Source organism: Ranitomeya imitator, chromosome 7, assembly GCF_032444005.1.
Source record: "Ranitomeya imitator isolate aRanImi1 chromosome 7, aRanImi1.pri, whole genome shotgun sequence".
NCBI lineage: Eukaryota > Metazoa > Chordata > Amphibia > Anura > Dendrobatidae > Ranitomeya > Ranitomeya imitator.
In genome coordinates this window covers 94,037,055-94,109,143 of record NC_091288.1, presented here as the reverse complement: position 1 = coordinate 94,109,143, position 72,089 = coordinate 94,037,055, and positions in this window count along the sequence as shown.

Here is a 72,089-nt window from a genome sequence, read left to right as displayed (position 1 = left end):
GGGAGCAATAATAAGAAAATGGAAGACATACAAGACCAATGATAATCTCGCTCGATCTGGGGTTCCATGCAAGATCTCACCCCATGGGGTCAAAATGATCACAAGAACCTAGCGAATGACCTTTATAGAGCTGGGACCACCGTAACAAAGGCTACCATCAGTAACATACTATGTCACCAGGGACTCAGATCCTACAGTGCCAGGTTTCCCCCTGCTTAAGCCAGTACATGTCTGGGCCCGTTTGAAGTTTGCTAGAGAGCATTTGGATTATCCAGAAGAGTGTTGGGAGAATGTCATATGGTCTGATGAACTAAAAGTAGAACTGTTTGGTAGAAACAAAGCTTGCTGTGTTTGGATGAGATAGAATGCTGAGTTGCATCCAAAGAACAACATAACTACTGTGACGCATGAGGATGGCAACATCATGCTTTGGGGCTGTTTCTCTGCAAAGGGACCAGGACGACTGATCCTTGTACATGAAAGAATGAGGCCATGTATCATGAGTTATTGAGTGCAAACCTCCTTCCATCAGCAAGGGCATTGAAGATGAAACACGGATGGGTCTTTTAGCATGATAATGATCCCAAGCACACCACCAGGCCAATGAAGGACTGACTTCACAAGGAGCATATGAAGGTCCTGGAGTGGCCTAGCCAGTCTCCAGATCTCAACCCCATAGAAAACCTTTTGAGGGACTTGAAAGTCTGTGTTGCCCAGCGACAAGTCAAAAACATCACTGCTCTAGAGGAAATCTGCATGGAGGAATGGACTAACATACCACCAACAGTGTGTGCCAACCTTGTGAAGACTTACAGGAAACTTTTGACCTCTGTCATTGCCAACAAAGGATATATAACAAAATATTGAGATGAACTTTTGTTAATGACCAAATACTTATTTTCCACCATAATTTGGAAATTAAATCTTGCCAAATCAGACAAGGTTATTTTCTGAATTTGTTTTCTCATTTTGACTCTCATAGTTGTGGTCTACCTATGATGTCAATTACAAGCCTCTCTCATCTTTTTAATTGGGAGAACCTGTACAATTGCTGGATGACTACATACTTTTTTTACCCACTGTATCATTCTTTATTTATTGCAATGTTCTTAATCCTTAAAAAGTAGGTGGAGAAAAAAAACACAGAAATTGTGATAAACTCCAAGCACTGATTAGACAAGAAAGGGTTGTCATTAGTGATGAGTGAGTGTACTCGTTACTCGAGTTTTCCGAGCATGCTCGGGTGTTCTCCGAGTATTTTGGGAATGCTCGTAGATTATGTTTTTGTCTCCGCCGCTGCATGATTTGCAGCTGCCAGACAGCCTGAATACATGTGGGAATTCCCTAATAAACAGGCAATCCCTGCATGTGTTCAGGCTGTCTGGCTGCCACAAATCATGCAGCTGCGGAAACAAAAACATAATCTACGAGCACGACCAAAATACTCGGAGAACACCCGAGCATGCTCGGAAAACTCAAATAACGAGTACACTCGCTTATCACTAGTTGCCATCAGTCAGGATTTGGCCCAGAATCTGATGACTATCTTTTTAGGACAAATTGCAAACATCTTGAAAAATAAAGGGGAACAAAGGAAAGCGGCAAACTATCCATAGAATAAAAGAGTCATTATTGAAGAATCATAAAAAAAACTTTTAAAATGTGATGGATCCATCATGAATCATAACTCTGATGCCTTTCTGGCACATATTGCTACTTAATGATTGTGCATCACCAGCAGGATTTGGCATCCACTCATCAATGTCCCAGTGTACCTTGGATAATATCAGCATGGTGAGCTTACCTTTCCTTTTTTTCTGATATTGAGTCTTTGTATAATCCTAATATATGTAGTTGTCAATAAAAGTTTAAAAACATATGAAAAGCTTATAATTGTCAATAACTAGAGATGGGTGAACCCGAACAGTAAAGTTCGGCGTCCGTACCAAACACCTACTCTTTGGGCACAGACCCCGAACATGGAATTTACGAGGAAGTCCGTGTTACTGTTTGGTTTTGGATGCCTAAACAAAGGGTGCTTGTCCCCCTGTCATTTGCATGATAGCGCAGAAAACATCGCTTCTGATCAGCAGTGAAATCTTCCCCACTGGTCAGAGAGCCACGGTTCCTATGCTGTCTGAAGACAACAGGAGCGCTCAGCCGTAATCGGGGGTATAAAGTTTACCTTTGGTCACTGGTATCAGCTGATGGGACAACTGCTCCCATCATTCGAAACCTGCTGCCGCTAATAATAGAGAGAGCAGGAGAGCTTGGATGGGAGTATTCATCAGCCGTTCCTGCGCTGTAAATAAATAATTTAAAAAAAAACGCGTGGCTTCCACCTATTTTTGATAACCAGCCAGGCAAAACTCAACAACCACAAGACGGATTTTATCAGCAAAGGTGTCATTTTAATTAGTATAATGGTGCCAACGTGACAGTGTCTGCAGGTAACTCTGCACAAATTAATTCCTACTTGGCTGAACACTACTGAAACATCAGCTTTCCCAACAGGTGGCTAATATTCATTACCAGAGTAAGAAACAAAAAGGACATTTGTTACCTCATGCCAATGGCACCAACTGGAAACTGTTGCCTCTTCAGACATTTTTTACCCTAGGTAAAGTGCACAAACTGCACATAGTTTTTATAGCCTATAACAAATCAGTCCAACATCTGAAATAGTTGAAGGCTACTGAGAAATGCAGGCTATGAAGGGAAGACAGGACAACTACTCAAACCTTGCTATCATAAATTAAAAATGCAGATTTAGAAACAGGAGGTTCAAAGGCACTTAGCAAATTGCTTCATACTTTGCTAGGGATATTCACTTTTCTGGATTGCTTATACCTAGCGATGGGCGAACCCGAACAGTAAAGTTCGAGGTCTGCACTGAATACTGGCACCCAAACATCGGGTGTTCCCCATGCTGTCATCTGCATGACGGCGAAAGAAACACCAACCACTCTGATTGGCAGTAAGATCATTACTGCTGGTCAGAGAGCTGCGTTTCCCACAGCAGCTGTGACTGGTCACAGAGGCATCGGATGATATGAGTACTGCTCCCATCAGCCTATGCCTGCTGTTGCTGATAACAGCAAGAGCAGGTGTAGCTGATGGGAGTATTCATGAACCAGCGCCTGCCCAATAAATAAACAAATTTTTAAAAAATTATATTGGTCTGTTCTAGTTTTGATAACCCGCATGGCAAAATTGACAGCTGTGGGCTGCAACCATCAGCTGTCAGCTTTATCATGGCTGGTTATCAAGAATAGAGGGGTCCCACACTATTTTTTTAATTATTTAAATAATATAAAAACAAAGTAGTCTAGCCCAAATTCTCCTGAATTATTGTAAACATATACTTCATGGAGCCTATGCATATCAGAGGAATATTGGGAAATATAACAATTCCCCACCACTTGTCCTATCACTACTGTATTTCACACTTCAAACATCTTAGAAAAAAATTGAGATCTGTGTCTTATCCCAAACATCATTTTATTGTTTTATTATAATTCTTATAAAAAGAAAATGATTTCCATTGGTTATAGATTACATAATAAGTAAAATGTGCTTTGTGAAATAAATTGAAATAAGTTCTGCATCATTCGTATGAAGAACACTACTGAAGATATATTATAGGGGTACGAATATTAATTTTTACATTACAAAATACTTTGAAAAGGTCTGATTGTACAGTAAGCCACTGTACAGGGATGAGTAATGAATCTTCCATGTGTCTTCTGTACTGTGATAAGCAGAATCAGTGGAAGTATTAGGAAAACAATAAGCAGTGGCTGACAGAAGATCCAACTTACATACAGATTGCACAAAGTATTTCCAAGTCCCAGCCAGCTGCAATATAATAATGTATATTAGATAAAATTATCTTCTGTTGATGATTCCCCACTGGTAATTGAGCTGCCACAAAATGTCATGTTCCATACGGTAATGTGCCATTGTGAGCTGTATCCAGTCTCAATGTGTTATCCTGGGACTCATGAAAATCATAATACAATAGCAGCAAAGTATTTATTTTTGTTACATTAATGTTCCCTGCTGTCTTATGATAGGACGTGAGTGCTCTATTTCAAGGAAATACCTACTGACTGAGAATGATTGGTTCTTCCACTCCCTCCTTTTTAGCTGGAAACCAAAAATTTTAGTAGTTATAAAACTTTTTTTATGATTGTGTTAATTAAGACATCCATTCAGAGTTAATGTTGCTAATGTGATTAGAAAGCACAGATTACAACAAATGTGTTAACTCCAAATTAACTTGTTTTTCTTTACATAAAATATATAAAATTGAAAAAGTCTTTACCATGGTATATTAAAATAAAAAATAATTGAGTAAGTTTATAAGTCTTAATGTGCCTGGAGATCATGTAAGTATATTACTATTCATATAATTAATGCTTACTGTGAACATCTGTCATTGAGAATAATTATTATTATTAATATTATTTATTATTATGGCGCCATTTATTCCATGACGCTTTACATGTGAGGAGGGATATACATAATAAAAACAGGTACAATAATCTTGAACAAAACAAGTCACAACTGGTACAGGAGGAGAGAGGACACTGCCCGCGAGGGCTCACAATCTATAAGGGATGGGTGAGAATACAGTAGGCGAAGATAGAGCTGGTCATGCAGCGGTTTGGTCGATCGGTGGTTAGTGTACATGATTAATGTACAAGACCACCCGCACTATATAAATCATTTATGGGTCATGCTTAATTTCAGTTTCGTAGGTGCAACCAGAACTTATCACATAGTAAACTCCAAAATTAAAGGTAATATTTATACTTCAGATTTTTTTCTTGCCTCTAATGCCTCCATTGCCATATGGGACTCATAACTAGAGATGAGCAAATATGTTTGGAAAACAATTGCCAAAAATAAATTCAACACGAATATGTCACATTCGGATTTGTGATGGAAAACACGAGCAAATGTTTATAAAATCTGAAAAAATTATTGACATTTGGTAAAAGTGTGGGAAAATATTTTCTTTGCCACGTTTGATGTGATGAGTGCAGGGGGTGGGTAAAACTCAGAGGAGCGGGGTTCTTGTAAAAAAATTTTTCTAGCTTTATGTATGCACATTGTGGCTACCCAATAAGGGAGCAGGTAGCAAACACATGGTCCAGACACAATGACTTGTGCCATGACATGCTGGAATCACATGTCCCTCTCTATTTAAAGAGCAGACATCTTAATTTAGTGCCAATTTGTCAATATCACAGTGCAGAGAGGCAGCTCCTGATGCTGGTACTGGGTGCTGATAGATTTTAGCTAGTTAGCTAGGCGATTGTTTCTAAATCATAGAGTTTAGATAGCTAGTGTCATGCGTGGCTGTGAAATCGACCTGCCAACAGATTTTTTTTCTTGTGCTATTAGTGAGGTCCACAGACAAAAACAGCAGGGCACATTTCATAAAAGTGTGTTGTGCACTGCTTCTTTTGTGCTTCATGCATGAGTAGACCTTTCAAAATCAGTTTTTTTCTGTTGCTAACGTGATTCAGCATGCCATATCTCAAATTTATTTGTGTGCACAGCAGTTGTGGAATAAAAAAATATTATTTTTCTGACCGCACGCCATATCCCACTTTCTCATTTTGTGGCTGTGAAATTCATTTGTGTGCACAGCTGTTGCTGAGCAAAAACAACCAACATTTTTTCTGTTGCTAAACATGACGCAGCACGACATATCCCACCTCATCTTTTATTGGTGGTGAAATTCATATTTGTGCAGAGCTGTTGCAGAGTAAAAGAAATATATATTTATTTCTGTTGCTAGTGTGATTCAGCTCACCATATCCCACCTTCTCATTTTGTCGCCATGAAATTCATCTATGTGCACAGCTGTTGCATAGTGAAAAACTATATTTTTCTGTTGCTAAACCTGATACAGCACGCTGTATCCCACGTTATAATTTTGTGGTGGTGAAATTCATCTTTGTGCAGAGCTGTTGCAGAGTTTAAAAAAATGCTTTTTCTGTGACAAACGTAATACACCAGGTTAGATCTGAGCTTGAAATTGTTTGGGGTATATATTCTACTGTATACAGTCCTCATCCACAGTAAAAAAAAAAAAACTTTCTTCTGTTTCTGACATGATACAGTAAAGGAGATCTCAGTTTGAAACTGGAGCAAATCTTCTATGTTACACATGCCTCATCCACACTAAAAAATACTTTCTTCTGTTACTAACATGATACAGTAGGGCAGATCTCACTTTGAAATTATTTGGAGCATATATTTTTGTTGTATAAGCCTCATGCACACTGAAACAATTTTTTTTGTTACTAATGTGAAACAGTAGAGTAGATCTCAGTTTGAAATTGTTTTGAGCATATCTTCTGTTTTATACAGGCCTCATCTACACTAAAAAAATTCTTCTGTTACTAATGTGATAGAGTAGAGAGGATCTCACTTTGAAATTATTTGGAGAATATATTATTTGTTATACAGGGCTCATCCACACTGAAATAATTTTTTCTGCTGTTACTGATGTGATACAGTAGGGGAGATCTCACTTGGAAATTGTTTGGATCATATGTTCTTTGTTATACAGGCCTCATTCACACTGAAACTATTCTTTCTTTTGCTACTAATGTGATATAGTATAACCTATAAATATGATGCACAACTCAATATGTATAAAGAATCAAGATTGTATTAAGGAAATTAGATAAGATAAAATGATACAGGGGATAACAGTAAGGTAGATAAAATACAATACAGGCTATCACAGGATATCAATAGAGTACCACATAATATTTAATGAAAGATAACAAATATATAGATTGTAAATTTTTGTGGATAATATAACCCATATAGACAGGTAGCCACATTACATATTCTCAAATATCCAATAGAATAATGGCATATGAGGTAGTAGATTAAATAAATATAATAGTATATAAAGTGCTGTGTACACAATAAATATATAATTAATAATACCCTTAAGTAAATACTAAATAAAAGGTGTTTCAAAAAAGTGTCATAGTGCCATAGTCAAATATAGAGAAGAGTACCAACCAGTATGGGAGCCTGTGATAGCCTGGACCTGCCCGACGCGCGTTTCGCCTGAGCTTTGACGAGGGAATGAGAGACCGGAGGTAAGGAGCAGCGTTTTAACTAAGAGGGAGCCAATAGTAAAGCGGCCATGATCCGAACACCTGTGTTTGAGATATGTGACACACCATGCATGGTAACGCCGGAGACTGTCTCCTCCCACCAGACGCGTCTCAAAAGAGCGCGTCATATGGGGGAGACCGAAGCCGGCGTGCGTTCCAGCTTGGACCGCAGAAAAAAAACCGGAAGTGACGTATATAATATGTAAATGACACTAATGTAAAGTGTAACAGCGGAACGAACAGAGTGCACAAAGTAAGGAGAAACAATCAGTATGAAGTGAAGGTGTCGTGTCAATAATGCACAATGATACAAATAGCAATTATAACAAAGATAACAGTGCCGTGATACAATTTAGCAATACATAAATAATAATGATAAGATCCATTAATACATAATCAAAGTAACAGTGTATTAAATATACCAAGAAATTATATACCATCAAAGGTATAATAAATAGATAAAAAAAAATTTTTATAATATAAATAAGATTATAATTATATAAAGTGACAAGAACCAAAAATATTGGAACCCATGTCAATATACTAATACAAAATTGAAGAACCTAAAAAGTGACTGTGCATGACAACAATATATGTGGATCCAAAATATCAGTGAATAAGCTGCAAGGAATGATTAATCAATCTGGCGAAAGATCTAGAAAGATAAAAACACATATGGTAAGAAAAAGACACAATAAAACTGATCAGAATAAAACACATGGGCATGCATATACACATATATATACACATACACACACACACATGCCCACAAGAGCACACACATAGAGACACACATCTATGAATAAACACAAACGCGTGCATCCACATATATGCTGTACAACCATAAAACACACTAAGATGTACATAAAAAATGAATGAAGTTAAAATACTAAGCAAAAGGAAGGCAATTTATAAAAATGGAGCAAAACTAATGGTCTCATTAAGACCCTTTGGTGTCATCGTATCCAAGATGGTAATCCATCTGAGTTCTTTTTGTTCCTGGGGCTGTGGGAGAGGGACCTCTTTTCATCTGATTATTTATCATTTTTTTGTGATAAGGTGTTGTCTTGGAGCAGATTCATAGACGACATATTTTTTCTATGGCAGGGCACGGAAGAAGATCTTTGCAAATTTATGGGGTCGCTCAATGAAAATGACCTTAATGTCAGACTGACGTATAAATCAGGAAGATGTAATATGGAATTTTTGGATATTTTATTCAACATTGATGAACAGGGATGGATTAAGACGGATGTACACCGAAAACCTACTACGGTTAACACCTTACTCCATGCAGAATCCTCACACCCTAGGAACCTTATTAATAGCATTCCAGTAGGTCAGTTCCTCAGAATGCGCAGAATATGTTCTGACGACGTGAAATTTGAAGCACAGGCTAGTGACCTCAGGAAAAGATTTCTTGACAGAGGTTATTCAGAGACAGTTATCCAAAGGGGTTATAGACGAGCAAAATTTTCCAATAGATCGGATCTTCTTTACCAACGTAAACTACCCAAGGATAATGAAGTGGTCAGATTCATCTCTACATTCAATGCCAGAAATGGTCAAATGTGGGAAGCTATGAACAAATATTGGAATATATTGAAAATTGATGACTCTCTTTCTAGATGTATTGCCTCACATCCTACAATTACTTATCGTAGGTCACAAAATATCCATGACTTGTTGGTGAAAAGCAACTTTGAACCTAAAGCTAAAAATCTTTTTGACTCCAAGGGACCAGTTTGGGGCTGCAAACCTTGTGGGTCATGTGTTGCATGCCCCAATATTGAGACAACTAAACATTTTGTGAATTCCTCCAATTCAAAAACATATAAAATTACACACACTATCTCTTGCAAAACTATTGGTGTCATATATAGTGCTAGATGCCCTTGCAATAAACTATATATAGGTTTAACTTCACGCGAATTGCGCAGAAGAACTCGTGAACATGTTCTTGATATTAAAGCTGCAGCAGAAGTTACCAACATTGCTGAATTAAAAACAATCCCCCGGCATTATAAATTATATCACAATTGCGATCCGTCATCTTTAAAAGTGAGTGGAATAGATAGAATTATCATTGGTAACCGTGGCGGTGATTGGAAGAAAATTCTAGCACAAAAAGAACTCAGATGGATTACCATCTTGGATACGATGACACCAAAGGGTCTTAATGAGACCATTAGTTTTGCTCCATTTTTATAAATTGCCTTCCTTTTGCTTAGTATTTTAACTTCATTCATTTTTTATGTACATCTTAGTGTGTTTTATGGTTGTACAGCATATATGTGGATGCACGCGTTTGTGTTTATTCATAGATGTGTGTCTCTATGTGTGTGCTCTTGTGGGCATGTGTGTGTGTGTGTGTATGTGTATATATATGTGTATATGCATGCCCATGTGTTTTATTCTGATCAGTTTTATTGTGTCTTTTTCTTACCATATGTGTTTTTATCTTTCTAGATCTTTCGCCAGATTGATTAATCATTCCTTGCAGCTTATTCACTGATATTTTGGATCCACATATATTGTTGTCATGCACAGTCACTTTTTAGGTTCTTCAATTTTGTATTAGTATATTGACATGGGTTCCAATATTTTTGGTTCTTGTCACTTTATATAATTATAATCTTATTTATATTATACAAATTTTTTTTTATCTATTTATTATACCTTTGATGGTATATAATTTCTTGGTATATTTAATACATTGTTACTTTGATTATGTATTAATGGATCTTATCATTATTATTTATGTATTGCTAAATTGTATCACGGCACTGTTATCTTTGTTATAATTGCTATTTGTATCATTGTGCATTATTGACACGACACCTTCACTTCATACTGATTGTTTCTCCTTACTTTGTGCGCTCTGTTCGTTCCGCTGTTACACTTTACATTAGTGTCATTTACATATTATATACGTCACTTCCGGTTTTTTTCTGCGGTCCAAGCTGGAACGCACGCCGGCTTCGGTCTCCCCCATATGACGCGCTCTTTTGAGACGCGTCTGGTGGGAGGAGACAGTCTCCGGCGTTACCATGCATGGTGTGTCACATATCTCAAACACAGGTGTTCGGATCACGGCCGCTTTACTATTGGCTCCCTCTTAGTTAAAACGCTGCTCCTTACCTCCGGTCTCTCATTCCCTCGTCAAAGCTCAGGCGAAACGCGCGTCGGGCAGGTCCAGGCTATCACAGGCTCCCATACTGGTTGGTACTCTTCTCTATATTTGACTATGGCACTATGACACTTTTTTGAAACACCTTTTATTTAGTATTTACTTAAGGGTATTATTAATTATATATTTATTGTGTACACAGCACTTTATATACTATTATATTTATTTAATCTACTACCTCATATGCCATTATGCTATTGGATATTTGAGAATATGTAATGTGGCTACCTGTCTATATGGGTTATATTATCCACAAAAATTTACAATCTATATATTTGTTATCTTTCATTAAATATTATGTGGTACTCTATTGATATCCTGTGATAGCCTGTATTGTATTTTATCTACCTTACTGTTATCCCCTGTATCATTTTATCTTATCTAATTTCCTTAATAAAATCTTGATTCTTTATACATATTGAGTTGTGCATCATATTTATAGGTTATGTTATATTCGGTGGATGCATTTCATTTATTATTTGTTTTGCTTTGGTTTGTGTATTAATGTGATATAGTGTGGGAGATTTCACTTTGAAATTGTTTGGAACATACTTTCTATGTTATACAGGCATCAACCACACTAAAAAATACTTTCTTCTATTACTAATGTGATGCAGCACAGAATGTTTTACCTTATCATTTACTGCAGCAGAAGCTGTGTGCAGAGCTGTTGCAAACTAAATAAAACTGTTTGTTTTAGTTGCTAATGTGATTAAGCAAGTTGTCATTTAGTGCCGCTGAAATTAAGCTGTCAGTATATGGTTAACAGCCGCACTCATGGGAGATATTTCAAGGTATACAGTTTTATTCTTCTGCACAACAGTTTACCACAGTCGTAAATAACAGTACAGTGTAGGAAAAGGCAAAAATTATTTCAAGCGATTTCTTTCAGGCACATTCAGTTTAGTGTGGCCATTGAAATTAAGCTGTGTGCGTAACTGGTACAGAGTAAAAAAATCAAATTTTTTGCTGCTAATAGTGTGCTCCTACCAAACTATCTGAACAACATGATTAGGGAAAAAACGAGGTCATTGTGGAAGAGGGAATAGGCTTGGTATTCAAGGTGTATGTGGGGTAGGTGGTAATGTTGATGAATGTACTAGTGAACTAACACCATCACGTCATATCCAAACAAAACTGACATATTCTGCTACTGGATGGGCTAGTCCACTCCCTTTCTTTGGCAGCTGCACAGCAGTACATCTTGTTGATGAGGACCAGAAAAAGCATGTGCTAGAGTGGATGGCAAGTACTGCTTCAAGTAGCCTCTCCTCCACCTCAACAACTCACACAGTACAGTAGACAGAGGTGGCAAGTGGCAACCAATTACACTTGTTTCGGGAGTCGAGTAGCCTGTCCAGTAGCAGACATTGTCAGTGGTTTTTGGAAAGGACAAGCCAGTGTTTGTTCAGTAGAGCTTTCAGGAAAATTACCACCTACCTCAAGAACACCTCAAACACCTCGAAAGCCTATTCAACATTCCACCATGACCTTGCTTTTTGCCACTCATGTTGGATGTACCCTTTCACAATTGTTTAACAATCTGTATTTATTTGGTGAAATAGTGTGGCTGGACCATAGAATTAACACAAAAGATTGTGGACTCCTGGGTGGACAACATAATTAGCACAAAGAATTTAGATGCTGAAATGTGTACTCCTGGCTAAACCACACAATTAGCACAGACTATTTAGAGTCTGAAATGTGGTCTTCTGGCTGAATCACACTATTAGGGGTATGTGTCCACGTTCAGGATTGCATCAGGATTTGGTCAGGATTTTATGCAGGTAAAATCCTGATGAAATCTGCACCTGAGGTCACTGGCAGGTCACCTGCGCTGTCCTCGCGTTGTTTCTGCAATGTAAGGACATTCTGCATTTTTAAAAGACGCGCCGCATGTGCGTTTTTGCGGGTATGCTGCAATGCCGCATGCATAGTGGAGACGGGATTTCATGAAATCCCCTCCACTATGCTGTAACACCTAGACGCTGCGTTTTTGACGCTGCGGCTCAACGCAGCATCAAAAATGCAGTGTTTCCTGAATGTGGGAACATACCCTTAGCAGAAAGGATTTAGATTCAGAAAAGTGGCATGGTGTCTGGACCACACTATTAGCAGAAAGGATTTAGAATCTGAAATGTGGACTTCTTGCTAGACCATACTATTAAGAGCAAGGATTTAGATTCAGAAATGTGACCTGGTGTCAGGACAAGAATATTAGCAAAGAGGATTACGATTTAAAAATGTGGCCAGGTGTCTGGACCACACTATTAGCAGAAAGGATTTAAATTCAGAAATGTGGCCTGATGTATGGACCACACTATTAACAGAAAGGATTTAGATTCTGAAAAATGGATTCCTGGCTGGACCACACTTTTAGCACAAACTGTTTAAAATCTGAAATATAGCCTGGGGTCTGGGCCACACTATTATCCAAAATGATTTAGATTCAGAAACGTGTCCTGGTGTCTGGACCACACTATCAGCAGAAAGTATTTAGATTCAGAAATGTGGCCTGTTGTCTGGTCCCAGGCTCGGACTGGCCCACCGGAGAACCGGAGGATTCTCCGGTGGGCCCAGGCACTGACACCTGCTGGCACTCTGGCCAGCAGCTACCTAGGGCCCCCACTGCAGGGGCCCCAAGCCAGTGGTTATGGGGCCCCTGAGTCAAGGGGGCCTGTCCTGTGCCAGCGTAGCAGCAGCTAGAGACAGGATCCTGTCCCCGCTGCTAAAGCATAATGAATATTCACGCTTCCCCACGCCCCTATGGGCATGGAGAGGTGTGAATACCATTTATTTTTTATAGCGGGCAGCTAACACTGCCCACATGTAAAGCCCCACCACCGCACACATACACACACGCAGGCACACAGACTCACAGAGCAGCTCACTTTCTGGCATCCTGCTTCCTGTCTGAGTCAGCCCAGCTGGATGACATCATCATCCAGCAAGCTGTCTCAGGCAGAAAGCTGCCTGCAAGGAAGAAGCTGCTGGGATGAGCTGCTGCTGCGGGGAGGTGAGCTGTGTGCCTGCATGTCTGTGTCTGTGTGTGTGTGATGAGCTGCTGCTGCTGCTGCGGTGAGCTGTGCTGTGTGTGTGTGTGTGGGGTGGTGGTGAAGGACAATGATGGTGGTGGGGGGACAATGATGGAGATGATGGGCTATGATGGTCGAGGGGGAAGACAGTGATGGAGGTGATGGGCAATGATAGTGGTGGGGGAGGCAATGATGGAGGTGAGGGGAGGCAATGATGGAAGTGATGGGCAATTATGGTGGGGTAGACAATGATGGAGGTGATGGGCAATGAGGGTGAGGGGAGGCAGTGATGGAGGTGATGGGCAATGATGGTGGTGGGGGAGACAATGATGGAGGTGATGGGCAATGATGGTGAGGGAGGCAATGATGGAGGTGATGGGCAATGAGGGTGAGGGGAGGTAATGATGGAGGTGATGGACAATGATGGTTGTTGAGGGGAGACAATGATGGAGGTGATAGGCAATGATGGTGGGGGAAAGACAATGATGGAGGTGATGAGCAATGATGGTGGGAAAGACAATGATGGAGGTGATGGGCAATGATGGTGGGGGAGGCAATGATGGAGGTGAGGGGAGGCAATGATGGAAGTGATGGGCAATGATGGTGGGGTAGACAATGATGGAGGTGATGGGCAATGATGGTGAGAGAGGCAGTGATGGAGGTGATGGGCAATGAGGGTGAGGGGAGGCAATTATGGAGGTGATGGGCAATGATGGTGAGGGGAGGCAATGATGGAAGTGATGGGCAATGAGGGTGAGGGGAAGCAATGATGGAGGTGATGGGCAATGATGATGGAGGAGGCAATCATGGAGGTGATGAGCAATGATGGTGTGGGAGGCAATTATGGAGGTGATGGGCAATGAGGGTGAGGGGAGGCAATGATGGAGGTGATGGGCGATGATGGTGAGGAGAGGCAGTGATGGAAGTGATGGGCAATGAGGGTGAGGGGAAGCAATGATGGAGGTGATGGGTAATGATGATGGAGGAGGCAATGATGGAGGTGATGGGCAATGATGGCAAGAGAGGCAGTGATGAAGGTGATGGGCAATGAGGGTGAGGGGAGGCAATGATGGAGGTGATGGGCAATGATGGTGAGGGGAGGCAATGATGGAAGTGATGGGCAACGAGGGTGAGGGGAAGCAATGATGGAGGTGATGGGCAATGATGATGGAGGAGGCAATGATGGAGGTGATGGGCAATGATGGTGTGGGAGGCAATTATGGAGGTGATGGGCAATGAGGGTGAGGGGAGGCAATGATGGAGGTGATGGGCAATGATGGTGAGGGGAGGCAATGATGGAGGTGATGGGCAATGATGGTGTGGGAGGCAATTATGGAGGTGATGGGCAATGAGGGTGAGGGGAGGCAATGATGGAGGTGATGGGCAATGATGGTGAGGGGAGGCAATGATGGAAGTGATGGGCAATGAGGGTGAGGGGAAGCAATGATGGAGGTGATGGGCAATGATGATGGAGGAGGCAATGATGGAGGTGATGGGCACTGATGGTGTGAGAGGCAATGATGGAGGTGATGGGCAATGATGGTGAAGGGAGGCAATGATGGAAGTGATGGGTAATGAGGGTGAGGGGAGGCAATGATGGAGGTGATGGGTAATGATGGTGGAGTAGGCAATGATGGAGGTGATGGGCAATGATGGTGTGGGAGGCAATGATGGAGGTGATGGGAAATGATGGGGATGATAGGCAATGATGGTGGGGGAGGCAGTGATGATGGAGAGGCAATGATGGAGGTGGTGGGCAATGATGGTGGTGGTGGGAGGCAATGGTGGAGGTGATGAAATGGGCAATGATGGTGGTGGTGGGAGGCAATGATAGAGGTGGGGGAGGCAATGATGGAGGTGATGAAATGGGCAATGATGGGGGTGGGGGAGGCAATGATGGATGTGATGGGCAATGATGGTGGTGGGGGAGGCAATGATGGAGGTGATGAAATGGGCAATGATGGTGGTGAGGGGAGGCAATGATGGAGGTGATGAAATGGACAATGATGGTGTGGAGAGGGGCTGCATTATACTTTATGAGGGGGCTACATTATATTCTGTGGGGGGGACTGCATTATTCTAAAGGGGACTACATTATATTATGGGGGGCTACATCATAATATATGAGGGGGACAGCATTATGCCCTATGAGGGGCTACAGTATACTCTATGGGGGGTTGCATTATACCCTATGAGGGTGCTACATTATATTCTATGGTGGGGACTGCGTTATACCTGAGGGTTGCATTATATTTTGTGGGGTGCTGCATTATACACTGTGAGAGGGTGCTGCAATATATTTTATGAGAGGGCTACATTATATTCTATGAGGGGGCTACCCCAACCCTTGCTACAGAATTAAGATGTGTACTACCTTATATTATACCCTGATATTAGCGCTTTTTACCGCACAATTGGTGGTCATGTTTCTATTTCTATGTAGCTACATAGTGGGCCACAATAATGATTTTCTCTGGTGGGCCCAAGGTGCTCCAGTCCGACGCTGTCTGGATCACACTAATAGCAGAAAGGATTTAAATTCAGAAATATGGAATGGTGTCTGGTCCACACTATTAGCAGAAAGGATTTAGATTCAGAAATGTGGTCAGGTGTGTGGACCCACTATTAGCAGGAATGATTTAGATTATGAAATGTGAACACCTAGCTGGACAACACTATTAGCAGAAAGGATTTAGATTCTGAAAGTGGCCTAATATCTAAACAACAATATTGGCAGAAAAAATTTAGGTTCTGAAATGTGCACTGCTGGCTGGACCACACTATTAGCAGAAAGAATTTAGATACAGAAATATGGCCTTGTGTCTGGACCACAGTATTAGCACAAAGAATTTAGTTTTAGAAATGTGGCTTGGTGTTTGAACCACACTATTAGTAGAAAGGATTTAGATTAAGAAATGTGGCCTGGTGTCTGGACGACACTATTAGGAAAAAGGATTTAGATTCAGAAATGTGGCCTGGTGTCTAAACCACACAATTAGCAAAAAGGATTTACAGGTCCTTCTCAAAAAATTAGCATATAGTGTTAAATTTCATTATTTACCATAATGTAATGATTACAATTAAACTTTCATATATTATAGATTCATTATCCACCAACTGAAATTTGTCAGGTCTTTTATTGTTTTAATACTGATGATTTTGGCATACAACTCCTGATAACCCAAAAAACCTGTCTCAATAAATTAGCATATTTCACCCATCCAATCAAATAAAAGTGTTTTTTAATAACAAACAAAAAAACCATCAAATAATAATGTTCAGTTATGCACTCAATACTTGGTCGGGAATCCTTTGGCAGAAATGACTGCTTCAATGCGGCGTGGCATGGAGGCAATCAGCCTGTGACACTGCTGAGATGTTATGGAGGCCCAGGATGCTTCAATAGCGGCCTTAAGCTCATCCAGAGTGTTGGGTCTTGCGTCTCTCAACTTTCTCTTCACAATATCCCCCAGATTCTCTATGGGGTTCAGGTCAGGAGAGTTGGCAGGCCAATTGAGCACAGTAATACCATGGTCAGTAAACCATTTACCAGTGGTTTTGGCACTGTGAGCAGGTGCCAGGTCATGCTGAAAAATGAAATCTTCATCTCCATAAAGCATTTCAGCCGATGGAAGCATGAAGTGCTCCAAAATCTCCTGATAGCTAGCTGCATTGACCCTGCCCTTGATGAAACACAGTGGACCAACACCAGCAGCTGACATGGCACCCCACACCATCACTGACTGTGGGTACTTGACACTGGACTTCAGGCATTTTGGCATTTCCTTCTCCCCAGTCTTCCTCCAGACTCTGGCACCTTGATTTCCGAATGACATGCAAAATTTGCTTTCATCAGAAAAAAGTACTTGGGACCACTTAGCAACAGTCCAGTGCTGCTTCTCTGTAGCCCAGGTCAGGCGCCTCTGCCGCTGTTTATGGTTCAAAAGTGGCTTTACCTGGGGAATGCGGCACCTGTAGCCCATTTCCTGCACACGCCTGTGCACGGTGGCTCTGGATGTTTCCACACCAGACTCAGTCCACTGCTTCCTCAGGTTCCCCAAGGTCTGGAATCGGTCCTTCTCCACAATCTTCCTCAGGGTCCGGTCTCCTCTTCTCGTTGTACAGCGTTTTCGGCCACATTGTTTCCTTCCAACAGACTTACCATTGAGGTGCCTTGATACAGCACTCTGGGAACAGCCTATTTGTTGAGAAATTTCTTTCTGGGTCTTACCCTCTTGCTTGAGGGTGTCAATGATGGCCTTCTTGACATCTGTCAGGTCGCTAGTCTTACCCATGATGGGGGTTTTGAGTAATGAACCAGGCAGGGAGTTTATAAAAGCCTCAGGTATCTTTTGCATGTGTTTAGAGTTAATTAGTTGATTCAGAAGATTAGGGTAATAGGTCGTTTAGAGAACCTTTTCTTGATATGCTAATTTATTGAGACAGGTTTTTTGGGTTATCAGGAGTTGTATGCCAAAATCATCAGTATTAAAACAATAAAAGACCTGACAAATTTCAGTTGGTGGATAATGAATCTATAATATATGAAAGTTTAATTGTAATCATTACATTATGGTAAATAATTAAATTTAACACTATATGCTAATTTTTTGAGAAGGACCTGTAGATTCTGAAATGAGGCCTGGTGTCTGGACCACATTGTTAGCAGAAAGGATCTAGATTCAGAAATGTGGCCTTAGGTTCAGACCACACTATTAGTAGAAAGAATTTAGATTCTGAAATGTGGCCTGGTTTCTGGACAACATTATGAGGAGAAAGGATGCAGATTCTGAAATGTGACCTGGTGTCTGAACAACACCATTGGCACAAACTATTTAGAGTCTGACATGTGCACCCCAGGCTGGACCACACTATTAGCATAAAGGAATTTGATTCTGAAATGTGACTCTACAGGAGTCGAGGATATGGTCAGGGTAACCCCTCTGGCGGAACCTAGTGTGCAGCTCACTTCGACGTTGCTCGCGTACTGTGTCATCGGAAACAATGCAATCTACTCTCTGTGTTTGAGATTTCGGAATTAATTTTTTAACAGGATTGGGGTGAAAGCTTTGGTAATGCAGCAGACTGTTACGATCACTGCTTTTAATATACAGATCTGTGGAGAGACATCCTTCATCAACCTTGATAACCATAGTGTCAAGGAAATTGATCCTATGTGGATCTGTAGACATAGTAAAAGAGAGGCCTGGCCACGCAGTATTAAGGAAATCGAAAAATGCATGTAAAGAGTCTGGGTTTCCCTTCCATATACAAAAGATGTAATCTATAAAGCATTTCCATAGTAGGATGTTACTCTGCTATAAGGGATTCATATAGATCTTAGTACCCTCAAAGTCTGCCATGTAGCAATTAGCGAAAGGGGGGCTATGTTCAAGCCCATTGCGGTCCCCTTGTTTTGCAGATAGTATTTATCCTGGAATAGAAGAAAGTTTTTAGAGAGGACTAGTTGTAAGAGCTCAATACACATATGTATCTGTTCAGGATCCATCCCTGAAGTCGATAATCGTTTATGTACTGAATTAACGCCTTCCTTGTGAGGTATGGAGGTGTAGAGATCTTTTACGTCAAATGAAACAAGGAGAGCATCCCTAGGTATAGTGTGATACAAATATTTCTATCATGTAGATCTCACTTGCATGTATACTCCTCTATAATCATATATACTCATATAAACACAAATATATCTATATACACTATAATCAATTGCTTAAAATGGCTGACATAAACTGATATAAGCCAGTCAGACTTTATGGGGTTTTCCAGGCAAAAGCAGAACAACGCCAGATGTATTAAGTGCTGATGAGATGTCTCAACTTTGCCCTAGATGCAGACAGCTCAATTTTAGTTGCTTAATCAGCATTCATATGTGCCTTAATCACAATATTCCATATATATTTAGATAACCAATAACAGAGGACAATAAGATAGACAATAAGAACACAATGTTGAAAGTTGCCCAAGAAACAAACAAACCATGGCAGGAGACACTCCCACTCACACTACTTAGTGTTAGGCACACTGCTAGAGGCCCAGGAATGCTGTCACCATATGAAATTTTGTTTGGGTCTAGTCCCAGGTTAGGGGTATTCTTTCCCTCAGCAGCTTTGTCTGCTTATGTAATCGAACTCACCAAGAAACTTGCTTACATCCATTCTCGAGTTTATTCTTCATTGCCAGATCCAGATTCAGCGTCCGGTATGCACTCCTTGAAGCCAGGAGACTGGGTGTTGGTGAAATAAGTTTGTAAGGAGAACACCACTCGATCCCAGATCTGATGGTCCTGTCCAAGTGCCGCTGATGACACCAACCTCTGTGAAGCTGGAGGGAAGACCCACTTGGATCTATACATCGCGTTGCAAGAAAGCTCCAATTCCAGAGGATGACACCCAAGCCAGAATGATGTTGTGGATGCCCTGCCTGACCGAATAGATGACCTACCTGATAAAGAATACACTACACATGCTATTGACTAAGAGACTGATTTCAACTAACCCCCGTTAGGGACAGATATCCTGACCGCCCATTTGCGAAAAGTCTGTACGGAGTGGGGCGTAGGCGCTAGGCTTGCGTCAGTTCACCGGCAGCACAAAAGAGTTGCAGCGCTTTGGGACAGGAGGCTAGGATTAGGGCAAGTGATATCTAAGGGGGGCTTGTGATAGAAATATTTATATCATGTAGATCTCACTTGCATGTATACTCCTCTATAATATGCAAATTGCCTCTTCTGAGAAAAAGAGGACTTAACTTCATAGCGCCACCTGTTGGAAGTAGCAATCCTACAAGTCACAATCAACCCTTTAACGAGTCGTGCAATATGACTTAAGATAAAAGCCAAATCAAAATCTCAATTCGCAGACACGGTGTTTCGGGCTGTTGGCCCTCGTCAGTGCGAAGCATGAGAACTGATTTGGCTAGGTGAGAGGCTCTGCACTGGGGTCTAAGGGGTATCGTTTCTCCTTATGGAGAGTGACATAACATCTCTGGCTTGTCAAGGTAAGGAGGCTTATTCAACGTGCATTGCTCCCCTGGGAAATATAATATGCAAATTGCCTCTTCTGAGAAAAAGAGGACTTAACTCTTTAATGCCACCTGTTGGAAGTAGCGATCCCACAATTCACAATCAACCCTTGCACGACTCGTTAAAGGGTTGATTGTGACGTGTAGGATCGCTACTTCCAACAGGTGGCGTTATAGAGTTAAGTCCCCTTTTTCTCAGAAGAGGCAATTTGCATTTTATATTTCCCAGAGGAGCAATGCACGGCGAATAAGCCTCCTTACCTTGACAAGCCAGAAATGGTATGTCACTCTCCATAAGGAGAAACGATGCTCCTCTATAATCATATATACTCATATAAATGCAAATATATCTATATATACTATAATCAATTGCTTAAAATGGCTGACATAAACTGATATAAGCCAGACAGACTTTATGGGGTTTTCCAGGCAAAAGGAGAACAACGCCAGATGTATTAAGTGCTGATGAGATGTCTCAACTTTGTCCTAGATGCAGGCAGCTGAATTTTAGTTGCTTAATCAGCATTCATATGTGCATTAATCACAATATTCCATATATATTTAGATAACCAATAACAGAGGAGCTAGACAATATGGTAATTACCGTATATACTCGAGTATAAGCCGAGATTTTCAGCCCAAATTTTTGGGCTGAAAGTGCCCCTCTCGGCTTATACTCGAGTCAAGGTGGGTGGCAGGGTCGGCGGGTGAGAGGCTGAGGGCGCTGAGGTATACTTACCTAGTCCCAGCGATCCTGGCGCTGTCCCTGGCGTCCCACGGTCTTCTGTGCTGCAGCTTCTTCCCCTCTTCAGCGGTCACGTGGGACCGCTCATTAGAGAAATGAATAGGCGGCTCCACCTCCCATAGGGGTGAAGCCGCCTATTCATTTCTCTAATCAGCGGTAATGGTGACCGCTGATAGAGAAAGAAGCTGCGGCACCGAAGACCATGGGACAGGCAGAGGGAGCCGGACGTCGGGACCAGGTAAGTATGTCATATTTACCTGTCCCCGTTCCAGCCGCCGGGCGTCGCTCCATCTTCCCGGCGCTGCTCCATCTTCCCGGCATCTGCGCTCTGACTGTTCAGGTCAGAGGGCGCGATGACGCATATAGTGTGCGCGGCGCCCTCTGCCTGATCAGTCAGTGCAGAGAGACGCCGGGACCGGACGCCGGAACGAGACGCCGGGAGCTGCAATCAAGAGAGGTGAGTATGGCTTTTTTTTTTTATTCCAGCAGCGGCACAGATTTATGTGGAGCATCTATGGGGCAGTATGAACAGTGCAGAGCACTATATGGGGCACAGATATGGGGGCAGTATGAACGGTGCAGAGCATACATGGGGCACAGATATGGGGGCAGTATGAACGGTGCAGAGCATATATGGGGCACAGATATGGGGGCAGTATGAACGGTGCAGAGCATATATGGGGCACAGATATGGGGGCAGTATGAACGGTGCAGAGCATATATGGGGCACAGATATGGGGGCAGTATGAACGGTGCAGAGCATATATGGGGCACAGATATGGGGGCAGTATGAACGGTGCAGAGCACTATATGGGGCACAGATATGGGGGCAGTATGAACGGTGCAGAGCACTATATGGGGCACAGATATGGGGGCAATATGAATGGTGCAGAGCATACAGGGCACAGATATGGGACAATATGAACGGTGCAGAGCACTATATGAGGCACAGATATGGGGGCAATATGAACGGTGCAGAGCATACAGGGCACAGATATGGGGCAATATGAACGGTGCAGAGCACTATATGGCACAGATATGGGGAAATATGAACGGTGCAGAGCACTATATGGCAGAGCTATGGGGAAATATGAACGGTGCAGAGCACTATATGGCACAGCTATGGGGCAATAATGAACGGTGCAGAGCACTATATGGCACAGCTATGGGGAAATAATGAACGGTGCAGAGCACTATATGGCACAGCTATGGGGAAATAATGATCTATTTTTATTTTTGAAATTCACCGGTAAATGCTGCATTTCCACCCAAGGCTTATACTCGAGTCAATAGGTTTTCCCAGTTTTTTGTGGCAAAATTAGGGGGGTCAGCTTATACTCGAGTCGGCTTATACTCGAGTATATACGGTAACTAACCACCCCTAACAACTCCTTTCTATATGCAATTATAAAACCATGTATGTACAATAAATCGTCAGTATTGATGGAATGTTATTGACACAATGGTGTGCAGTCTCATTCCTTGAGCGCTCAAAATACTCAGTCTTATTGGGAACGGCTGCAGCACACACAGGAATAGATTTATCCAAACCAAATTTCCATAACACTAGTATATAGTTCTCTAATTGTGTTCAGGAAATCACCCGTATCCAAAATCAAAGAGGGAGTCTTACGAATCAGAGGTGTTAAGACTTTCTCCAAAAATATGGAGAGCGGAGATAGGATACAATCAGTGGACGCAATTGGTCTCCCTGGGGGTCGACTAAGGTTCTTATGGATCTTTGGGAGGATGTAGAAGACTGGGGTAATGGGATGATTTTTGGTTAGGTAGTCCCATGTTTTTAAATCCAGTACCCCTAACTCCGAGTATTTGGACAGAACCCCAGAGATAAGTTCCCTAATTTGTGGTGCTGGATCTTTGTATAGCTCTGTGTAAGTGGAAGTGTCTTGAACTTGTCTCAGGATCTCCTGAACATAATATGATCTGTCCATAACCACAATAGCTCCCCCCTTGTCTGCCAGTTTGATAATTAGACTAGAATCCTCCTGTAAGGATTTTAAAGCTTGACGATCCGTGACAGACAAGTTGGGAGGATAGTGTAGTAATCCATGATCAATGTCACTGCGAAGGTCAGAAAAGGATTTATTAACAAAGTCAATGAATGCTTCTAGGGCATGGGAACCGTGAGGAGGTCTAAAAAGACTCTTGGACCTCAAGCCTTGACTGGCTGCTGTCAGAGGTCCCTGACCCTCCTCAGTCTCTAACTTGAGGGTCTCTTGGGATGGGGGAGTCAGCGAAATATGCTTTCAATCACAAGCGACGAAAAAAACGGCATAGGTACATTTCTAAATCAAAGGTATTAAGATTCTGTGCAGGGCAGAAGAAAAGACCCTTCTGTAACATGTTATGTTCAGATATGTCCAGAGTTCTCGATGATATATTTACCACAAGTGGCCAAGTACCTGGAAGCGGGTCATGCGTGGTGGATCAATCTTTCTTCTTGGATCCGTGCCCTCTTCTTGTCCTTTTTTCTTTCTTTGCTGTTTCCTTCACTGTTAGAAAAAACGGGCGGAGGATGATGGATCCCTCCTTTCTGTTTCGGAGCCGTAAGTAGACAGTTCTGTGGATGATCTGAAGGTAGTACGGGATGGAAGTCATCTGATTGATGGTTTGTCGTGCCATCTATACACCTGGTCTACTTGGTAGTCCTCTGCATCCCGAGCAAATTTATTTCTTTTTTTCTGTTCAGTGTCATTTTTATGTTGGTCTATGACAGTCTGGATCTGAGCTTTTAAAGCAGTAAGTTCTTCAGGTGTACTTGTGGCCGTCAGTTGTGTTTCAATATTTTTGATATGCTCAGAACTTTTTGTTATAGCCTTATGCAGATGTTCTATTGTGAGAGTAATAAGGTCAAAAGAACATTTTTTCAATATTTTCTCAAATTTCATGCAATAATTAGGAGAGTTGCTGAAGAGAGTGGGGCACAAAGGAACCCTTAAGCCCCGTAGAATGCGTTGGACTTTCAAGTACTCTGTGAGAGTGGCAAAGTGTAGCTCAATATTAACGTTGTGACATAACTCACGATCCAGGTCTCTCCCCCGGGTTTCCCTGGGGATAATGGCTGCTGGAACGCATACACTCAGTGGACCACACAGCCTAGCCACATTACTTCGGCCAAGTCCTCCTTTCACAGTAGCTCCGATCACGTGACCGGCCTGTTAGTCCCGCCCATCTTACACTTAAGCACGTCACTTCCTGCCAGTGTCTGCAGACTAGCGGTGGATGCCGCCTCGCAGAAGCACAAGCCGACACCTCTCTCTTGGTAAGTTATACCACTATCGCTCACTGTGACTATAATCCAATTGCTGAGGATGAGTATGTGCGCAATACTAATGGTGGTGCTCAGGTAGGTTCCCACACCATGTGATAATAGATAGAAGAACCTGGCACTCAACTTAATGCTTTGTGAGAGGTTTTACTTTGTAGTACCAACAAACGTTTCGGTCCCCAAGTTCGGGACCTTCATCAGTTACGTACTTATAGACATGTCTGGGCCAGGAGCACACACCAAGCATGCAGCAACAAGCGCATTTACTTTACGGCTTTAAAACCAAGCCCTGCACACAGAAGCAGGTAAATTCCCTTTGGGCTCTGTCCAAAAAGTCTAAATGTGATGTGCTGCTGCAGTGCAGTATAGAGCAATCTCCAACAGGGGGTGCTGGATAAGGAAACGAGGCTGCACACACAGCACAGCAACACTGAGCAACAACACAGGTGTCACAGGTAATGAAAGGGACATGAAACAAGCCAAGGTCATACACGGAGATAGCGGCACGGTACAGAAGGGGCGAGCAGAGAATCGTCGGGGACAAGCAAGACATCAGAACCTACCGGGAACGTGGTAACCAAAACGTGAGACGGAGACAGAGTCGGGGTACAGGCCAGAGGTCAGAACAAGTCATAAACGGGAGTAGGCAGTCAGAGGCAAACAGGAACACAATAACAGGGATCAGGTCAGGAGCTCAAACCCTGCAGCATGAACTATAGCTGACACTGGCCCAATGGCTGCAGAGGACTTAAATAGTTCAGCCAGCTCCAGGGTGAGGCAGAGAGGATTAACTCCCACCTGACCAGTCCAGAGACAAGAGAGCTGAACATAATCTCAGAACTGGATCATGACACTATAAGTACATAACTGATGAAGGTCCCGAACTTGGGGACCGAAACGTTTGTTGGTACTACAAAATAAAACCTCTCACAAAGCATTAAGTTGAGTGCCAGGTTCTTCTATCTATAATCCAATTGCTTACCCTTACCTCCGGAACCTGCATTAAAGGACCCGCCACATTCCCTTTCAGATACTTTACCTTGGACATTCTAATCCGGACAGTATAACTTTGAGCAGTGTTTTCTGGTAATTTTACTACTTACTATGCGGCCACCTGTGCACTACACACTAATATATATCGGCACTTACCATTCCTGTATCTCTCACCACTTGCAGCACTAGTGTCGCTGATCTTACACCACGTTCAATAGACGCCTTTATATCTTCTCTATGGAACTGGTAGGTTCTCAGTATAACGGTTTCTCATACTTTTATCTAGTTTATCTTGTAACTTTGTCTATTCTGTCTTCAGTGTAGGCTCCAGCTTGATAAATTCATTATTTGGGCATTTTACACTAAGATTCTCTGAGCAAAAATACATTTTTTTCCCTGCTCTTCATGTATTTTATATCTACTATTGGGCCATATTGATATATCTTCCTCTAATTTGTATATACCTTAATTACTTTTATATTTTGTTGTCCACTATTTACACGTTGGCTGTCCAACGGTTTGTTTGCTTATAACTTTTGTAAGTACACTCTTTCTTGCATGTAGTTACTGAAGAAGGCCAGACATTGAGGCCGAAACGTTTATTTTGATGACTACAATAAATTCACAAAAAACTTAATCTAAGTTGAGTGCTTAAGTTTATCTCTCTCTGTATATGGTTTTGGACCCTCCTAAGGCACCATATCTGGATAGTGCATGCGGTTTTCTCTTAGGGTACCGTCACACAGTGCCATTTCGATCGCTACGACGGTACGATTCGTGACGTTCCAGCGATATCCATACGATATCGCTGTGTCTGACACGAAGCAGCGATCAGGGATCCTGCTGCGAATCGTACGTCGTAGCAGATCGTTTGGAACTTTCTTTCGTCGCTGGATCTCCTGCTGGCATCGCTAGATCGGTGTGTGTGACACCGATCTAGCGATGCGTTCGCTTGTAACCAGGGTAAACATCGGGTTACTAAGCGCAGGGCCGCGCTTAGTAACCCGATGTTTACCCTGGTTACCAGCGTAAATGTAAAAAACAACAAACAGCACATACTTACATTCCGGTGTCCGTCAGGTCCCTTGCCGTCTGCTTCCCACACTCAGTGACTGCCGGCCGTAAAGTGAAAGCAGAGCTCAGCGGTGACGTCACCGCTGTGCTGTGCTTTCACTTTACGGCCGGCAGTCAGTGAGTGCGGGAAGCAGACGGCAAGGGACAGACACCGGAATGTAAGTATGTGCTGTTTGGTTTTTTTTACGCTGGTAACCAGGGTAAACATCGGGTTACTAAGCGCGGTCCTGCGCTTAGTAACCCGATGTTTACCCTGGTTACCCGGGGACTTCGGCATCGTTGGTCGCCGGAGAGCTGTCTGTGTGACAGCTCTCCAGTGACCACACTACGATTTACCTACGATCACGGCCAGGTCGTATCGCTGGTCGTGATCGTAGGTAAATCGTATAGTGTGACGGTACCCTTATACTTTGACCACACTATTAGTACAAAGAATTCAGATTTAGAAATGTGGCTTGGTGTTAGGACCACACTATTAGTAGAAGGGATTTAGATTAAGAAATGTAGCATAGCGTCTGGACCACACTATTAGAAAAAAGGATTTAGATTCAGAAATGTGGCCTGGTGTCTAAACCACACTATTATCAGAAAGGATTTAGATTCTGAAATGAGACCTGGTATCTGGAACACAATTATCAGAAAGGATCTAGATTCAGAAATGTGGCCTTGGGTTCGGACCACACTATTAGTAGAAAGAATTTAGATTCTGAAATGTGGCCTGGTTTCTGGACAACACTATGAGGAAAAAGGATTCAGATTCTGAAATGTGACTTGGTGTCTGAACAACACCATTGGTGCAAACTATTTAGAGTATGAAATGTGCACCCCTGGCTGGATCACACTATTAGCATAAAGGAATTAGATTCTGAAATGTAGCCTAGTGTCTGGACAACACTATTAGTAGAAATGATTGGGATTCTGAAATGTGGCCTGGTGTTTGGACAACACTATTAGTAGAAAGGAATTAGATTCAGAAATGTGGCCTGGTGTCTGGAAAACACTATTAGCAGAAAGAATGTAGATTCAGAAATGTAGCCTGGGGTCTGGACCACAATATTACCAGAAAGGATATAGACTCTGAAATGTGTTCTGGTGTCTGGACCACACTGATAGAAGAACAGATTTAGATTAGGAAATGTGGCCTGGTGTCTTGACTATACTATTAGCAGAAAGGATTTGGATTTAGAAATGTGGACTCCTTGCTAGATCACTCTATTAAGAGCAAGGATTTAGATTCAGAAATGTGGCCTGGTGTCTGGAAAACACTATTAGCAGAAAGAATTTAGATTCAGAAATGTAGCCTGGGGTCTGGACCACAATATTACCAGAAAGGGTATAGATTCTGAAATGTGTTCTGGTGTCTGGACTACACTGATAGAAGAACGGATTTAGATTAGGAAATGTGGCCTGGTGTCTGGACTACACTAATAGTAGAAAGGATTTAGATTCAGAAATGTGGCTTGGTGTCTGGGCAACACTATTAGGAGAAAGGATTTGGATTCAGAAACGTGACCTGGTGTCTGTACCACACAAATAGCAGAACAAATTTAGAATTTGAAATGTGACGTGGTGTCCTGAGAACACTATTGTCAGAAAGGATTTAGATTCAGCAATGTGGCCTGGTGTATGGACCACACTATTAGCAGAAAGGACTAAGATTCTGAAATGTGGCCTGGTGTTTGGACAAGTCTAATATCAAAAAGGATTTAGATTCATAATTGTAGCTTGGTGTCTGGACCATACTATTAGCAGAAAGGATTTAGAATCTGAAATGTGGCCTGGTGTCTGGACAATACTTTTTGCAGAAAGGATTTAGATTCTGAAATGTGGACTTTTTGGTAGACAACACTATTGCTAGAAAGGATTTAGATTCAGAAATGTGGGCTGGTATCTGGACAACACTATTAGCAGAACGGATTTAAATGCAGAAGTGTGGCCTGGCGTCTGGACTAAATAATTAGCAGAAAGGATTTAAGGTACCGTCACACTCAGCGATGCTGCAGCGATATAGACAACGAGCCGACCTAAACTAGATCGCTGGAGCGTCGCTGTTTAGGTCGCTGTAGAGACGTCAAACACAGCAACTCCAGAACGATGCAGGAGCGATCCAGTGACGTAACGGCGACTTACTTCTCGTTCTCGCTGGTTGTTAGTTCCATGTCAAACAGCCGGAGTGTACCGATCCGACACACATCTAGAGGCCCTATGCTCGTTGCTGGTGTCGTTGCTTTTGATGTCAAACATGACGATACACGCCAACCTGGCGACGAAATAAAGTTCTGGACTTCTAGCTCCGACCAGCGATGGCACAGTGGGATCCAGATCGCTGCTGCGTGTCAAACACAATGAGATTGCTATCCAGGACACTGCAACGTCATGGATTGTTGTCGTTCTCTTTGCAAAGTTGCTGAGTGTGACGGTACCTTTAGATTAAAAAATGTGGCCAGGTGTCTGGACAACACTATTAGCTGAAAGAATTTAGATGAAAAAAAGTGGCTTGTTGTCTGGATCACACTATTAGCAGAAAGGATTTAGAATCTGAATGTGGCCTGGTGTCTGGAGAACACTATTATCAGAAAAAAATTAGATTCAGAACCATTATTAGCAGAAAGGATTTAAATTCTGAAATGTCGCCTGTTGCCTTGACCACACTATTAGCAGAAAGAATTTAAATTCAGAAATATGGAATTGTGTCTGGACCACGCTATTAGCAGAAAGGATTTAGATTCAGAAATGTGGCCAGGTGTTTGGACCTAGCTGAAATGATTTAGATTAAGAAATGTGGACTCCTAGCTGGACAACACTATTAGCAGAAAGAATTTAGATCCTGAAAGTGGCCTAATGTCTAAACAACACTATTGGCAGAAAAGATTTAGGTTCTGAAATGTGCACTGCTGGCTGGACCACACTTTTAGCAGATAGAATTTAGATACAGAAATGTGGCCTGGTGTATGGACCACACTATTAGCAGAAATAATTTAATTTCAGAAATGTGGCCTTGTGTGTGGACCACACTATTAACACAATGGATTTAGATTTAGAAATGTGGCTTGGTGTATGGACCACACTATTAGCAGAAATAATTTAATTTCAGAAATGTGGCCTTGTGTGTGGACCACACTATTAACACAATGGATTTAGATTTAGAAATGTGGCTTGGTGTTTGGACCATATTATTATCTGAAAACATTTAGATTCAGAAATGTGGCCCAGTGTCTAGATTACGCTATTAGCAGAAAGGATTTAGATTCTGAAATGTGGACTCCTGGCTGGGCCACACAATTAGCACAAACAGTTTATATTCAGAAATGTGGACTCCTGGCTGGACCACACTATTAGCAGAAAGGATTTAAATTGAGATATGTGGCCTGATTTCGGGACCACTCTTTTTCCTGAAAGGACGTAGATTCAGAAATCTGGCCTGGTGTCTGGACCACGCGAATAGCAGAAAGGATTTAGATTCCGAAATGTGGCCCGGTGTCTTTACTGCACTATTAGCAGAAAGGATTTAGATTCAGAAATGTGGCCTGGTGTCTAGACCACACTATTGCTAGAAAGGATTTAGATTAAGAAATGTGGCGAGGTGTCTGCTTTTTGGGGAATATTTGTGCAAAATCCGTTTTCTCGTTTGGAGCTTTTGCAATTTTATACCCAACTCGTTTTTTGTTTTTTTTCTTTAGTTTGGGTAAATTAAATTTTATTTTATTTTTTTTAAAGCTTTTCTTTTTTCTTTTCTTTTAGGATTTAGATTCTGAAATGTGGTCTCTGAGATGGACCACACTAGTAGCATAAAGGACTTAGATTCAGAAATTGATAAATGTGGCCTAGTATCTGGACCACACTATTAGCACAAACTATTTAGATTATGAAATGTGGACACCTGGCTGCACCACACTATTAGAACAAATTATTTAGATGCTGGAAGATCGATTTAACACATGATCCTATCTAACTGAACTACCTGACAATAAACCGCCTAGATAACTATCGGACTACTTGCAGCAGCAGAAGCAACCTCTCTGAGCTGTTACATTGACAAAATGGCGCAAAATCCGCTTTTTATATAAAGAAGGACTTGTGATTTCAGCAGCCAATGACAGAAGCACTTGTGTCTGGATGTAGTGAATGGTTTCTGTTACCTGATTGGCTGCTGGAATCTCCACACATTAAGTTAATTTAAAAAAATACAGTCCGCCGCTACTCTGACATCTCCCCACAGCAAACAGTTCCTTCCTGTTCATCATACAGAACCACTTTTCTAGCCAAAGTCGTAACAAAAGCATTAGTGGAAACTTGATCATTTACCGAACTTTGGCAGAATTTAGCCAATTTTTAGGAAAATGCTCAGGAATCCAAACAGAAATTTAAACGTGCAATGTTCGTGCCGACTTTGAGATTGGCCAACATTTCCCAAACTAGTTTGCTCATCTTTAAACCCAATACAGTGGCCTTAAAAAAGTGTCATTATTATGCACACTGAATAAAAATATTAGCATATGCTGTGCTCTAAATAAGCCTTATAATGCCCCCTTGAATAAATAAATGCCTCTCATTGTGCTACCTGCAGAAAAAAATTACTTCTGCATTTTCCCTCTTATGATTCTTGTCCTCCACGCTGTCTTCTTTGATAAAATATAGCCTCCATACAACTTCAATTATATGCTTTAACCACCACACTATAGTATAGAAAATGTTTCAGCACAGCCTGTTAGGGAGGTGCACAAATATAGGTTCCCAAACCTTAATACGTGAAATAATTTATAATTGGCACACTCCAGAAATGTGATGCAAAGGGAAATATTTAATGTACATACAGTAGTCACAAGCGTTTCGGTCCACCTGGACCTTCATCAGTGTGCTAGATATATAGCTGAGGTGATGTGAACCATATAATGGGCCCCAATACAGTTAGTTTGCATCAACTGGAGAGTGTTGAGGAAAACACTAAATGATGTGGCAGTCCAGCTGTTGAAGGACAGGAAAAAGGCGTGCAGAGGACTGGTGCAGCTACGCGGTATCCACCACTCAGTCTACTTGCGGTGGATACCGCAACGGCTGGACTGGCACATCATTTAGTGTTTTCCTCAACACTTTCCAGTGTTTCCTCAACACTCTCCATGCTTTTAGATTGCAGTCCCTATACCCGTCGGACCTCTCCCTGTCCAGTATCTGTGGGTGACCGCTCTCCATATTACAGTCTCCAAACACAGCTTCACAAGTTGCAGACACTACACATGCCAGTCCTCCTCTGACTAGTTCCCATGGGTGTCCTGCACTGCTGTATCGCAGACTCTGTGCTCACACAGCTGTACACATGCCAGTCCTCTTTTGGGCACAGGACATCCACCTCCGGTTCTCCTCTGAGCACAGGACTGTCCACATCCGAGACCAGTTACCTTGGATGACTTGCATCGCTGTGTATGTTGCGGGTGCCAGGCTATTCAGCTGCCATAGCTGCTGGTTCCGCTGGCCTGTGCTGCTTCACACACACAGCCAGTGCTCTGCAGGCCTCTGCTCTGCACAAGAGCACACAAGAGACTGACACTGATGTTGCACCTGACACCTGACACACCCATACTCCTTACTGCAGGGTTTTTATCAAACAAACCTGTGGCTTTCAGCCACATGGAAAACCCGGACTGGAAATCCGTGACTACCATGCACACCTATGGACTTCATCCGTCTCCATGCACAACCTGGGGAGAACACACAGCGACCCCTACCTGTGACTCGAGTCACTGCTTCACAGTGATGATGCAAAACTATTTTTTGCAAAAAAAAACACCTTTTAGTGTGTGCCAGCAGCCAAACATAAAAACATGCTATAAGGTCTCTTTCACACGTCTTGATATTTCTGTTACCGGAGATGTTAATGTCAGTGTGTGTAATACTTGCAGCACACGTGTGGCATGCGTATGTCGCATCAGTTCCACATGGACGGGTGCCAAGGAAGAAGCATTAGGCTAAGTGCACACATTGTGGATTTAAATGTGGATCTGCAGCATTTTGGGATGTGCGGAATTGCATCAAATCTGCAGTGTAGTGCACAAGCAATGTTACTCAATGTGAAATCAACATTTCAGAGGTTTAACACCCTGGCGCTCCTAAACTAACCAAGTATTGGTGGCTGCAGGTGAAAAATGCAGGCTCTGTGCAAATCGTCAATAAGGCAAAATAAGAAATCACTGCACTCACACTGGGGGGTATGAATGCTGCATGCTCCTGTTGGTCACAAATGGAAAAGGAAAAGGAAGACAATTTTTTTGTGCTAACAGCTGCTAATACTAGCAACTCTTACTGAAATTGTCCAGGCTTGAGTCACCGGTGCCGTGCTGATAATGTCCAAACACAGAAAAACATGGGCATGGGGAGTGTCCTCCTGTGATATCAGATGGGGTAACTGCAAAGGGAAACAACCAGGGTGTGTCGAAGCAGAAGCTCTGGCGGGCTCCGGCCGAGGGCACCGCCACACCCGTCCTTAAAACTCACGTGACGTCAAATTTTCCAGCTCTCTGGCAATCTCAGTTTGCTGTGGCTGGAGCCCTCCAGAGCTTCTGCTTTGATGCACCCTGCTTGTTTCCCTGTGCACTTGCTCTCATCCCCTACAGAGTGAGTGCAGTGATTTCTTATTTTGCCTTATTGAAATTAACATTTGGTGTGCACATGCTGTGGAAAAAAAACGAGCAAAATCATAGCTTTTTTTCCCCGCAGCATGTCAATTCTTCATGTGGATCTGCAGCGTTTCTGCACCCATTGACTTCCATTGTGTCAGGCCAATATGTGGCAAAACTGCAGATTTAAAAATGATCTGCGGACTTGCTGTGGATGTGCCTGCGAGAAACGCTGCAGAACGGGAGGGGGAGAGTGTGTGGGGGTGTGTGGGCGGATACTGTCTGTGTTGGCAGATACTGTGTGTGTGCGGAGATGATGCACGGGGCTGTGTTTGTGTTTGTGTGTGTCTACGTGGGTCTGTGGAGCTGTGTGTGTCTGTGTGTGCGGAGATGTGTGGGGCTTTGTGTGTGTGTCTGTGTGTGTGTGTGTGTGCACGAGTGTTTGTGTGTTTCTGTGTGTATGCGGGGCTGTATGTGTGTGTGTATGGGGCTGTGTGTGTGTGCTTATCTGTGTGTAGGCAGGAATTGTCCGATGGGACTACTAGTCCCATCCGGCTACGCCTACTGCAGTGACTGGTAGCCGGATGATGGGACAGTAGTAGTCCCATCATCTGGCTACTGTGTGCAAGTGTAAAAAAAAAAAACACATACACATATACAGTACATACATATAGACATACAGTACATACAACATACAACATATAGTATATACACACCATACAGCTAGTCCCCGAAGCCCTCAATCACCTGTAAACGAGTAACGAGTGTCCCACGACAATCTCCCATGGAGAGCTGTCACATTGGCATATGCGACCGCTCTCCAGGGGCTTTGGTGATACAGTGACACGAGGTAATCCTTCTGCACTGTATCCCTCCCCCGCTGTGAGTACAGTGTAGTTCATACTGTCACTTGAGGCACCGCTGCATGGGAAAATTCTCACGCAGCAGTGCCGTAAAGCGAGAGGTCATTGAACCCTCAATGATAACACTGCAGGAGCCATTGTCTCCTGTCAGTGTGTCACTTGATGCTCTATAGAGCTGTCACATCTCCTGATGTGAAGGTACAGATGAATGACCTCGGGGAGACCAAAACATCCAACACCGCGGAGACACCATCACGTGTTTCTCAACGCAGTGATCCAGAACACTGCCCCCATCCCTTATGGGAAATATGCAAATGCATGTAAAGTAAGCTGCGGAGACACCATCACGTGTTTCTCAACGCAAGCAATGAATAGCCAGGCCTTTCCCCGGGAAGGAACAACCACGGGAAGGGCAGTATCCAATAAAGGAAAACCACCTATGCCAAGCATGGTATCCATCCACAGACAGCTGTTTCGGAGTTTTTGCCCCTCATCAGTGTGGAGTAGGAAACTGGCTATTAGGAGCAGTGCCTAGTAAAAGGCTGTGACGGTACAGATGAATGACCTCGGGGAGACCAAAACATCCAACACCGCGGAGACACCATCACGTGTTTCTCAACGCAGTGATCCAGAACACCGCCCCCATCCCTTATTGGAAATATGCAAATGCATGTAAAGTAAGCTGCGGAGACATCATCCTGTGTTTATCAACGCAAGCAATGAATAGCCAGGCCTTTCCCCGGGTCTGTGGATGGATACCATGCTTGGCATAGGTGGTTTTCCTTTATTGGATGTTTTCCTTTATTGGATGCTGCCCTTCCCGTGGTTGTTCCTTCCCGGGGAAAGGCCTGGCTATTCATAGCTTGCGGTGAGAAACACGTGATGGTGTCTCCGCAGCTTACTTTACATACATCTCCTGATGTGACAGCTCTATAGAGGAGATTGTCATGGGACACTCATTATTAATTGGACTGTGTCAGAACAGGGAGTATACTGTTGGTTTATTATTTTCGATGGCTTCGGGGAATTTGGCGTGGTTGTAAGTATGGTGAAATTAAGAATATTAAAATTATTTTTTCTGGCTGTGTCTTCATTTAACTCTTTCACTAATATAGGATTAGAAATGGATAGATGTCTTATTGACGCCTCTCCATTACTAACCGGGCTTAATGTCACCTTACAATCAAAGGTGACATTAAACCCTTATTACCCCATATGCCACCACTACAGGGCAGTTGGAAGAGAGAGGCTAAGTGCCGGAATTGGCGCATCTTACAGATGCACCATTTCTGGGGCGGCTGTGGGCTAGTATTTGTAGCCAGGGGGTCCAATATCCATGGCCAATCTCTAGGCTATGAATATCAGCCGCATCTGTCTGCATAGCCTTTTCTGGCTATTAATTATAGGGGGACCCACGTAATTTTTTGGGGAGGTCCATAATTTTAATAACCAGTAAAGGCTGTTAGGGCTGGCGGAACGCACCGAGTAAATATAGAGATGTTATTTGGTGCGTTCGCAGCCCGGGGTCCACCGTGCAGGAATAGAACCTGCTGCTGGCAAACAGCGGCACGATATGGCGGTAGAAGCGAACTCTGTTGCTTCACAGAGTCACTATAAGGAAAGGACTGTGTCCTGTTAAACTCCACAGGAATACACAGTAAGTGCTGAGCAGATAGCAGCTTGTGGTCACGCAGTCCAGGAGGCAAACATACAATCTCCTCACCGGTGGAGCCGGTATTCTAGTGGCTTATTTCAGCCGGGGCCCTGTAACCAAACACACAATCTCCTCATCGGAGGTGCCGGTATTCTAGTGGCTTATTTATCTAGTGCGGCCATGCGAGCCTTATATAGCTGCAGCAAGAAAAAGACCTTCCTAGAAGGACCAATTAGAGACTGCCATAACTGAGCATGTGACCCTAGATCTCCACTGAGAGATCTTACCCTGGGCATGCTCAGTGTGTGAAAAGCAGGAGTTAGTCCTAGCAGCAATAGGACCTTCCTACCATGTGACCCTCGATCTCCACTGAGAGATCTTACTCAGGGCATGCTCAGAATGAGAAAAGCAGGACTTAGTCGCAGAAGCGTCTGCTCGCCGCTGCCCAGCACTGACTTCAATGGCAGAAGCAGGAAAGGCTGTTATGGCTGGCAATCAGGCAACACAGCGTGCAGTAATCAGCGCACATACAGAGATCTGGCAAAAACCCAAAACAATAGGACGAGCTCTGAGACGTGGAATCTCTGTAGACTGCAGTACCTGAACTGTCCTCACTGTTATGGCTGGCAATCAGGCAACACAGCGTGCAGTAATCAGCGCACATACAGAGATCTGGCAAAAACCCAAAACAATAGGACGAGCTCTGAGACGTGGAATCTCTGTAGACTGCAGTACCTGAACTGTCCTCACACAACTGGAAGCAGCAGTGGATTGCGCCTATCACTACCTATGCAACTCGGCACTGCCTGAGGAGCTGACTAGCCTGAAGATAGAAATACAAGCCTGACTTACCTCAGAGAAATACCCCAAAGGAATAGGCAGCCCCCACATATAATGACTGTTAGCAAGATGAAAAGACAAACGTAGGAATGAAATAGATTCAGCAAAGTGAGGCCCGATATTCTAGACAGAGCGAGGATAGCAAAGAGAACTATGCAGTCTACAAAAAACCCTAAAACGAAAACCACGCAAAGGGGCAAAAAAGACCCACCGTGCCGAACTAACAGCACGGCGGTGCACCCCTTTGCTTCTCAGAGCTTCCAGCAAAAGATAATAACAAGCTGGACAGAAAAAACAGAAAACAAACTAGAAGCACTTATCTAGCAGAGCAGCAGGCCAAAGGAAAGATGCAGTAGCTCAGATCCAACACTGGAACATTGACAAGGAGCAAGGAAGACAGACTCAGGTGGAGCTAAATAGCAAGGCAGCCAACGAGCTCACCAAAACACCTGAGGGAGGACGCCCAGAGACTGCAATACCACTTGTGACCACAGAATTCACAACAGTACCCCCCCCTTGAGGAGGGGTCACCGAACCCTCACCAGAACCCCCAGGCCGACCAGGATGAGCCACATGAAAGGCACGAACAAGATCTGGGGCATGGACATCAGAGGCAAAAACCCAGGAATTATCTTCCTGAGCATAACCCTTCCATTTGACCAGATACTGGAGTTTCCGTCTAGAGACACGAGAATCCAAAATCTTCTCCACAATATACTCCAATTCCCCCTCCACCAAAACAGGGGCAGGAGGCTCCACAGATGGAACCATAGGTGCCACGTATCTCCTCAACAACGACCTATGGAATACATTATGTATGGAAAAGGAGTCTGGGAGGGTCAGACGAAAAGACACCGGATTGAGAATCTCAGAAATCCTATACGGACCAATAAAACGAGGTTTAAATTTAGGAGAGGAAACCTTCATAGGTATATGACGAGAAGATAACCAAACCAGATCCCCAACACGAAGTCGGGGTCCCACACGGCGTCTGCGATTAGCGAAAAGCTGAGCCTTCTCCTGGGACAAGGTCAAATTGTCCACTACCTGAGTCCAGATCTGCTGCAACCTGTCCACCACATAATCCACACCAGGACAGTCCGAAGACTCAACCTGTCCTGAAGAGAAACGAGGATGGAACCCAGAATTGCAGAAAAATGGAGAGACCAAGGTAGCCGAGCTGGCCCGATTATTAAGGGCGAACTCAGCCAACGGCAAAAATGACACCCAATCATCCTGGTCAGCGGAAACAAAACATCTCAGATATGTTTCCAAGGTCTGATTGGTTCGTTCGGTCTGGCCATTAGTCTGAGGATGGAAGGCCGAGGAAAAAGATAGGTCAATGCCCATCCTACCACAAAAGGCTCGCCAGAACCTTGAGACAAACTGGGAACCTCTGTCAGAAACAATATTCTCAGGAATGCCATGCAAACGAACCACATGCTGGAAGAACAAAGGCACCAAATCAGAGGAGGAAGGCAATTTAACCAAGGGCACCAGATGGACCATTTTAGAAAAGCGATCACAGACCACCCAAATGACAGACATCTTTTGAGAAACGGGAAGGTCAGAAATGAAATCCATCGAAATATGTGTCCAAGGCCTCTTCGGGACCGGCAAGGGCAAAAGCAACCCACTGGCACGTGAACAGCAGGGCTTAGCCCTAGCACAAATTCCACAGGACTGCACAAAAGCACGCACATCCCGCGACAGAGACGGCCACCAAAAGGATCTAGCAACCAACTCCCTGGTACCAAAGATTCCTGGATGACCGGCCAGCACCGAACAATGAAGTTCAGAGATAACTTTACTAGTCCACCTATCAGGGACGAACAGTTTCTCGGCCGGACAACGATCAGGTTTATTAGCCTGAAATTTCTGCAACACTCTCCGCAAATCAGGGGAGATGGCAGACACAATGACTCCTTCCTTGAGGATACTCGCCGGCTCAGATAACCCCGGAGAGTCGGGCACAAAACTCCTAGACAGAGCATCCGCCTTCACATTTTTAGAGCCCGGAAGGTATGAAATCACAAAATCAAAACGAGCAAAAAATAACGACCAACGGGCCTGTCTAGGATTCAAGCGCTTGGCAGACTCAAGATAAGTAAGGTTCTTATGATCAGTCAAAACCACCACGCGATGCTTAGCACCCTCAAGCCAATGACGCCACTCCTCGAATGCCCACTTCATGGCCAGCAACTCTCGGTTGCCCACATCATAATTACGCTCAGCAGCAGAAAATTTCCTGGAAAAGAAAGCACATGGTTTGAACACTGAGCAACCAGAACCTCTCTGTGACAAAACCGCCCCTGCACCAATCTCAGAAGCATCAACCTCGACCTGGAACGGAAGAGAAACATCAGGTTGACACAACACAGGGGCACAGCAAAAACGACGCTTCAACTCCTGAAAAGCTTCCACGGCAGCAGAAGACCAATTAACCAAATCAGCACCCTTCTTGGTCAAATCGGTCAATGGTCTGGCAATGCTAGAAAAATTACAGATGAAGCGACGATAAAAATTAGCAAAGCCCAGGAATTTCTGCAAACTTTTTAGAGATGTCGGCTGAGTCCAATCCTGGATGGCCTGAACCTTAACCGGATCCATCTCGATAGTAGAAGGGGAAAAGATGAACCCCAAAAATGAAACTTTCTGCACACCGAAGAGACACTTTGATCCCTTCACAAACAAGGAATTAGCACGCAGTACCTGGAAAACCATTCTGACTTGCTTTACATGAGACTCCCAATCATCTGAGAAGATCAAAATGTCATCCAAGTAAACAATCAAGAATTTATCCAGATACTCACGAAAAATGTCATGCATAAAAGACTGAAAAACAGATGGAGCATTGGCAAGTCCGAACGGCATCACCAAATACTCAAAATGACCCTCGGGCGTATTAAATGCCGTTTTCCATTCATCTCCCTGCCTGATTCTCACCAGATTATACGCACCACGAAGATCAATCTTAGTAAACCAACTAGCCCCCTTAATCCGAGCAAACAAGTCAGAAATCAATGGCAAGGGATACTGAAACTTAACAGTGATCTTATTAAGAAGGCGGTAATCAATACACGGTCTTAGCGAACCATCCTTCTTGGCTACAAAAAAGAACCCTGCTCCCAATGGTGACGACGATGGGCGAATATGTCCCTTCTCCAGGGACTCCTTCACATAACTGCGCATAGCGGTGTGTTCAGGTACGGACAAATTAAATAAACGACCCTTAGGGAATTTACTACCAGGAATCAAATCGATAGCACAATCACAATTCCTATGCGGAGGAAGGGCATCAGACTTGGACTCTTCAAATACATCCTGAAAGTCCGACAAGAACTCTGGGATGTCAGAAGGAATGGATGACGAAATAGACAAAAATGGAACATCACCATGTACTCCCTGACAACCCCAGCTGGTTACCGACATAGAGTTCCAATCCAATACTGGATTATGGGTTTGTAGCCATGGCAACCCCAACACGACCACATCATGCAAATTATGCAGTACCAAAAAGCGAATAACTTCCTGATGTGCAGGAGCCATGCACATGGTCAGCTGGGCCCAGTACTGAGGCTTATTCTTGGCCAGAGGTGTAGCATCAATTCCTCTCAACGGAATAGGACACCGCAAAGGCTCCAAGAAAAATCCACAACGTTTAGCATAATCCAAATCCATCAGATTCAGGGCAGCGCCTGAATCCACAAACGCCATGACAGAATATGATGACAAAGAGCACATTAAGGTAATGGACAAAAGGAATTTGGACTGTACAGTACCAATAACGGCAGAGCTATCGAACCGCCTAGTGCGTTTAGGACAATTAGAAATAGCATGAGTAGAATCACCACAATAGAAACACAGTCTGTTCAGACGTCTGTGTTCGTGCCGTTCTACTTTAGTCATAGTCCTGTTGCACTGCATAGGCTCAGGCTTACTCTCAGACAATACCGCCAGATGGTGCACAGATTTACGCTCGCGCAAGCGACGACCGATCTGAATGGCCAAGGACATAGACTCATTCAAACCAGCAGGCATAGGAAATCCCACCATTACATCCTTAAGAGCTTCAGAGAGACCCTTTCTGAACAAAGCCGCTAGTGCAGATTCATTCCACAGAGTGAGTACTGACCATTTTCTAAATTTCTGACAATATAGTTCTACATCATCCTGACCCTGGCATAAAGCCAGCAGATTTTTCTCAGCTTGATCCACTGAATTAGGCTCATCGTAAAGCAATCCCAGCGCCTGGAAAAATGCATCAATATTACTCAATGCAGAATCTCCTGGTGCAAGAGAAAACGCCCAGTCCTGTGGGTCGCCGCGCAAAAAAGAAATAATAATCAAAACCTGTTGAATAGGATTACCAGAAGAATGAGGTTTCAAGGCCAAAAATAGCTTACAATTATTTCTGAAGCTCAGGAACTTAGTTCTGTCACCAAAAAACAAATCAGGAATCGGAATTCTTGGTTCTAGCATCGATTTCTGATCAATAGTATCTTGAATCTTTTGTACATTTACAACGAGATTATCCATTGAGGAGCACAGAGCCTGAATATCCATGTCCACAGCTGTGTCCTGAAGCACTCTAATGTCTAGGGGAAAAAAAAGACTGAAGACAGAGCTAAGAAAAAAAAATGATGTCAGGATTTCTTTTTTCCCTCTATTGGAAATCATTGAATTGGCTCCTTGTACTGTTATGGCTGGCAATCAGGCAACACAGCGTGCAGTAATCAGCGCACATACAGAGATCTGGCAAAAACCCAAAACAATAGGACGAGCTCTGAGACGTGGAATCTCTGTAGACTGCAGTACCTGAACTGTCCTCACTGTTATGGCTGGCAATCAGGCAACACAGCGTGCAGTAATCAGCGCACATACAGAGATCTGGCAAAAACCCAAAACAATAGGACGAGCTCTGAGACGTGGAATCTCTGTAGACTGCAGTACCTGAACTGTCCTCACACAACTGGAAGCAGCAGTGGATTGCGCCTATCACTACCTATGCAACTCGGCACTGCCTGAGGAGCTGACTAGCCTGAAGATAGAAATACAAGCCTGACTTACCTCAGAGAAATACCCCAAAGGAATAGGCAGCCCCCACATATAATGACTGTTAGCAAGATGAAAAGACAAACGTAGGAATGAAATAGATTCAGCAAAGTGAGGCCCGATATTCTAGACAGAGCGAGGATAGCAAAGAGAACTATGCAGTCTACAAAAAACCCTAAAACGAAAACCACGCAAAGGGGCAAAAAAGACCCACCGTGCCGAACTAACAGCACGGCGGTGCACCCCTTTGCTTCTCAGAGCTTCCAGCAAAAGATAATAACAAGCTGGACAGAAAAAACAGAAAACAAACTAGAAGCACTTATCTAGCAGAGCAGCAGGCCAAAGGAAAGATGCAGTAGCTCAGATCCAACACTGGAACATTGACAAGGAGCAAGGAAGACAGACTCAGGTGGAGCTAAATAGCAAGGCAGCCAACGAGCTCACCAAAACACCTGAGGGAGGACGCCCAGAGACTGCAATACCACTTGTGACCACAGAATTCACAACAAAAGGCAGCAGTAACTCTTTGTACAGAGTGGGACTGAGCAAGACGCTTGGACTGACGTCTCCGCTGAGCAGGCACAACTGTGGCAGGAGAGGAATGGGAGACCGCAGCGGAGATGGCCCGAGATTCCCCCTGTGCAGAGGCGGGAACTCGACTCCTAACAAAGGCTAAATATATAGCTGTGTGCTGATATTCATAGTCTGGGAAGCTCCATGGGTATTAACATCTTCCCGGGCTAGAAACATCAGCCCTCAGATTTATTCAAAATGAATACAGTGGGGTAGAAGTTAAATATATGTAATCATGAAATACCCTAAAAACAAGAAATTTTATTAAATATAAATCTAAAATGCCAACAACCAATGGCACACCAAGAACAACATACCGTGAACAAACTAGAGTGGGGGGAAAGGCAGTCCCTATTCAATGTCTATGCTGCATAGCTGCCTATCTGCGGGGGTAGGCACCCTAGGGGAAGCGTTGTGGCTCCCCCGCTCCGCGATGGCTGGCCCTGGGGTCCCTAGATTGACCCTGATAGTATAGGCAGCTATAGACATTGAATAGGGACTGCCTTTCCCCCCACTCTAGTTTGTTCACAGTGTGTTGTTCTTGGTGTGCCATTGGTTGTTGGCATTTTAGATTTATATTTAATAAAATTTCTTGTTTTTGGGTATTTCATGATTACACAAACATCAGCCCTCAGCCGTTCGGCTTTCCCTCTCTGGTGCAGAAAATTGCGTGGGAGCCCACTCCTATCTATTATCTGTCTATCTATATCTATCTATCTATTTATCTATCGATCTATAGATCTATCTTTATCTATCTTCTATCTGTCTATCTATCTATCTATCATCTATTATCTATCTATCTATCTATCTATCTATCTATCTATCTATCTATCTATCTATCTATCTATCTATAGATAAAATCAGAAAAAGAATGCAGCACTTAACTATTATGGTGAAAAAAAACGTGGTTTAATTCAGACCCACATGGCAGGCAACATTTCGGCTCGTACTGAGTCTTTCTCAAGTAGTGAATCAAATTCAATGATGAGTATAAATACATGCATTAATTACTCAAAAATATTTCAGAAAGTGCAAAAAAATCTAAAAAAGCTTGTAATGTTAAAATTTTTACATCATTTCATTGTGCAATATAATAAGATGATTCATACAAAGTGCCCTGTGCATAAAGTGCTTAATATACTGTGCCAAAGATAATAATTTGTTAAACATTGTTAATGGAATACAGCTGTGCTAAAGTACATAAGAACTCACCCTGTAAGGGTCACAACATACCACATAGAAGATGCTAATTACGCTATATACAGCGTGTAGTCATCTCTACTGCGCATGCGTTAGGATCTCATTGCATCAGCCGGCGCTTCCAGCCAATACTATTAAATGTGTGTCAATTTCCCATCTAGCACCTGCGCACTTCGTCACTTTGGACGTATGAGTGCCATCTTGGATGTGGCAAAAGATGAATGGTATTAACTATTTGCTTATTTTTATGATATATCCTTCTCTCCTCTGACACATGAATATAACATCACTTAAGATGTATCAGCACTAGAGTTGAGCAACTTTTCCTTTTGTAGGATCGAGTCAGGTTTCGCGAAACCCGACTTTGTCAAAAGTCGGGTCGGGTGAAATCGGCTGATTATTGCGAAAAGTCGGGGATCGGCCAAAACACGAAACCCAATGCAAGTCAATGGGGAATCAAAGTCGGCAGTGAGTGGAGGACAGGAAAACACCTACAGTGCCCATTTTAATGCCAAAAACATCAATTCTTGTTACTTAAGCTTGTCAATCTTAATTTACCTTATAATAATAGATAGTCATTGAAAATTGGGGATCATTTGGCTAAAGTTGTGGGGGGGGTAGGGCTGGTTCAAGTTTTTCGTTGGCCCAGGAAACGCGGACAACGTCACGGCGGTGGAGCAGGGAGAAGTAAGTATTTAAACTTTGCAAGTGCTGTGATCCTGAGCAAGCAGCGGGGGCCCACTCGTTCGCATTGGCACTGGCACAAGGCCCCTCAAAGTACGGCGGTGTGTTTGATGACGGGGGCGTCTCCCACCGGCAGAGACACTTTTGCGTACTATGAGGGGCCCTGTGCCAGTGATGTCACCAACGAGTATGCCCCCCCACCTGATGAAGGAACCTGCACTTTCATCTGCACCTTCCTCTTTGTCCCCGTGTAAGGTGGTATAGTATGCGGGAAGGGGAACCTGACTTTCAGCAGGGTCAGATTCTGGCTGTGTAGAGTGCAAGGGGAATGTAGTGGTCTGGGTCAATGTACCAGCAGACTCATCTAGCAGTAGAGGGCAATGGGCAGGATGAGAAGGAAACACAGTTAGTAGGCCCAAATAATAAAGTAGGCTAAATGCAGTTCAAAAGTGGTAACAGGACTAAACAGGCGGCATTGCTTTGTTCAGTGGAGGACAACTGTAATGAGTGGCAGATACAGTTAGTAGGCCCAAGTAATACATTGGGCCAAATGCAGTTCAAAATTGGTAGCAGGAGTAAACAGGCGGCACTGCTTTGTTAAGTGGAGGAGAAAAGCAAGGAGCAGCAGACACCGTTAGTAGGCCCAACCAAACAAGTAGGCCAAATGCAGTTTAATATAAGAAACAGTATGAAAATTGAGGCTCAGCTTTGTTCAGTGAAGGAGAAAAGCAAGGAGCGTCAGACACCGTTAGTAGGTCCAACCAAACAAGTAGGCCAAATGCAGTTTTATAGTTGAAACAGGAGTAAACTGGCGGCTCAGCTTTGTTCAGTGGAGGACAACTGTAATGGGAGGCAGACACAGTTAGCAGGCCTAAATAAGTAAGTAGGCTAAATGCAGTTCAAAATTGGTAGCTGGAGTACACAGGCGGCATAGCTTTGTTCAATGCAGGACAGCTGTAATGAGTGGCGCAGACAGACTTAGTAGGCCTAAAATAAAAAAGTAGGCTAAAAGCAGTTCAAAATTAGTAGCAGGAGTAAACAGGCGGCTTGGCTTTGTTCAGTGGAGGACAACTGTAATGAGTGGCGCAGACACAGTTAGTAGGCTCAAATACAAAAGTAGGCTCAAAGGTGTTCAAAATTGGTAACAGGACAAAACAGGCGGCATAGCTAGGTACTGGGGTGGGCTCCTCTGTTGAGTAGCATACAGTGGTAGTAGGCACAAAGTATTAACTGGTCAAAATGGAGGCCAGGGCCCCTGTATATTTTAACTATCATCTATCATTTCAACAAATTTGTATTGGCAGTACCATTGAAGGATTTAACAGCCCAGACTACACAGTGGTGGAGCAGGGAGAGGTAAGTATTGCAAGTGGTAGAGCACTGTTCGAGCTGGGGGGGAACATTCTCTCGTGGGTGGCGGTACTGGCACAGGGCCCCTCATATTACGACGGTGTGTCTGACGTTGGGTGTGCACCACCACCATCAGAGACACTTCATTGTACTATGAGGGACCCTGTGCCAGTGCCATCACCTAAAAGTGGGCACACCCACCTGTCCAGGCAAACTGCACTCGCACGGGTGCTTGTTCCAAGTGGTGACCACGGCCCTGTGGGGGGAGTCAGACCATTTAGGGAGGTATAAAAATGGCCTATGGTGGACATTCAGCAGCTGCAAATGGAGGAATTGGAGCAGTCAGTAAGAGGAGGCCAAAAGCAAGACATTTTTCAGGCAAGCTACGTGTCAGCAGGGGAAGGTGGGGCAAAATAATTTGATATCCATGATTGGTTCATTTTAATGAAGGTTAGATCATCAACATTTCGAGTAGCCAGACGAGTCCTTTTTTCGGTCAGTATTGAACCAGCAGCACTGAAGACTCTTTCTGATAGCACACTAGCAGCTTGGCAAGCAAGCTCCTGTAATGCATATTCTGCCAATTCAGGCCAGGTGTCTATTTTAGACGCCCAGTAATCAAAGGGGAATGACCTGTGAGGGAGAACATCGATAAGGGAGGAAAAATAGTTCGTGACCATACTGGACAAATGCTGTCTCCTGTCACTGTGAATCGATGCAGCAGTACCTGTCGTGTCTGCGGTCATTGCGAAATCACTCCACAACCTGGTCATAAAACCCCTCGATCCAATGCAACTTCTGATGTGTGCACCTCTAACACCTTTGCCATGTTGCCCCCTACAGCTCGTGTGAGAACCATCACCGTCGCTGTGTGCTGGGAATGCCTGAACCAAACGGTCTACAAGACTTGCTTGTTTGGTAGCCAATATTTGCTCAAGGTTCTCATGTGGCATGATATTTTGTAATTTCCCTTTATATCGTGGATCCAGGAGGCAGGCCAACCAGTAATTGTCATTGGTCATCATTTTTATAATGCGGGGTCCCTTTTTAATCAGTCATGTGGGCCAATGTTCCAGGTGTCAATTCACTGCTTGTGCTGGGTTGAGGAGCACTTTCTTGCAAATCAACATCACTTGTCTCCCGCAAGAACCCTGTACCTGACTTTGCAATGCCACTTATTTCTATTGTCCCCTGAGAAGCATCCTCCTCCCATAAATATTCATCCCCATCATCCTCCTGCTCCTCTTCATCTGCCACCTCATCCAGAAGAGTTCCCTGAGCAGACAATGGCTGACTGTCATCAAGGCTTCCCTCTTCCTCGGTTGCAGACGCCTGCTCCTTAATGTGTGTCAAACTTTACATCAGCAGACACATTAGTGGGATGCTCATGCTTATGATGGCGTCATCTGCACTTACCAGCCATGTGCATTCCTCAAAACACTGAAGGACTTGACAGAGGTCTTGTAGCTTCGACCACTGCACACCAGACAACTCCATGTCTGCCATCCAACTGCCTGCCCGTGTATGTGTATCCTCCCACAAATACATTACAGCACACCTCTGTTCACACAGCCTCTGAAGCATGTGCAGTGTGGAGTTCCACCTTGTTGCAACGTCGATTATTAGGTAGTGCTGGGGAAGCTTCAGCGATCGCTGATGGTTCAGCATACGGCTGGAGTGTACGGGCGACCGTCGGATGTGCGAGCAAAGACTTCGCACCTTCAGGAGCAGGGCTGGTAACCCCGGATAATCTTTCAGGAAGCACTGCACCACCGGGTTCAAGGTGTGAGCCAGGCAAGGTATGTGTTTCAGTTCTGAAATGGCTATGGCAGCCATAAAATTCCTTCCGTTATCACTGACTACCTTGCCTGCCTCAAGATGTACACTGCCCAGCCATGACTGAGTTTCTTGCTGCAAGTACTCGGCCAGTACTTCCGCGGTGTGTCTGTTGTCGCCCAAACACTTCATTTCCAACACAGCCTGCTGACGCTTACCACTAGCTGTTCCATAATGTGACACCTCGTGTGCAGCACTGGCAGCTGCGGATGGAGTGGTCGGGCGACTTCGCTCTGTGGACGAGCTTTCGCTTTTGGAGGAGGAGGAGGAGGAGGGGTGTCGAACGCCTACTGCCAACTGTTTCCTAGACCGTGGGCTAGGCAGAACTGTCCCACTATGGCTGTCCCCTGTGGACCCTGCATCCACCACATTAACCCAGTGCACCGTGATGAACACGTAATGTCCCTGGCCATGCCTACTGGTCCATGCATCTGTTGTGAGGTGCACCTTTCTACTGACTGATTGCCTGAGTGCATGGACAATGCGGTCTTTGACATGCTGGTGGAGGGCTGGGATGGCTTTTCTCGCAAAGAAGTGTCAACTGGGTAGGTCATAGCGTGGTACTGCGTAGACCATCAGGGCTTTGAAAGCTTCGCTTTCAACCAACCGGTAGGGCATCATCTCTAATGAGATTAGTCTAGCAATGTGGGCGTTCAAACCTGTGTACGCGGATGAGAGGATGAGTTCTTCCTTTTCCTAACGAGAGTCTCTTGTAGGGTGAGCTGGACTGGAGAGCTGCATATGGTGGAACTAGTGGGGGTGGTGGTGGACATGGCAGATTGAGAGAGGGTTGGTGACGATATTGTTGATGTTGGCCTACATATAGTGTTTTCTACCAAGAACCTTGTTCTTCCCTAACTGCTTTGGCCTCGCGACGATACCTCCACATTTGCTGTTGGTGGGGTAATAACCGGTGGGCTTACAGTGAGGGAAGCAATGTAGCGTTGCTGACTACCTTCATTCTGAGCGGGTGCACCAACGGTACGGGACGTTTGGTAGTTAGTCCAGGCTTGCAAGTGCATGCTGGTTAAATGGCTATGCATGCATGTTGTATTTAGGTTTTGGACATTCTTCCCTCTGCTAAAGGTCTTTGAGCATTTCTTACAGATAACTTTGCACTGATCATTCGGATCTTGGTTAAAAAATTCCCACACTGCACTCTTCCTACTATCGAATACCTTTTCAGGCATTGCACGCTGTTCTCCTTTCACCGGATGGCCACGCTGTCCTAAAAGTGTTTTTGGTTTTGTCAAACGTTTTTGGCCAGATACGGGCCTGCCAGATGAAAGCTGTTGCGATGTAGATGCCTGCTGCGGATCGTCCTTCTCTGCTTCAGAGCTACTGCCAGCGGCACCCTGTTCCCCCAATGGCTGCCAATCTGGGTCAACAACTGGGTCATCTATCACCTCCTCTTCAGTGTCATGTGCACCTTCCTCTGTGTCACCGTGTAAGGTGCTATATCGTTCGGGACGGGGCACCATAGTCTCATCAGGGTCAGATTCTGGCTCAGTACACTGCAAGGTCAATGTAGTGATCTGAGTCAATGGAACAGCATAATAATCTAGCTGTGGCTGTGCATCTGTGCACTCCATGTCCGATTCATCTTGTAATGGGCTGTTAAATATTTCCCTTTCTAACCCTGGCACGGTATGTGTAAAGAGCTCCATGGAGTAAACTGTAGTGTGGCCTGCCGCATCCTTCACTTTTGCTTTGGGTGAAGGACACAAGGAAGCGACTTGTTCCTGACCGGGAGCATCCACTGACGACTCGTTGCTTTTATATTTCGAACTTTCTGAAGAGGAGGCGAAAGAGCTAGAGGCTGAGTCAGCAAGGAAAGCCAAAACTTTTTCCTGCTGCTCCGTCTTTAAAAGCGGTTTTCCTACTCCCAGATAAGGGAGCCTTCGAGGCCTTATGTAGCCAGACGATGATGCTGGCTCAACACCTCCAGCCTTAGGTGCTATTTTGCTTTTCCCACTACCACCAGATGCTCCACCACCACCACCACCACCATCAGTACCAGCTGGCAACGACCGCCCACGGCCTCTTCCACCAGACATTTTTTTGGAAAATCTAACCAAAATAACAACCGTTATTACCTGTAAAACAAGGTACAAGGTGTATATAAACTTGGCAATTTAAATCTCCCTTTTTTGGGGGAGACTGCAGCAAAAAACGGGCCCTGTGTATTACACTACACAATGTAAGTGGCAGAACATGGCTGGTAGATATACGACAAACAGAACTGACGTATATAAACCTATTGGCAATTTAAATCTCCTTTTTTTGGGGGGAGACTGCAGCAAAAAAAGGCCCTGTGTATTACACTACACAATGTAAGTGGCAGAACGTGGCTGGCAGATATACGACAAACAGAACTGATGTATAGAAACTTGTTGGCAATTTAAATATCCCTTTTTTGGGGGGGAGACTGCAGCAAAAAACAGGCCCTGTGTATTACACTACACAATGTAAGTGGCAAACGTGGCTGGAAGATGTACGACAAACTAACAGAACTGTGATGTAGATCCACTTAGTGCCAATCTAAATTTCCCTTTTTTGGGGGGAGAATGCACCAAAACTCAGGCCCAGTGTATTACACTACACAATGTAAGTGGCAGAACGTGGCTGGAAGATCTATAAAAAAAATACAAGGACTGTAGTACAATTTCAATCTCCCTACAATGAACTCAGGACAAGTATGGCAGCAATAAAAAGGACTGCTGCACACAAAAGTGTGGACAAAGAAACAAGAGAACTGTGCAGAAAGGAGCAACAGGATTTTTGCTTTTAAAAAAGCAGTTGGTTTGCATAGCAGTGTACAAACAGCAATGCAGCTATCAGGGAGCCTTATAAGGCTACGTTCAGATTAGCGTTGCGTGCCGCTGCGTCGGCGACGCAACGCACGACGCACGAAAAAACTTGTGCAAACGCACGCAAAAACGCTGCGTTTTGCGACGCGTGCGTCGTTTTTTGACGAAAATCGGACGCAAGAAAAATGCAACTTGTTGCGTTTTCTTGCGTCCGACGCTAGCGTCAAAAACGACGCACGTGTCGGAAAACGCGACAAGAAAAACGCATGCGTCCCCCATGTTAAACATAGGGGCGCATGACGCGTGCGTCGCCGCTGCGTTTCCTGACGCAGCGTCGGGAAACGCTAATCTGAACGTAGCCTAAGGCAGCCTAATAAGCTACAGAGCTGATGCACAAATAAAAACTCCACTGTCCCTGCAAAGAAAAGGTGGTGTTAGACAGTGGAAATTGCTACCGCACAAGCAGTTTCGGGGTTAATCTTCCCTCCCTAACTATATCCCTTCTTCTGATGAAGCTGCAGCAACCTCTCCCTATACTAAGATCGGCAGAAGTAAGATGGTGGTTGGCGTGCACGCCCCTTTATAGCCCTTGTGACGCCGCAGAAAGCAAGCCAATCACTGTAATGCCATTCTCTAAGATGGTGGGGACCGAGCCCATGTCATCACGCTGCCCACACTCTGCGTCCTCCTTCATTGGATGAGAAATGGCGCTGAAAGCGTCATACGAAATGCGACTTTGGCGCGAAGATCGCAGACCTCATGGCCGATCCCACACTAGGATCGGGTTGGGTTTCACGAAACTCAACATTGCTGAAAGTCGGCGACTTTTGAAAATGTCCGATCCGTTTCGCTCAACCCTAATCAGCACCATTTGGCATGAGGATTTTTTGAAATATATTGTTTATTTCCGTGAATTCTCAAGGTAATAACCTGCCAAAATAATAATTTTTCTACTGGCATAAGGGTTTAATATACGTATGAGCATTAGGACTGTTTTTTTAAGTAAAACACCCTGGTATACCTGACGGTGCCTTGTTCAGGTCACCTCCTGCAACCAATGGTATCCTTGGGAGTATATAATACATTCAGTGAGGGTTTGGGTAAATGGAGCTGGATGTAATATATACACCTTTTTGGACTTTGGTTGAGATTAGGGTTGAGCGAAATGGGTCGGCCACTTTCAGAAGTCGCCGACTTTTGGCAAAGTCGGGTTTCATGAAACCCGACCCGACCCCTGTGTGGGGTCGGCCATGAAGTCGGCGATCTTCTGAATGTGGTATCGGAATTCCGATCCCGATTTCCGATATGTTTGCAATATCGGAAATCGGTATCGGAATCCATATTTAATGTAAAATAAAGAATTAAAATAAAAAATATTGCTATACTTACCCTCTGACGCGCCCTGGTACTAACCGGGAACCTTCCTTCCTTCGAATCAGCGCTTGCAGGACCTTGCGGTGACGTCGCGGTGACGTTGCGGCTTGTGATTGGTCGCGCGGCCGCCCATGTGACCGCTCGCGCGACCAATCACAAGCCGCGACGTCACCGCGACGTCACGCAAGGTCCTGCAAGCGCTGATTCTTAGGAAGGAAGGCTGCCGGAAAGAAGCAGGGCGTGTCTGAGGGTGACTATATACCTAATAGGAATATACTCACCCTCGGACGCAGCCTGCTTCTTTCCGGCAGCCTTCCTTCCTAAGAATCAGCGCTTGCAGGACCTTGCGTGACGTCGTGGTGACGTCGCGGCTTGTGATTGGTCGCGCGAGCGGTCACATGGGCGGCCGCGCGACCAATCACAAGCCGCAACGTAACCGCGACGTCACCGCAAGGTCCTGGAAGCGCTGATTCGAAGGAAGGAAGGTTCCCGGTTAGTACCAGGGCGCGTCAGAGGGTAAGTATAGCGATATTTTTTATTTTAATTCTTTATTTTACACTTAAATATGGATCCCAGGGCCTGAAGGAGAGTTTCCGCTCCTTCAGACCCTGGGAACCATTGGAAACCCAATGCACTGCATTGGGTTTCGAGTTTCGGCCGACCCCGACCCCAACTTTTTTATAGGATCGGCCGATTTCACTCGACCCGACTTTTTCAAAAGTCGGGTCGAGTGAAACCCGACCCGATCCTATAAAAGTAAAGGTCGCTCAACCCTAGTTGAGATGTCTTGATTGTGGCAGCCATCCTCCCAATCGGCCGCCCTAGGCACTGGATCACCAGTGCCTAGTGACTAATAAGGACCTGGCTACGGTTCAGCAGTATGTCTGATACTGATGAATGCATGGCATGTATCCATTTGTGTTATACGACATACCGTATGACACTTATAACCTACTTAGGAACACAAAAGGAAAACACAGGGCGAATCTTTGTTACTTAACCCCTCTGTGACCTTAGACGTACTATCCCGTCGAGGTGCCCTGGGCTTATCTGACCCTGGACGGGATAGTACGTCATAGCCGATCGGCCGCGCTCATCGCAGCTGACATCCGGCACTATGTGCCAGGAGCGGTCACGGACCGCCCCCGGCACATTAACCCCTGGCACACCGCGATCAAAGATGATCGCGATGTGCCGGCGGTGCAGGGAAGCACCGCGCAGGGAGGGGGCTCCCTGCGGGCTTCCCTGAGCCCCCCGCAGCAACGCGATGTGATCGCGTTGCTGCGAGGGTCTCCTCACCTCCCTCCCTGCTCGAGCCCCGGATCCAAGATGGCCGCGGATCCGGGTCCTGCAGGGAGGGAGGTGGCTTCACAGAGCCTGCTTAGAGCAGGCACTGTGAAGGCTGCAGCGCTGCATGTCAGATCAGTGATCTGACAGAGTGCTGTGCAAACTGTCAGATCACTGATCTGTGATGTCCCCCCCTGGGACAAAGTAAAAAAGTTAAAAAATTTCCAAATGTGTAAAAAAAATAAAAAAAAATATTCCAAAATAATGAAAAAAAAAAAAAATATTATTCCCATAAATACATTTCTTCATCTAAATAAAAAAAAAAAACCAATAAAAGTACACATATTTAGTATCGCCGCGTCCGTAACGACCCGACCTATAAAACTGTCCCACTAGTTAACCCCTTCAGTAAACACCGTAAGAAAAAAAAAAAACGAGGCAAAAAACAACGCTTTATTATCATACCGCCGAACAAAAAGTGGAATAACACGCGATCAAAAGGACAGATATAAATAACCATGGTACCGCTGAAAGCGTCATATTGTCCCGCAAAAAAAGAGCCGCCATACAGCATCATCAGCAAAAAAATAAAAAAGTTATAGTCCTGAGAATAAAGCGATGCAAAAATAATTATTTTTTCTGTAAAATAGTTTTTATCGTATAAAAGCACCAAACCATAAAAAAATGATATAAATGAGGTATCGCTGTAATCGTACTGACCCGAAGAATAAAACTGATTTATCAATTTTACCAAACGCGGAACGGTATAAACGCCTCCCCCAATAGAAATTCATGAATAGCTGGCTTTTGGTCATTCTTCCTCACAAAAATCGGAATAAAAAGCGATAAAAAAATGTCACGTGCCCAAAAATGTTTTCAATAAAAACGTCAACTCGTCCCGCAAAAAACAAGACCTCACATGACTCTGTGGACCAAAATATGGAAAAATTATAGCTCTCAAAATGTGGTATTGCAAAAAATATTTTTTGCAATAAAAAGGGTCTTTCAGTGTGTGACGGCTGCCAATCATAAAAATCCGCTAAAAAACCCGCTATAAAAGTAAATCAAACCCCCCTTCATCACCCCCTTAGTTAGGGAAAAATAAAAAAAAATGTATTTATTTCCATTTTCCCATTAGGGCTAGGGTTAGGGTTAGGGCTAGGGTTAGGGCTAGGGTTAGGGCTAGGGTTAGGGCTAGGGCTAGGGTTAGGGCTAGGGTTAGGGCTAGGGTTAGGGTTAGGGTTAGGGCTAGGGTTAGGGCTAGGGTTAGGGTTAGGGCTAGGGTTAGGGTTAGGGTTAGGGCTAGGGTTAGGGCTAGGGTTAGGGCTAGGGTTAGGGCTAGGGCTAGGGTTAGGGCTAGGGTTAGGGCTAGGGTTAGGGCTAGGGTTAGGGCTAGGGCTAGGGTTAGGGCTAGGGTTAGGGCTAGGGTTAGGGTTAGGGTTAGGGCTAGGGTTAGGGCTAGGGTTAGGGTTAGGGCTAGGGTTAGGGTTAGGGTTAGGGCTAGGGTTAGGGCTAGGGTTAGGGCTAGGGTTGGGGCTACAGTTAGGGTTGGGGCTAAAGTTAGGGTTAGGGTTTAGATTACATTTACAGTTGGGAATAGGGTTGGGATTAGGGTTAGTGGTGTGTCAGGGTTAGAGGTGTGGTTAGGGTTACCGTTGGAATTAGGGTTAGGGGTGTGTTTAGATTAGGGTTTCAGTTATAATTGGGGGGTTTCCACTGTTTCGGCACATCAGGGGCTCTCCAAACACGACATGGCGTCCGATCTCAATTCCAGCCAATTCTGCGTTGAAAAAGTAAAATAGTGCTCCTTCCCTTCCGAGCTCTCCTGTGTGCCCAAACAGGGGTTTACCCCAACATATGGGGTATCAGCGTACTCAGGACAAATTGGACAACAACTTTTGTGGACCAATTTCTCCTGTTACCCTTGGGAAAATACAAAACTGGGGGCTAAAAAATAATTTTTGTGGGAAAACAAAAAGATTTTTTATTTTCACGGCTCTGCGTTATAAACTGTAGTGAAACACTTGGGGGTTCAAAGTTCTCACAACACATCTAGATAAGTTCATTGAGGGGTCTAGTTTCCAATATGGGGTCACTTGTGGGGGGTTTCTACTGTTTAGGTACATTAGGGGCTCTGCAAACGCAATGTGACGCCTGCAGACCAATCCATCTAAGTCTGCATTCCAAATGATGCTCCTTCCCTTCCGAGCCCTCCCATGCGCCCAAACGGTGGTTCCCCCCCACATATCGGGTATCAGCGTACTCAGGACAAATTGGACAACAACATTTAGGGTCCAATTTCTCCTGCTAACCTTGGAAAAATACAAAACTGGGGGCTAAAATATAATTTTTGTGGAAAAAAAAATATTTTTTATTTGCATGGCTCTGCGTTATAAACTGTAGTGAAATACTTGGGGGTTCAAAGCTCTCACAACACATCAAGATGAGTTCCTTAGGGGGTCTACTTTCCAAAATGGTGTCACTTGTGGGGGGTTTCTACTGTTTAGGTACATTAGGGGCTCTGCAAACGCAATGTGACGCCTGCAGACCATTCCATCTAAGTCTGCATTCCAAATGGCGCTCCTTCCCTTCCAAACCCTCCCATGCGCCCAAACAGTGGTTCCCCCCCACATATGGGGTATCAGCGTACTCAGGACAAATTGGACAACAACTTTTGGGGTCCAATTTCTCCTGTTACCCTAGGGAAAATACAAAACTGGGGGCTAAAAAATAATTTTTGTGGGAAAAAAATTTTGTTTTATTTTTATGGCTCTGCATTATAAACTTCTGTGAAGCCCTTGGTGGGTCAAAGTGCTCACCACACATCCAGATAAGTTCCTTATGGGGTCTACTTTCCAAAATGGTGTCACTTGTGGGGGGTTTCAATGTTTAGGCACATCAGTGGCTCTCCAAACGCAACATGGCGTCCCATCTCAATTCCTGTCAATTTTGCATTGAAAAGTCAAACGGCGCTCCTTCCCTTCCGAGCTCTCCCATGCGCCCAAACAGTGGTTTACTGCCACATATGGGGTATCAGCGTACTCGGGACAAATTGGACAACAACTTTTGAGGTCCAATTTCTTCTCTTACCCTTGGAAAAATAAAAAATTGGGGGCAAAAATATAATTTTTGTGAAAAAATATGATTTTTTATTTTTACGGTTCTGCATTATAAACTTCTGTGAAGCACTTGGTGGGTCAAAGTGCTCACCACACCTCTAGATAAGTTCCTTAGGGGGTCTACTTTCCAAAATGGTGTCACTTGTGGGGGGTTTCAATGTTTAGGCACATCAGTGGCTCTCCAAACGCAACATGGCGTCCCATCTCAATTTCTGTCAATTTTGCATTGAAAAGTCAAACTGCGCTCCTTCCCTTCCGAGCTCTCCCATGCGCCCAAACAGTGGTTTACTGCCACATATGGGGTATCAGCGTACTCAGGACAAATTGGACAACAACTTTTGAGGTCCAATTTCTTCTCTTACCCTTGGAAAAATAAAAAATTGGGGGCAAAAATATAATTTTTGTGAAAAAATATGATTTTTTATTTTTACGGTTCTGCATTATAAACTTCTGTGAAGCACTTGGTGGGTCAAAGTGCTCACCACACATCCAGATAAGTTCCTTAGGGGGTCTACTTTCCAAAATGGTGTCACTTGTGGGGGGTTTCAATGTTTAGGCACATCAGTGGCTCTCCAAACGCAACATGGCGTCCCATCTCAATTCCTGTCAATTTTGCATTGAAAAGTCAAATAGCGCTCCTTCCCTTCCGAGCTCTCCCATGCGCCCAAACAGTGGTTTACTGCCACATATGGGGTATCAGCGTACTCAGGACAAATTGGACAACAACTTTTTGGGTCCAATTTCTCCTGTTACCCTTGGTAAAATAAAACAAATTGGAGCTGAATTAAATTTTTTGTGTAAAAAAGTTAAATGTTCATTTTTATTTAAACATTCCAAAAATTCCTATTAAACACCTGAAGGGTTAATAAACTTCTTGAATGTGGTTTTGAGCACCTTGAGGGGTGCAGTTTTTAGAATGGTGTCACACTTGGGCATTTTCTATCATATAGACCCCTCAAAATGACTTCAAATGAGACGTGGTCCCTAAAAAAAAATGGTGTTGTAAAAATGAGAAATTGCTGGTCAACTTTTAACCCTTATAACTCCCTAACAAAAAAAAAAATTGGTTCCAAAATTATGCTGATGTAAAGGAGACATGTGGGAAATGTTACTTATTAAGTATTTTGTGTGACATATCTCTGTGATTTAATTGCATAAAAATTCAAAGTTTGAAAATTGCGAAATTTTCAAAATTTTCGCCAAATTTCCGTTTTTTTCACAAATAAACGCAGGTACTATCAAAGAAATTTTACCACTATCATGAAGTACAATATGTCACGAGAAAACAATGTCAGAATCACCAGGATCCGTTGAAGCGTTTCGGAGTTATAACCTCATAAAGGGACAGTGGTCAGAATTGTAAAAATTGGCCTGGTCATTAACGTGCAAACCACCCTTGGGGGTAAAGGGGTTAATTGTACACATCTATGGTGCCAATCTCCTTGGTTAGACTGTTTATCGCTAATGGAAAGTCGCTGAACAATTAGTTTGCTACAGTGTCTGTTTTATACTTAATTATTTTATCACTATGCATTTACGCATTCCAATCCACTGCCAATAGGTAGGGTATGTTATACCAATAGATATCTATAGTCTGGACTTAATGTTAAATATATTTTAGAGGGGCTCGTGTGATCATATACTTAGCTGTTAATATATTTTTCATTGCTAAGTTGTTACTCACAAGTTTACTAAGTTGTTTACTGACATGGTATTTGTGAGTAAAATTGTTACAGAATATTACACTAATGTACTCTAAATACAGTAGGTTTATGAGGTGCTGGTAATTACTTTATTTAAAAAAACCTACGGTGAAATGTTTTCAGGGCATTTCTGTATACTGTGTACATTACTTTTCACAATTTGCATTGCATACATTTTAGTTTGTATTACTTCACCATGTATTCATTTATATAATTATTCATTAGTTTAATGCATTTTTACACTTTAGGATGGAAGTAATAGTTTTTAACAGCAAAATTATTATTATTGTGCGATAATGTATTTATCCTCACAGTTTTCTGCTCAAGTGAAATACCTTCTAGAGCAACAGACAAAGCAAATTTATTGAGCACATGTAGTACAATATTCTAAAGTGCCACCATGTGGTAGAAACTGGTAATGCTGTATATTTTTCATTAAAAAAAAGAAAAATGGATTCATGTATCAATGTCTCAAAAAGCAGAAAATATACAGTTTCTGTACATATATATACTATATATATATATATATATATATATATATATATATATATATATACACGTACAGGGTAGGCCATATATGGGGATAAACCTGGGTGGGCCATGTATATGGATACACCTAAATAAAATGGGAATGGTTGGTGATATAAACTTCCTTTTTTTTTGCACATTAGTATATGGGAGGGGGAAAACTTTTCAAGACGGGTGGTGACCATGACAGCCATTTTGTAGTTGGCAATTTTGGATGTATCTTTATAAATAGCCCACCCAGGTGCATCCATATACATGGCCCACCCTGTATGTATATATGTATATATATATATGTATATATATATATATATAGATATATATATATAGATATATACATACAGTACAGACCAAAAGTTTGGACACACCTTCTCATTCAAAGATTATTCTGTATTTTCATGACTATGAAAATTGTACATTCACACTGAAGGCATCAAAACTATGAATTAACACATGTGGAATTATATACTTAACAAGAAAGTGTGAAGCAACTGAAATTATGTCTTATATTCTAGGTTAGTCAAAGTAGCCACCTTTTGCTTTGATGACTGCTTTGCACACTCTTGGCATTCTCTTGATGAGCTTCAAGAGGTAGTCACCGGGAATGGTTTTCACTTCACAGGTGTGCCCTGTCAGGTTTAATAAGTGGGATTTATTGCCTTATAAATGGGGTTGGGACCATCAGTTGTGTTGTGTAGAAGTCTGGTGGATACACAGCTGATAGTCCTACTGAATAGACTGTTAGAATTTGTATTATGGCAAGAAAAAAGCAGCTAAGTAAAGAAAAATGAGTGGCCATCATTACTTTAAGAAATGAAGGTCAGTGTTAGGGCTAGCGGAACACACCGAGTAAATATAGATGTTTATTATTATTGATGCGTTCGCAGCCCGGGGTCCACCGTGCAGGAGAACCTGCTGCTAGTAAATGGTGGCACTATTTGGCGGTATAGACTAGCTCTGTTACTTCACAAAGTAGCCGTGAAAGGAAACCACTGCGCCCTGTTAGACTTTACAGGAGCACAGGCTAACTGCCCAACACAGAGCAGTCAGTGGTCATACATGCACACAAAACTCCTCGCCGGAGGTGCCAGCATTCTAGGGGCTTACTTCAGCCAGGTCCCTGAATACACTCGAACGCACAATCTCCTCACCGGAGGTGCCGGTTCTAGGGTCTTATTTCAGCCGGGTCCCTGAATACAATCTCACATGACCACACTGGCGCAAAGCACATAACTCAGAAAGATACCAGCGCATGGCCGTGCGGTCATGCGCACCTTATATAGCTGCAGCAACTACAGGACCTTCCAAAAAAAGGACCAATGGGAAACTGCCACAGAACTTGTGCAACTTAAGGACCTTCCTAGAGTACCAATGGGAATAGCTGCAGTACCTGAGCATGTAACCCTTGATCTCCAAAGAGAGATCTTACCCTGGGCATGCTCAGAAGGGGAAAAGTAGGACTTAGTCCTAAAGACGTCTGCTCGCTGCTGACCAGTACTGGCTACAATGGCAGAAGCTGGAAGGACAGCAGTAACCCTTCGCACAGTGTCAGACTGAGCATGACGCTGGGACCGACGCCTCCGCTGAGCAGGCTCCACTGTGGCAGGAGAAGAATGGGAGACCGCAGTGGAGATGACTCGAGATTCCCCCTTTGCAGAGGCAGGAACTCGACCCCTAACAGTCAGTCAGTCCAAAAAGTTGGGAAAACTTTGAAAGTGTCCCCAATTGCAGTGGCAAAAGCCATCAAGCGCCACAAAGAAACTGGCTCACATGAGGACCGACCCAGGAAAGGAAGACCAAGAGTCACCTCTGCTTCTGAGGATAAGTTTATCCGAGTCACCAGCCTCAGAAATTGCAGGTTAACAGCAGCTCAGATTAGAGACCAGGTCAATGCCACACAGAGTTCTAGCAGCAGACACATCTCTACAACAACTGTTAAGAGGAGACTTTGTGCAGCAGGCCTTCATGGTAAAATAACTGTTAGGAAACCACTGCTAAGGACAGGCAACAAGCAGAAGAGACTTTTGGGCTAAAGAACACAAGGAATGGACATTAGACCATTGGAAATCTGTGCTTTGGTCTGATGAGTCCAAATTTGAGATCTTTGGTTCCAACCACCGTGTCTTTGTGCGACGCAGAAAAGGTAAACGGATGGACCCTACATGCCTGGTTCCCACCATGAAGCATGGAGGAGGAGGTGTGATGGCGTGGGAGTGCTTTGCTAGTGACCCTGCTGGGGATTTATTCAAAATTGAAGGCATTCTGAACCAGCATGGCTACCACAGCATCTTGCAGCGGCATGCTGTTCCATCCGGTTTGCGTTTAGTTGGACCATCATTTATTTTTCAACCGGGCAATGACACCAAACACACCTCCAGGCTGTGTAAGTGCTATTTGACCAAGAAGGAGAGTGATGGGGTGCTACGGCAGATGACCTGGCCTCCACAGTCACCAGACCTGAACCCAATCGAGATGGTTTGGGGTGAGCTGGACCGCAGAGTGAAGGCAAAAGGGACAACAAGTGCTAAACATCTCTGGGAACTCCTGCAAGATTGTTGGAAGACCATTCCCGGTGACTACCTCTTGAATCTCATCAAGAGAATGCCAAGAGTGTGCAAAGCAGTCATCAAAGCAAAAGATGGCTACTTTGAAGAACCTAGAATATAAGACATAATTTCAGTTGTTTCACACTTTTTTGTTAAGTATATAATTCCACATGTGTTAATTCATAGTTTTGATGCCTTCAGTGTGAATTTACAATTTTCATAGTCATGAAAATACAGAAAAATCTTTAAATGAGAAGGTGTGTCCAAAGTTTTGGCCTGTACTGTATATATATATATATATATATATATATATATATATATATATATATATATATATTGCAACTGAATTTCTTCTGCTACAACTGCTTTACATTTAGAATTTGAATGATGAGACCAAAGTAAAAAAAGTCTGCTTTGTAAGGGTTTGTAATATACAGTATAACTAAGCACCATGCAATTGGGATAGTTTATGGTCATATATTATAACTGTCGCGCCTAGACATTGCTAATCCTTGTGCTTAAAGGGGTTGTCCACTACTTTCATGTAACCCCCCAATGTATCCCCCCAGGGCCCCTATTGCATTGTGTAAATACCTTGCGTTGTCGTTTTTGCCTGTGAGCGGCGCTATGGCTGCAGCTGGGTACGGGTCACATGACCCCCAGACTGCAGCCGCCGCTCATTTCCGCCGACGTCACGTCAATTTCCAGGCTCTGAAAATTGACGTGACGTCAGCAGCAGGCGTGACCAGCCCCCACAGTCTGCAGTCACTCAGCAAAAGTGACTGGGCTGGGGGCGGGGCTGCCTGCAGGGCTGTGCTGGGGGCGGGCGGGGCTATGTGTGCTCACTGCTCACGCTAGGATCTGAGGACAGGGCTGTGCTGGGGGCGGGCAGGGCTGTTCTGGCTCTGCTGGGGGGAGTGCGTGGATGCCTGACGCTGGGGTCCGGGTGCCGGCATGTGCCGCTCGGTGCCGGCGGTCTCCTGTGCCGCTCGGCGCCGGGGGTCTCCTGTGCCGCTCGGCGCCGGGGGTCTCCTGTGCCGCTCGGCGCCGGGGGTCTCCTGTGCCGCTCGGCGTCGGGGGTCTCCTGTGCCGCTCGGCGCCGGGGGTCTCCTGTGCCGCTCGGCGCCGGGGGTCTCCTGTGCCGCTCGGCGCCGGGGGTCTCCTGTGCCGCTCGGCGCCGGGGGTCTCCTGTGCCGCTCGGCGCCGGGGGTCTCCTGTGCCGCTCGGCGCCGGGGGTCTCCTGTGGGGGGTTGTTGGTGTGTGTGTGTGTGTGTGTGTGTATGTATATATATGTGTATGTATGTGTGTGCAGGCATCGTCCGATGGGACTACAAGTCCCATCGGGCTCTGCCTGCTACACTGACAGTGACTGGCACATTAGCCAATGATGGGACAGTTGTAGTCCCATCATCCGGCTAATGTGTTGAATGAAAAAAAAAAACACTCAGTACATACATACAACACACACCATGTAACATGCGACGACATGCACCATGCGATGACATGCACCATGCTACATGCACCATGCTACATGCACCATGCGACGACATGCTGCATGCACCATGTGACGGCATGCGACATGTACCATGCGACGACATGCACCATGCGACGACATGCACCATGCAGCGACATGCACCATGCAGCGACATGCACCATGCGACGGCATGCGACATGTACCATGCGACGACATGCGCCATGCACCATGCGACGGCATGCGACATGCACCATGCAGCGACATGCACCATGCAGCGGCATGCGACGACATGCACCATGCAGCGGCATGCGACGACATGCACCATGCGACGACATGCACCATGCAGCGACATGCACCATGCAGCGACATGCACCATGCAGCTACATGCACCATGCGACGGCATGCGACATGTACCATGCGACGACATGCGTCATGCACCATGCGACGGCATGCGACATGCACCATGCGGTGACATGCACCATGCGGCGACATGCTACATGCACCATGCGCTGGCATGCACCATGCGACGACATGCAGCGGCATGTGACATGCACCATGCAGAGGCGTGCAACATGCACCATGCAGCGGCATGCGACATGCACCATGCGACGACATGCACCATGCAACAACATGCGCCATGCGACGACATGTGACATGTACCATGCGACGACATGCTACATGCACCATGCGATGACATGCACCATGCGACATGCTACATGCACCATGCGCCGGCATGCACCATGCGACGACATGCAGCGGCATGTGACATGCACCATGCAGAGGCGTGCAACATGCACCATGCAGCGGCATGCGACATGCACCATGCGACGACATGCACCATGCAACAACATGCGCCATGCGACGGCATGTGACATGTACCATGCGACGACATGCTACATGCACCATGCGATGACATGCACCATGCGACGACATGCACCATGCGACATGCTACATGCACCATGCGCCGGCATGCGACATGCACCATGCAACGACATGCACCATGCGACGACATGCGACATACAGTACATACATACTACAGACATACAGTACATATAACATAGAGTACATACTCACCATCACTTGTCACTTTGTTCCCCGAAGCCATTGTCACCTGTAAAAAATATTAAAATAATAAACAAACAATATACTCCCTGTCCGCAGAAATCCAATTAAAACGAGTGTCCCACGACGATCTCCCGTGGAGAGCAGGAGCATCAGTTGATGCGACCACTCTCCAGGGGCTCCAGGAACACAATGATGGAAGGTATCCTTCCATCATGTATTCCTCACAAGGTATTCCTACGCCCCTGTGAGAAAATAGTCCCTAGTCTCACTATTGGCATTGCTGGGTGAGACATTTTCCCACGCAGCAATTGCCATAAAGTGAGACCAGTGAACTAGAGTAACCTCAGTGATGCACTGCAGGAGCCATTGTCTCCTGTCAGTGTGTCACTGAGGGTCCTATAGAGCAGTGACATCACCCGATGTCACTGTTCTATAGGGGAGATCGTCGTGGGACACTCGTTATTAATTGGACTGCGTCGGACAGGTAGTATACGGTTTATTATTTTACTTTTTTTTGCAGGCGCAGAAGTATGGTAAGTATGGTTAAATGAAGAATATTAAAATATTTTTTTCCAAATGTGTGTGTTTTATTAACCCTTTCTTACTATTGGATTAGTAATGGATAGGCGTCTTATTGACGCCTCTCCGTTATTAACCCGGCTTCATGTCACCTTACAATAGCAAGGTGACATTAACCCCTTATTACCCCATATCCCACCGCTACTCGGGAGTGGGAAGAGAGGGGCTAAGTGCCGGAATTGGCGCATCTTACAGATGCGCCATTTCTGGGATGGCTGCGGACTGGTATTTGTAGCCGGGGGGGGGGCAATATCCATGGCCCCTCTCTAGGCTATGAATATAAGCCCGCAGCTGTCTGCGTAGCCTTTCTGGCTATAAAATATAGGGGGACCCCACATCATTTTTTTGGGGGGGTCCTCCTATTTTAATAGCCAGTAAAGGCTACGCAGACAGCTGCGGGCTGATATTCATAGCAGGCTACAAATATTGGCCCCCGGCCGTCGGCTTTCCCCCTCTGGCGCAGAGAATTGCACGGGAGCCCACGCCGTTTTTTTCTTTATTTTTAAAAAATTCAACGCTCATTAAGGCCTCTTTCACTCTTGCGTCGGTACAGGTCCGTCGCTATGCGTCGGGCCGACGTACCGACGCACGTTGTGAAATTTGTGTACGAAGTGGGCAGCGGATGCAGTTTTTCAACGCATCTGCTGCCCATTCTGAAGTGCGGGGAGGAGGGGGCGGAGTTTCTGCCGCAACGGCCAAAAAAACGTTCACTTGAACGTTTTTTCGTGCCGACGGTATTCCAAAACACGACTGATCCGTAGCACGACGGACGCGACTTGTGGCCATCTGTCGCTAATACAAGTCTATGGGTGAAACGCATCCTGCGAGCACATTTGCAGGATCCATTTTTTTCCACCGGGATGTTTTTTTTCCGCCGGATGTTTTTTTTTTTCCACCAGATCTGTTTTTTCCACCGGATCCGTTTATTTTCGCCGAATCCTTTTTTTTACGCCAGATCCGTTTTTTCTCATAGAGTTGTATTAGCGCCGGATTACACCTGATGGCCACACGTTTCATCCGTTTTTGGCAGGATACGTCAAAAAAGCTGTTTCCGCCGGACGGAAAACACATACAGAGAAACGGTTTTTCGGTACGTAGAAAAAATGCACAGCGACGGATCTAGCAAAAAACGGATGAAACGTGTGGCCATCAGGCGCTAATACAACTCTGAGAAAAAACGGATCCGGCAAAAAAAAAAAAGGATCCTGCAAATGTGCTCGCATATAGTATATAAGACAGCCTCCCCCATAGAATATAATATACCCCACATAGTATATAAGACAGCCTCCCCCATGGAATAGAATATACCCCCGCAGTAGTATATAACACAGCCACATCTATAATATAACACTGGGAGCGTCACTCTGTCCGAAGCCTTTATAGACTGCGCAAGCGCCGGCGCAGTCTGGACCCCACAGAGTGACGCTCCCAGGAGATCGAGGTATGCGTAAACACTGAACGCACACCACAATCTCCAACGGAGAGGCAGGGACGCGCCAGGAGGGTAAGTATAAGCTATATTCACCTGTCCCCCGTTCCAGCGCTGCGTGCGGCTCTGTCTCCCGGGTCCTCTGCCTGTGATTTTCACAGTTCAGAGGGCGCGATGACGCGCTTAATGCGCGCTGCCCTCTGACTGAACAGTCACAGCCAGAGGACCGGAAGAAGTGGCGTGCAGCGCTGGAACAGGGGACAGGTGAATATAGCAAGTGTCGGGGGCCTGAGCTAGCAGCAATACCGGCACCTGACCCCCACAGCGCGCCGGTGTCCCCGCCTGCTCAGGCCCCCCAGCACTCGGTGCCCAGCGACGATAGGTGAGTATGTTATTTTTTTTTTTTTATATATATATATATCGCAGCAGCATACGGGGCATATAATACTATGAAGCATCTTATGGGGGCCATCAACATTTATGGAGCAGTGTATGGGGCATATACTATGGAGCATGTTATGGGGGCCATGAACCATAATGGAGCAGTGTACCGGCCATATGCATGGGAGCAGCAAATTACAGAACGGTGGCGCAGGATGGGAGCAGCACATGTCAGAATGGGGCTGCAGGATGGCAGCAGCACATGACAGAACAGGGGTGCAGGATTTGAGCAGCACATGACAGGATGGGGGCGCAGGATGGAGCAGCACATGACAGGATGGAGACCATATACCAATATAAATGCTCGCCACCTGGGCGTAGAACGGGTTCAATAGCTAGTAGTATATAACACGGCCTCCCCCATAGAATATAATATACCTCCCATAGTATATATCAAAGCCCGCATATAATATAGCACAACTTGCATAGTATATAGCACAGCCCATGTAGTAGTATACAGCACAGCGCGGGTCGTAGTATATACAGCACAGCCCGAATAGTAGTTTACAGCACAGCCCGTGTAGTAGTATACAGCACAGCCCGTGTAGTAGTATACAGCACAGTCCGGGTCGTAGTATATACAGCACAGCCCGCGTAGTAGTAAATACAGCACAGCCCGCGTAGTAGTATATACAGCACAGCCCGCGTAGTAGTATACACAACACACAGCCCACACAGTGGTATATACACAGCACAGCCCACACAGTGGTATATACACAGCACAGCCCACACAGTGGTATATACACAGCACAGCCCACACAGTGGTATATACACAGCACAGCCCACACAGTGGTATATACACAGCCCACACAGTGGTACATACACAGCCCAGCCCACACAGTGGTATATACAGCACAACCCACATCTCATCCCCCCGATAATGGCTCCACACTCTCCTCACCTTTCCTCTTGCCCGCGCTGTTCCTGTCTCGGCGTCTGCAGTCTGCCCGGGACACTGCAGGTCTGTGATGATATGACGTCATCGCGCACCCGCAGTGTCAGAGGCAGAGCGGGGAATGATGGGAGAGGGAGCGTCAGCGGACGCTCTCTCCTCCATCATTGCATTGAACTATACCGGCGTCATGGACGCCGGTATAGTTGAATGCGGCGGCGGCACTGGCGGGAGTAGGGGGGAAAGAGTGCAGCGGCCCACTACTGGCACCGGCCCTTCTGGCATTTGCCAGAAGTGCCCGATGGCCAGTTCGGCCCTGGTCACCACCCACACACTTCCCTCCTCCTGAACTGCAGCGTTTCTTGGACCCACATCCGCAGCAAAACTGCAGATATTTTCTACATCTCAATGAAAGTTTGAGGCCGGAGTCACACTACAGCGAGATACGGCCGAGTCTCGCAGGTTAAATACAAGCTCTGGCACCGGCACTCCGGAGCGGAGCGTGCGGCTCCATGTATTGCTGTGCGGCTGCACGCTCCGCTCCGGAGTGCCGGTGCCAGAGCTTGGTTTTAACCTGTGAGACACGGCCGTATCTCGCTGTGTGTGATCCCGGCCTAAGGGTGCAGAAACGCTGCAGTTCGGCACAAAAGAAGTGACATGCTGCGGAGAAAAAAAAAAAGCTGCGTTTCGGTGCGGCCTTTTCCGCAGCATGTGCACAACAAGTCTGCGGCTCCCATAGACTTACATTGGTTGTGCACTACAATGCGGATTTGCTGCAATTCTGTGCGGCAAAAAACGCTGCGGATCTGCAATCAAATCCGCAACGTGTGCACACAGCCTTGGCATTTAGTGAGCCTAGCAAAAAGGCAAGCAAAAAACAAGTGTGGGATTGCACTTTTTTTGCAATTTCATCGCACTTTGAATTTTTTTCACATTTCCTGTTACACGACATGGTGAAACCAATGGTGTCGTTCAAAAGTAGAACTTGTCCCGCAAAAGATAAGCCCCCACATGGCCATATTGACGGAAACATTATGGCTCTGGAAAGAAGGGGAGCGATAAACGAAAAAAGCTCCATGGGTGAAGGGGTTTAGAAACATGGATATGGACATATCTATGGAAATAGATATATAGATATATCTGTATGTATCCATCTATCCCATATCTATCTAATTCTATCCATCTGTCTGTGTCTATCTATCGATCTATCTATCTATCTATCTATCTATCTATCATCTCTCTATCCCATATCTATCTATCTATCTATTATCTCTCTATCCCATATCTATCTATCTATTATCTGTCTGTGTCTATCTATCTATTATCTCTCTATCCCATATCTATCTATCAATTATCTGTCTGTGTCTATCTATTATCTCTCTATCCCATATCTATCTATCTATCTATCTATCTATCTATCTATCTATTATCTCTCTATCCCATATCTATCTATCTATTATCTGTCTGTGTCTATCTATCTATCTATCTATCTATCTATCTATCTATCTATCTATCTATCATCTGTCTTTCTATTATCTATCTATCCCATATCTATCTATCCCACATCTATCTATCTATCTATCTATCTATCTATCTATCTATCTATCTATCTATCTATCTATCTATCTATCCCACATCTATCTATCTATCTCATATCTATCTCTCTCTCTCTCTATCTATCTATCTATCTATCTATCTATCTATCTATCTATCTATCCCATATCTATCTATCTCTCTATCTATTATCTATCTATCTATCTATCTATCTATCTATCTATCTATCTATCTATCTATCTATCTATCTATCTATCTATCTATCTCTCTGTGTAATGGAGTGTGGGTTGGACAAATGTAAAAGAGGAGTTGGACAGAAATGACACCACAAATCTTTTTGAAGAGAGAGGAGGGAGAGGAGGGAGGGGTTTGGGTGTGTTTTTGGAGGGGGTGTGCTAGATTCGGGCTTAGTGGCATTGCAAAGCATCATGGAACTTGTAGTATTAGGTCACAATAAGGAAGTAGTCGATTAACCCCATGAGAGCTGAATCCAGCACTGAAGATGTGCTGCTACAGCATGATAACAGCTAATATTGCTAAAATAAACACAGTAGATGTTTTCAGTGGCACATAATAGCAAGATTTATGAAAAAAAAAAAAAACTTTATAGTAGTGGATAACTTCTTTAATACCAAGTGTATATTGAAACTTATAATGGCCCATATTATATTGTATATATTTAAAAATGTACTAGTTTATATTCTACTAGTAATGTGTCCTAATTATCTACTATATTACCAAACATAATATTCATATAATTATAATAGCTGTGGCTATTTTGTTTCCTTCTTATTTTGTTTCTAGGACACTTACATCACTATTCTTGTTTTACAAAGTTTAACGTCGATGTATAATATTTCTTAATTTGTAGCCAGTGGCAACGTGATTCTATCTGAGCTGTGCTCAAGCCTCACAAGCATCACCATCTTCACCAAAGATGAAAAAGACATTAGCATCCAGCTGTATAAACACACTATGCAAGGTGACTTTGAGCTGGTGGCAACATTGGAAGCAATAGTTAAAGCCTAGATGAACTGCAACCTGCCCCAAGAGAACTTTAAAGCTGAAGGCCTTTTGACGTTTTGGTCAAAAGACGGAAATATTGTCTCAAGCTCATGAAATATTGCTCAGGCAATATGCAAAAAAAAATATATATATATATATGATTCCAATTATAGCAGAAACTGGTTGGATAAAATTTCTCATATATTTATGAATTTAGATTTGTCTCTTACTTTTTGATAAGTAATATAAGGTTCACCTTGTGAGGTGGATCCTCTAAGTTCACATCCATGCCGAGTGTTGGTGCAGCTTCCCAGAGGACATGGACAGCAGTGGGGCAAATTGAGTAGAACCCTGCAGGGATGGATGCAAGTTGAAAGTGCAGCAAGTACACGTAATGGAGAAAAACAAACATGTAACATTAGATTCTCTTTGCTAAGACAGAGGTGTGTGCTCTGATAGGCCTTAAATAGAATTAGGAACAACACCGTATGCATTACCCGAAGAGGGGCCCAAGTAGGGTCCAACACCATATATCAAGAGCAAATAAACTTAGGCACTCAACTTTTCGGAATTTTATGATTTAATGTAGTCATCAAATTAAACGTTTCAGCCCTACTGTTGTGAATTCCGCTCTTGGGCTCCCTCCGGTGGTTCTAAGTGGCACTTTTGTGAGTTCTGCTCTTGGGCTCCCTCTTGTGGTTTCTAGTGTTATGGCTGCTCCTTGGAGTTAGCTGTCATCAGCTGCCTCCACTTATCGTCTCTTCTGCTCGGCTATTTAAGTCTGGCTCTATCTTCTGCCAGTGCCACTTGTAAATGGTTCCTGGTTGGATTCACATCTCTTTGGAGTTCCCTGTTATCCTGACCAGTTCAGCTAAGCTAAGTTTTTGCTTGCCCTTTTCTGTCCATAGATTGTGGACTTATCCATTCTGTGCTTTCTATGTTTGTCCAGCTTATCAGTGTGAATTAATTCTGTCTTGCTGGAAGCTCTGGGAGGCAGATTTGCCCTCCACACCTTTAGTCAGGTGTGGAGATTTTTTGTAATATCTGCGTGGATTTTTGTAGTGTTTTATACTGACCGCACAGTATTCCATCCTGTCCTATCTATTTAGTTAGACTGGCCTCCTGTGCTCATCCTGGTTTCATTCTGTGTATGTCTTTTCCCTCTCCACTCACAGTCATTATTTGTGGGGGGCTAATCTATCCTTTGGGGATTTTCTCTGAGGCAAAATAGCTTTCCTGCTTCTATCTTTAGGGGTAGTTACGTTAGCTCTTAGGCTGTGACGAGATGCCTAGGGAGAGTGAGGAGCATTCCACGGCTACTTCTAGTGTTGTGTTGAGCTTAGGGACTGCGGTCAGTACAGTTACCACTTCCTTCAGAGCTCATTCCATGTTGCTCCTAGACCACCGTATCATAACAGTACAAGTGGCAAAAAATGAATTAAATGCATCTCAAAAGAAGGAAAAGAAAGTTCTGAACCATTTTTTTTTCTGTGCTCTAGTTTGTCTTTTTTTTTTTTCTTTTCCTCTTGATATCTGGGTGGTTCAGGATATATGCTTTGGCATGGATGTTCAGGGTTTATTTTCTCGTGTGGATCAACTTGCTGCAAGAGTACAGTGCATCCAGGACTATGTTGTCCAGACTCCGGCTTCAGAGCCCAGAATTCCTACTCCTGATTTGTTTTTTGGGGACAGATCCAAGTTTTTGAACTTTAAAAATAACTGCAAATTGTTTTTTGCTTTGAAACCCCGTTCTTCTGGTGATCCCATTCAGCAAGTAAAAATCATCATATCCTTGCTGCGTGGTGACCCTCAAGACTGGGCTTTTTCTCTTGAAACAGGGGATCCGGCATTATTGAATGTAGATGCATTTTTTCAAGCGCTCGGATTATTGTATGACGAACCTAATTCTGTGGATCATGCGGAAAAAAACCTGTTGGCCTTGTGTCAAGGTCAGGAAGCGGCAGAGTTATACTGCCAGAAATTTAGAAAATGGTCTGTGCTCACTAAATGGAATGAAGAGGCTCTGGCTGCTATTTTCAGAAAATGTCTTTCTGAAACCCTTAAAGATGTTATGGTGGGCTTTCCTACGCCTGCCGGTTTGAGCGAATCTATGTCTCTAGCCATTCAGACTGATCGGCGTCTGCGCGAGCGCAAAGCTGTGCACCATATGGCAGTATCCTCTGAGCATAGTCCTGAACCTATGCAATGTGATAGGATTTTGACTAGAATAGAACGGCAGGAATTCAGACGTCAGAATAGGCTGTGTTTTTACTGTGGTGATTCGGCTCATGTTACCTCTGATTGCCCTAAGCGTACTAAGAGAGGCGCTAGGTCTGATACCATTAGTACTATACAGCCTAAATTTCTCTTATCTGTGACCCTTATTTGCTCATTGTTGTCCTTTTCTGTCATGGCATTTGTGGATTCAGGCGCTGCCCTGAACTTAATGGACTTAGAATTCGCCAGGCGCTGTGGTTTTTCCTTGCAGCCTATGCAGAGCCCTATTCCTTTGAGGGGCATTGATGCTATACCCTTGGCCAAGGATAAACCTCAGTACTGGACACAGATGACTATGTACATGGCTCCTGCACATCAGGAAGATTACCGTTTTCTGGTGTTGCATAACCTGCATGATGTTGTTGTACTGGGATTTCCATGGTTACAGGAACATAATCCGGTGCTGGATTGGAAAACTATGTCGGTGACTAGTTGGGGTTGTCGAGGAGTACATAGTGACGTTCCTTTGATGTCAATTTCCTCTTCCCCCTCTTCTGAGGTCCCTGAGTTTTTGTCGGATTTCCAGGATGTATTTGATGAGCCCAAGTCCAGTTCCCTTCCTCCGAACAGGGACTGTGATTGTGCTATTAACTTGATTCCTGGTTGTAAGTTCCCTAAGGGCCGACTTTTCAATCTCTCTGTGCCAGAGCATGCCGCCATGCGGAGCTATGTTAAGGAATCTTTGGAGAAAGGGCATATTTGGCCCTCTTTGTCACCATTGGAAGCGGGTTTTTTTTTTGTTGCTAAGAAGGATGGCTCCTTGAGACCCTGTATTGATTATCGTCTTCTTAATAAGATCACGGTCAAATTCCAATACCCCTTGCC